Source organism: Somniosus microcephalus, unplaced genomic scaffold, assembly GCF_052327205.1.
Source record: "Somniosus microcephalus isolate GS21.2 unplaced genomic scaffold, FLI_Smic_1.0 unresolved_chr2, whole genome shotgun sequence".
Classification (NCBI taxonomy): domain Eukaryota; kingdom Metazoa; phylum Chordata; class Chondrichthyes; order Squaliformes; family Somniosidae; genus Somniosus; species Somniosus microcephalus.
The window spans coordinates 12,722,771-12,794,066 of record NW_028225180.1 but is presented as its reverse complement, the minus strand read 5'-3'; the positions used below and the strand labels follow the sequence as shown (position 1 = coordinate 12,794,066).

Below are 71,296 nucleotides of genomic sequence, written 5' to 3'. Positions count from 1 at the left end.
CTTTACTCTGTATCTAACCCATGCTGTACCTGTCCTGGGAGTGTTTGATGGGACAGTGTAGAGGGAGCTTTACTCTGTATCTAACCCATGCTGTACCTGCCCTGGGAGTGTTTGATGGGGCAGTGTAGAGGGAGCTTTACTCTGTATCTAACCCGTGCTGTACCTGCCCTGGGAGTGTTTGATGGGACAGTGCAGAGGGAGAGGGAGCTTTACTCTTTTTCTAACCCATGCTGTACCTGTCCTGGGAGTGTTTGATGGGACAGTGTAGAGGGAGCTTTACTCTCTATCTAACCCGTGCTGTACCTGCCCTGGTAGTGTTTGATGGGACAGTGCAGAGGGAGCTTTACTCTGTATCTAACCCGTGCTGTACCTGCCCTGGTAGTGTTTGATGGGACAGTGTAGAGGGAGCTTTACTCTGTATCTAACCCATGCTGTACCTGCACTGGGAGTGTTTGATGGGACAGTGTGGAGGGAGCTTTACTCTGTATCTAACCCCGTGCTGTACCTGCCCTGGGAGTGTTTGATGGGGCAGTGTAGAGGGAGCTTTACTCTGTATCTAACCCATGCTGTACCTATCCTGGGAGTGTTTGATGGGACAGTGTAGAGGGAGCTTTACTCTGTATCTAACCCATGCTGTACCTGCCCAGGTAGTGTTTGATGGGACAATGTAGAGGGACATTTACTCTGTATCTAATCCGTGCTGTACCTGCCCTGGGGGTGTTTGATGGGACAGTGTAGAGGGAGCTTTACTCTGTATCTAACCTGTGCTGTACCTGCCCTGGGAGTGTTTGATGGGACAGTGTAGAGGTAGCTTTACTCTGTATCTAATCCATGCTGTACCTGCCCTGGGGGTGTTTGATGGGACAGTGTAGAGGGAGCTTTACTCTGTATCTAACCCGTGCTGTACCTGCCCTGGGAGTGTTTGATGGGACAGTGTAGAGGGAGCTTTACTCTCTATCTAACCCGTGCTGTACCTGCCCCGGGAGTATTTGATGGGACAGTGTAGAGGGAGCTTTACTCTGTATCTAACCCGTGCTGTACCTGCCCTGGGAGTGTTTGATGGGACAGTGTGGAGGGAGCTTTACTCTGTATCTAACCCCGTGCTGTACCTGTCCTCGGAGTGTTTGATGGGACAGTGTAGAGGGAGCTTTACTCTGTATCTAACCTGTGCTGTACCTGCCCTGGGAGTGTTTGATGGGACAGTGTAGAGGGAGCATTACTCTGTATCTAATCCGTGCTGCACCTGCCCTGGGGGTGTTTGATGGGACAGTGTAGAGGGAGCTTTACTCTGTATCTAACCCGTGCTGTACCTGCCCTGGGAGTGTCCTGTTATCACATCCTTTATAATAGACTCTAGCTTTTTCCCTACTACTGATGTTAGCCTGTAGTTCCCAGTTTTCTCTCTCCCTCCTTTTTTAAATAGTGGGGTTACATTTTCCAGCCTCCAATCTGCAGGAACTGTTCTATAATCTATAGAACTCTGGAAGATGACAACCAATTCATCCACTATTTCCATGGCTTTTAGTACTCGCGTCAATCACCCAGGGCAGGTACAGCACAGTAAAGCTCCCTCTACACTGTCCCATCAAACACTCCCAGGGCAGGTACAGCACGGGTTAGATACAGAGTAAAGCTCCCTCTACACTGTCCCATCAAACACTCCCAGGACAGGTACAGCACGGGTTAGATACAGAGTAAAGCTCCCTCTGCACTGTCCCATCAAACACTCCCAGGGCAGGTACAGCACGGGTTAGATAGAGAGTGAAGCTCCCTCTACACTGTCCCATCAAACACTCCCAGGACAGGTACAGCACGGGTTAGATACAGAGTAAAGCTCCCTCTACACTGACTCCGTCAAATACTCCCAGGGCAGTCACCGCATGGGTTAGATACAGAGTAACGCTCCCTCTACACTGTCCCATCAAACACTCATGGAGCAGGTAAAGCACAGGTTAGATACAGAACAAAGCTCACACTACACTGTCCCGTCAAACACTCACAGGGCAGGTACAGCACAGGGATAGATACAGAGTAATGCTCCCTCTACACTATCCAATTAAACTCTCCCAGGGTTAGATAGAGCACAAGGTTAGATACAGAGTAAATCTCCCTCTACACTGTCCAATTAAACACTCACAAGAGAGGTACAGCATGGGGTTAGATAAAGAGAAAAGCTCTCTCTACACCGTCCGAACAAAATCTCCCAGGGCTGGTACAGAGCGGGATTAGATACAGAGTAAAGCTCCCTCTTTATTGTCCCAACAAACACTCCCAGGGCAGATACAGCACAGGTTAAATATAGAGTAAAGCTCCCTCTACACTGTCCCATCAAACACTCCCAGGGCAGGTACAGCACGGGTTAGATACTGAGTAAAGCTCCCTCTGCACTGACCCCGTCAAATACTCCCAGGACAGGTACAGCACCGGTTGGATACAGAGTAAAGCTCTCCCTACACTGTCCCATCAAACACTCCCAGGGCAGGTACAGCACGGGTTAGATACAGAGTAAAGCTCCCTCTACACTGACCTGTCAAACACTTCCAGGACAGGTACAGCACGGTTTGGATACAGAGTAAAGCTCCCTCTACACTGTCCCATCAAACACTCCCAGGGCAGGTACAGCATGGGTTAAATACAGAGTAAAGCTCCCTCTACACTGTCCCATCAAATACTCCCAGGGCAGGTACAGCACAGGGTTAGATAAAGAGTAAAGCTGAAGCACCCAGGGATGCCGAAGAGTGGCAGTATCTCTACGTTCGACAATGAAGTCGAAGATTGGGTGACATATGTGGAACGTATTGAGGTGTACTGCAGGGCGAATGAAGTGCCAGATGCTAGGAAAGCACTGGTTTTGTTAAATTCCATGGGTGCAAAAACTTATGGGTTACTGCAAAACCTAATAACCCCAGAGAAGCCTGTGAATAAGAATTTCAAAAGCATAGTAGAAATCCTACAGGACCACTTAAACCCCACACCGCTGCTGATAGCAGAATGATTTAAGTTCCATAAAAGGAACCAACAGAAAGACGAAAGCAATGCTGAGTACTTAATGGAACTGCGCAAGCTATCGCAACACTGCCAGTTTGGAGTGGGACTAGCAGATACGTTAAGGGACAAGTTTGTGTGTGGGCTTCAAAGTGAAGGAACCCAGAAACGGCTTCTATCAGAAAAGGATCTTACGCTGGACAAGGCTTTCAGTATGGCAGTATCACACGAAGCAACCGCACGGGGCGCTGCAGAGATACAACGGAGACCGCAAGAATATGGCACCAATGAAATGTCATATGGAGCAGGGAAGTGTTATCGCTGCGGCAGAACAACACACGATCAGAAGGATTGTTGGTTCAAGGACCAAGTGTGCAGACAGTGTGGAAAAACAGGACACATAGCAAGAGTCTGCAGGTCAGGGAAGAAAACCAACAGCAAGAAATCTCCACAGGAGAAGTACAAAAAGGTACATAAGGTGATGGACAGTAGTTCAGACAAACAGGGAAATGATACAGACTCCGGAAGCAAGGAACTGGGTTGTCTGAAACTACATAAGGTAACCAAAATGGAGGATCACCAGACTATCTGGGTCACACTCAAGATAGACGGAGTCCAAGTGAAAATGGAATTGGACACTGGATCAGCCCTAACAGTCATAAACCAAAGGGACTACAAGCGGCTATTTCCACATATACCCTTGAAAGCTACAGAGACTGTCTTGAAGACGTACACGGGGCAAAAAGTCTACCCCAAAGGAAAAATAAGGGTGAAGGTGATATACAAAGGCCAGGAAATACCTAAAATGGACCTATATGTATTGCCAGATGGAGGACCACCCCTATTAGGACGTGAATGGATCCGGAAGATACAATTAGATTGGCATTCCATACAGGCACTGAAGGTTGAGGCCAAAAAGGATGACGACGCCACACCTGGACGACTGTCAAAAATGCTATCTGATGCAAATGAAGTGTTCCAGGAGGGACTCGGAACACTAAAAGGCATAACAGCAATGATTAAAATAGAGGAAAATGCAAGTCCAAAGTTTTTTAAGGCCAGACCAATGCCTTATGTGATCCGACCAGCCGTTGAAGCAGAGCTGGAAGGGTTGGAACGTTCAGGAGTACTGTCCAAAGTAGACTGGAGCGAGTGGACTACACCCATCGTCCCTGTAATGAAGAGGTCGTTGAGTAATATGCCTGGGGAACCAAAGAAAGTCCGCATCTGTGGGGATTTTAAGGTGACAGTGAACCCAGTCCTTCACACGGTACAATATCCGCTTCCACGGATTGAGGATATTTTCGCCTCGCTATCTGGAGGTAAACGCTTCACCAAAATTGATCTGCCCCAGGCGTACTTGCAAATGGAGGTAGAAGAAGCCTCGAAACAATACCTCACGATCAACACTCATAAAGGTCTCTATCAATACAACCGACTGGTGTTTGGGGTAGCATCGGCTCCGGCTATTTGGCAAAGGGCAATAGATCAAGTCCTGCAAGGAATTCCAGGGACCCAGTGTTATTTGGACGACATCCTGGTCACGGGCGAAAATGACAGTGATCACCTCGCCAACCTGGAGAAGGTGCTCACTAGATTAAAGGAATATGGGTGTGCTGTCTTTCTTTAGGAATTTATGTTAGTTTTCCAGTTAATTCAAGGGTTTGAGTAATTTGGGTCGATTCCCATTGTGTGCCGCCACCTAGTGGATATTTGGTACCTAGCAACTGCAGTAAAAGCGCAGTAAAGTGCAGTAAAGTAAACTACTGTATATCACAGATCTACAGCCACACATGGTCTGGGAAGTTATATTGTTGCCACGCTTCAGCCTTGGACACTATTTGTCTGTAAGTACTTGAGAATGTTATAGATGATTAGTGTACACTATATTTTGCAGAAAATGTTTAGTTTGTAACCTTTCTCTGTAAGCAAACTTACACAGCTAGCCGTGAAGTGCTCGCTCTCTGTCTAGCTGGTTAACTAGTAGCTGTACTTTGATGCACTATGTACAGGGCTAATTTAAAGAGATTGCCTTCCAGTTTGCTAAATGTATATTCACAGTAAGCTGTGTTTCCACGTGTTTTGGTAAGTTACATGCCAAATGTACTGTGTTGCTCAGGCGTACCTAAATTTGTGTATGCATATCAGTTATGTGCTTGTATACTAATGTGTGCTTCCATTTCTGTATTGTATTTCAGTTTCACAATAAGAATCTTTCAGTAAAGTTTACAAGAAAAGTAAAGCCTTGTGATTTTTATGGGAAGATATCAAGTTGGTAGCTACCTGTCTAGCTCTGCATAGGAACGCACTGCAAGGGCAGAATAATGGGCTACGAGCTAATCACCACAAGTGCGAGTTTTTCCAGAAGCAGATCTCATATTGTGGCCACGTTATTGATGAAGAGGGGTTACATAAGTCTCCTGAAAAGATTGAGGCAGTAGTCAAGGCTCCAGCACCGGAAAATGTGTCACAACTGAGGTCGTTCCTCGGGCTGGTAAACTACTACCATAAGTTCTTACCAAATTTGTCGACAGTATTACACCCACTGAACACCCTACTGCAAACAGGGGTACCATGGAAGTGGAATGACGAATGTAAACGAGCTTTCCAGAAGTGCAAAGAATTGATCACATCAAAAGAGGTGTTGGCCCATTTCAACCCAGCACTACCAATTCGGTTGGCATGTGATGCATCACCCTATGGTATTGGAGCGGTGCTGTCGCACAAATTCCCAGACGGGTTGGAGAGGCCAGTAGCCTTTGCATCTCGGTCACTAACCTCAGCCGAGCGCAACTACGCCCAAATCGACAGGGAGGCCCTCAGCCTAGTATGGGGAGTAAAAAAATTCAACCACTATCTGCATGGGCAGAAATTCACCTTGCTGACTGACCACCAACCACTTGTCTCCATCTTTAATCCTAAGAAGGGCGTTCCAGTGATGACTGCACAACGGTTACAAAGATGGTCCCTGTTTCTAGGGGCGAATCAATATGAAATAGAATATAAAGGCACGAAACAGCATGGAAACACTGATGGGCTATCACGCTTGCCACTGCCTACTGCGGAGGAAGCACCAGCAGTGGACCCTATCGAGATATTTTATTCGTCAATAATTGAACGATTGCCAGTAACTAACGCGGATATAGAGAAGGAGACCCGCTATGATCCAACACTGTTTCGGGTATATAAATTGACAGTGAGGGGATGGCCAACACATGGCGACTCACTGTTGCCAGCATTCTCATCCAGAAGAGAACAGCTGTCAGTATGCCAGGGGACAGTGATGTGTGGATCCCGAGTGGTAATTCCACCCAAGTTAAGGGAGAGAGTGCTCAATGAACTTCACGAAGGGCATCTGGGAGGGGTAAAAATGAAAAGCCTTGCTAGGGCTTATGTGTGGTGGCCGGGGATTGATCAACAAATCGAGGACCTAACCAAGAGCTGCTCAGGATGCCAGAAGGTCCAAAATGCACCACCACATGCCCCTCTACATCCATGGGAGTGGCCCTCCTCTCCATGGCAACAGGTGCATATTGATTTTGCTGGTCCATTCATGGACTCAATGTTCTTAATAGCAGTGGATGCGCACTCGAAATGGCCTGAGGTGATAAAAATGTCCTCAACCACTACAGAGAAAATGATTGCAGTCCTACGGACCATATTTGCCAGGAACGGCTTGCCAGAGCAGATTTGCTCTGATAATGGATCACAGTTTGTGTCCGAAGAGTTTCGGAAATTTATGAGAAGGAATGGGGTAAGGCATTACACACCCGCCCCGTATCATCCAGCCACAAATGGATTGGCTGAGAGGTTCGTACAAACCTTTAAAAAGGCGATAAATGCCATGTGCGATGATAAAATTCCATTACAGCATAAGGTGGACAATTTCCTGTTAGCCTACAGAAATGCGACACATGCAGTTACCAACCAGACCCCGGCCATGATGTTCTTTAACCGATGGTTGAGATCTCGTCTGGATTTGCTCAGACCAAATGTGCGAAGAAATGTTGAGGATAAACAATTCCAGCACATCAATGAGAAGCCGACAAGGAGCTTCAATGTAGGACAACCAGTTTTGGCCCGCAACTACCGAACAGAGAAATGACAACCCGGAATGATATGCACATGGCAGGGGCAATTAATGTACACAGTGAATGTCGGGGAGAACATTGTGAGACGCCACGTCGACCAGATCTTAGCGTCACAGGAACGAGTCAACCCCATGTCTCGCGTACCTGGGGATGAACCCGACATACCGGTAGCATCTACCTCAGAAACAGTAGCAGTGGAAACTGATGAACTAACCGACGAAAGGGGGCCAGAATTGCCTCCGCACCAAGAACAGGAACCTCAGGGAAGGTGCTATCCAGAAAGGATCAGGAAGGCGCCCCAAAGACTGAATTTATAAATGGACTATTTTCAGTTAATGTTGCATGTTAAAAGTGTTAATTGTTAAATGAATGTTATGGTACTGTTAATCTAAAAGGGGAGGAATTGTTGTGTATGTACCTTTAAGAGAGAACTGTTTTACAGCTCCTGTATACTGTAGTACCGGCAGTGACCACACCTGTATATAAGCCTTGAGCCTGCCTCTGTACTCCCAGTCTTGAGACTACCCTCCTCCAGTAAACACCTGTTGATTGTTAAGTTACAGCCTCCGTGTAGTTCTTGGGGAAACATCCTATTTAAAGAATCATGGATCTAACAGGTCTGAACTCTATAACCTGACAGACAGGAGTTGAAACAATCGGAATGCCTTCCACTTCCACCGCCCTTTCAGGCAGCACGTTCCACGTCACAACAACTCGCTACGTAAAACAAATTCTCATCCTCTCCCACTCTGGTTCTTTTCACATTTATCTTCAATCTGTGTCCTATGGTTGCCCATTCGCCTGCCAGTGGAAACAGTTTCTCCTTATTTACTCTATCATAACCCCTCATCATTTTGCACACCTCTAATAAATCGTTTCGTAACCTTCTCTGCTCTAAGGAGAACAACCCCAGCTTCTCCAGTCTCTCCACGTAACTGAAGTCCCTCATCCCCGGTACCATTCTGGTCAATCTCCCCTTAACCTTCTCTGCTCTAAGGAGAACAATCCCAGCTTCTCCAGTCTCTCCATGTAACTGAAGTCCCTCATCCCCGGTACCATTCTGGTCAATCTCCCCTTAACCTTCTCTGCTCCAAGGAAAACAACCGGCTTCCCCTTAATTGGCCTGCTAAGCCTGCTGGGTGGGATTAACAAGGTCAATCAAGGGAAAATAGCGCGGGTTGGCCAGAAGTCGATGGAGGCGGGACTGAAACCCGACAAGTGGGAGTCCCGCCTCCAAAAGCTCCCCATTGGCAAAATCACCCCCCATAGAGTGTATTTCATCTCCTAATTTGAATTCATTTTGAAATAAAATCATTGAATTTTGAAAAACAGATAATTATCCCTGAACATCACCTGCGCTTTCTTGATAGTCAGAAAATGTAAACATTCAAATTATTGACTTCTCTGAGGTACAGGGATAGAGATACAGAAAGAGAGAAAGAATAAGAGAGACAGAGTGAGAGAGGCAGAGAGAGAGAGAGGCAGAAAGAGGCAGAGAGAGAGAAAGAGAGAGTGAGTGATAGAGGCAGAGAGAGAGAGAGACAGACAGAGAGAGAGAGAGGCAGAAAGAGGCAGAGAGAGAGAAAGAGAGAGACAGAGTGAGTGAAAGAAAGAGGCAGAGAGAGAAGCAAAGAGAGACAGACAGAGGGACAGATATAGATAGAGCGAGAGAGATAGAGAGAGAGTGTGTGAGAGAGAGTGAGAGAGACACACAGAGAGACAGAGGGAGGGAAAGAGTCAGAAATTCAAGGCCCAGGAGCATTTCCCCAGCGGGGACTCTCTACGAACTATCTGACTGTGCGCTCTGTTTTAATGTGTCGATTCACCCAGAATCCAAACTATTCATTCCAAATTGACATTGTCGTCTAATGCGCTCGGAGAAAAACTGCAACTCGATTTATACGGCGCCATTAACGTAGTGAATCGTCCCAAGGCGCTTCACAGGAGTGTTTATCAGCCTCAGACTGACACCGAGACATATAAGCAGATATCGGGACAGGTGATCAAAGAGGAAGGTTTTAAAGAGCGTCTTAAAGGAGGAGAGAGAGGGAGAGAGGACTAGAGAGAGAATTCCAGAGCTCAGGGTCGAGGCAGTGATGGAGGAGTGAGGAGGGCTGGAGGAGGGAGGGCAGGAGGAGGGAGAACTGGAGGAGGGAGGGGAGGGCTGTAGGATGGAGGGGTTGGAGGAAGGAGGGAGGAGGCACGCTGGAGGAGGGAGGGGAGGAGGGCTGCGGTTGGGGTAGATTGCAGAGAAATGCGGGTCTGGGCGGTTAGTTGGATATGTGCAGAGTTTCACAGAGTGGGGTGTTGGAGGGTTGGAGGAGGGACGGTTGGAGGGGGACGGAGTGGAGGAGGAGATTGCAGAGTTCCGCTGGTCTAGGCCGTGACTGAGTGTTGGATTATGTTCAGTGTTGATCAGAGTTGGTGGTGGAGGAGGAGGGGAGGGGGAGGGAGGGGGACGAGGGCTGCAGGGGGGAGGGGATTACACAGATAGGCGGGTCTGGCTGGAGAGTTGGATGTGTTCAGTGTTGTGCGGAGGGGAGGGAGAGAGGGGGAGGGGGGGGGGATTGTGGAGATCCATGGGTCTGGGCGGAGAGTTGGATGTGTTCAGAGTTCCACAGTTTGCACCAGGATCTTGAGCTCGTGGCTCCAGGTTTTGAAGCAGAATGCAACATGGATCTGGGACAGGTTGGACCTTTGCATGTCGTTCCCCTCAGGACCGTCCTTCAGGTAGCCGTCTACTCGGTAACAGTGTTTTTCCTGTCCAGGTAGGTAAAGAATCAAGGGTTGACAGAGGGCCCACACTGAACACTGGGCTCGCACTGAACACAGGGCCCGAACTGAACACAGGGCCCGCACTGAACACAGGGCCCACACTTGTTATGTATTGTGTGTTCTCCTCCCACCTGTGGTGGAGCTGTCACAGCAGATAAATGGTTGGGTGTTCTCTTGGTTAAGTTTAGCTCTCTTTGTTCGGAACTCTCCAGAACTTCCCTTTCCCTTCGAATAAAGCACTTCATGTTTGAATCTCTGAGTTCTGAGTTCTAATTGTGTCTAGGTAAAAAGGTACCGACACAACAAAGTGGCGACGAGGATGGGATGAATCTGCGTACGTTACGGGTGCAGTGAGTAAACAGAAATTTAAATTTGAAACGTGAGATGGCTACTATATTAGGAAACATCGGTGATTTTGATGAAAATGTGGAGCAATGGAGCACTTATAAGGAACGTTTTGACTATTTTGTCTTGGCGAATGCGGTGGCAAACGAAAAGGTCGTGCCTATCTTTTTGAGTGTAATGGGGCCGAAGACATTCAATTTACTTTGCAGCCTTGTGCAGCCAGATAAGCCAGGAACTAAAACATATAAGCAACTCGTGGAAATTCTTGGAGCACATTTTTCACCAAAACCTCTGGTTATTGCTGAGAGATTTAGATTTCACAAATGGAATCAAGAGGAGGGGCAATCAGTGACAATGTTTATTGCTGCTTTAAAAAGGTTGTCGGAACACTGCCAGTTCAAGGAGGTGCTGAATGATACCATTAGAGACAGACTTGTGTGTGGTCTGCAAAGTGCAGCCACACAGTAGTGCCTTCTTACTGAGGACAACCTTATTCTTGAAAAGGCCATTGAAGTTAGTGTTTCCATGGAGATGGCGGAAAAGGAGGCTCACCAGTTGAGTTCAACAGGGAGAGTTCACAAGGTGTCGTCTGAGCCTAAAGGTGCGCGGAACGGCACATGTTACCGTTGTGGGAAAATGGGCCATCACGCTAATGACTGCTGGTGTACGGAGCTGGAATGCCGAAATTGTGGCAAAAAGGGTCACATTGAACGCGCCTGTAGAGGTAAAAAAAGAACAGACAGAGCTGGGAAGCATGGAAGCAAAATGTCTGTATTTGGACAAGAGAGGAAAAAGAGTGTTCATTCAGTGCAGTATGATGGAACAAGCAAAACAGAGGGGAGCGACACCTTTGAGGAGGAAGAGGTGCACATACTGACGGTTGCAGGTGGCTCAAATGGCTACTGGGTGTCACCACTGGTGGAGGGACAATCAGTGCGGATTGAGGTGGACACAGGCGCGGCTGTGTCCCTTGTTTCAGAAACTGTCTACAACAAAATGCTAAAGCATCTTACCCTTCAGCCAACAAACATTGTGCTAAAGACATATACCGGCGAACCTGTGACCATGAGAGTCGCCATTGAGGTGACAGTTAAATTGAACGGACAGACTGCAAAACTGCCACTATATGTGGTAAAGGGAAATTACCCATCGCTACTGGGACGTGCGTGGCTAGAGAAAATCACACTGGACTGGCCTGCAGTCCACATGATGTCAAAAGGGGAGTCAGGTTTGACTGCAGTGTTAAACAAACATGCAGAACTCTTCAATGGAGAACTGGGGAGCATGAAAAAGATCAGCGTGAGACTGGACAAAAAACCTGACAGCAAGCCGAAGTTTCACAAAGCCCGACTTGTACCCTATGCAATTAGGCCAAAAGTTGAGGCTAACTTGGAGGCCTTAGTAGAGAATGGAGTCCTGGAGCCTGTGAGCGTGAGCAAATGGGCCACACCCATTGTTCCTGTCCTGAAAACGGATGGATCTGTTCGAATCTGCGGGGATTTTAAAGTGACTATTAACCCGGTGCTGTCTGCGGAACAGTACCCTCTTCCCCTCATTGATGATCTTTTTACGGGCCTGGCCGGAGGGCAAAAATTCAGCAAAATAGACTTATGCCAGGCTTATCTACAAATGCATGTCGATGACAAATCAAAGGAGCTGCTGACAATTGTGACACACAAGGGGCTATACAGATACTGCCGCCTTCCGTTTGGAATTACGTCGGCCCCTGCTCTATTCCAAAGGGCAATGGATCAGATTTTGAGTGGACTGCCAGGAGTCCAGTGCTACCTGGACGACATCCTTGTCACTGGGGCAAAAGAGGAGGATCATCTTCTGAACTTGGATGCAACACTACAATGACTGAAAGAGTACGGACTCAGAGTTCATAAAGACAAATGTGAATTCTTTCAGTCTTCAGTTGAGTACCTGGGGCATGTGATTGATGCTACTGGCCTGCATAAGGCGCCGTCAAAGGTCAAGGCGATCGTGGAGGCCCCAGCACCCCAGAATGTGAGCCAGTTACGTTCATTTCTGGGGCTACTTAACTACTATGGGAAGTTTATTCCAGACTTAGCAACATTGCTGAAGCCGTTACATCAGTTGCTATGTCAAGGCAAAACATGGAAATGGACTGAACTGTGCAACGAATCTTTCGCCCAAGCAAAGAAAGCATTGCTGAAATCGGAGGTCCTGACACACTTCGACCCAAAGTTACTCATGCAGCTAGCATGTGATGCATCACCATCTGGTGTGGGAGCAGTCGTATCCCACATCATGCCTTCGGGTGAAGAGAAACCTATCGCCTTCGCATCACGCATCTTGAACAAGGCCGAGAGTAACTATGCGCAGATCGAGCGCGAGTCCTTGGGAATCGTTTTTGGAATTCGAAAATTTCATCAGTACCTGTTTGGGAGAAGGTTCACACTCCTGTTGGACCACCGTCCATTGACTTCAATCTTCGGGCCCCACACCGGAATTCCGTCTCTCGCTGCAAGCAGGATGCAAAGGTGGGCTTTACCGTTGTCAGGACACACATACGACATCAAATCTGTCACTGCAGTTCAGGTGCGAAGGTACACCCGCAATGATCCAGTCCTGTCTGAGGTAATGGATGATGTCATTCGAGGGAGACCTATAGGAGATTCTCCTAGTTTGAAACCTTACGTTTCAAAAAGAAATGAGCTCTCCGTCCAGGCAGGTTGTCTTCTTTGGGGACGCCGTGTCATCATTCTGCCACCTCTGAGGGAACCTATACTACAACAACTTCATACAGGCCACAGTGAGATGGTTCGGATAAAGGAAATGGCAAGAAGCTACTTCTGGTGGCCAGGTCTCGATGGGAATATTGAGGAGAAAGCCAAAACATGTTCCCCATGTCAAAGGGCCCGGAATGTTCCACAGCTGGCAACTCTACACCCCTGGGATTGGCCTGCAGAAGTGTGGCAGCGAGTACATGTGGACTTCGCCGATCCTTTCTGTTGTGTATGTACCTTTAAGAGAATAACTGGTCTCAGACTGCAGTACCGGCAGTGACCACCCCTGTATAAAAGGCGCTAGAGAGCCTCTGTTGTTTAGTTTCGTTTTTGCCTTTCACCAGTAAAGTTCTGTTTGTTTTCTCTCCTGCTAGTCCGTGTCTCAATCATTCATGGACTTAACACTGGCGACGAGTTAGAAACGAACTTACCTGCAACTCAGCAGCAGCTCCGACGACGTTGTTGAAGGTCGGAGCCAGAAGAAAGAAAAAAAAAAAAAAAATAGGCCAATGAAACTCGAGAAACGGGCGTCGACCGTCAATCATTGAGTTCAAAACTTGCAGGAGAGACTGTCCAGAGCCAGGCTGGGTTCCTCGGTCCGTGGTTTCCCAGCTAATCGGGCTGGTGGCAGGTAGTGCTCTGATCCTTCCTGGGCTGCGGCGGGCTGAAGCTCGATCGGGTGGCCTTTCAATGGGGCCGGGCAGCGAGTCGGGAAGCAAGGAGAGAGAGAGAGGGTGGAGCACACAGGGCGCGGCCGGTGTTTCAAAGGTGGGCAGCGTTCGGACCTCAGAAGAGGAAGGGAAGTGTCCCAGAGGGTTCGCTCCATGACGGGAAGATAATAAAAGAAATTGAATTAATATTTAACGCGCAGGAAACCGTGGAAAGCAGCGCTAACAATAGCGGGGAAGAAGACAAAGCGCGGGAGGCGCCATTTTGTGAAATCGGGGAAGAAGGCAAAGCGCGGGAGACGCCATTTTAGATTTGCAAGATGCCGAAGACTGGCTGTATCACTGCTTTTGATAATACATTGGAGGACTGGACCACGCAGGTGGAAAGGGTTGAGGTATATTTCGAGGCAAATGAAATAGCAGGGGGGAAAAAGGCATCAATATTGCTAAACGTAATGGGCGCTGGAACGTACGGCCTATTGCGGGATCTGATTACTCCAGCCAAACCGAAGGCGAAGAGTTTTAATGAAATTGTTGCTGTTCTACGGAGCACTTAAACCCTGCACCGCTGTTGATAGCAGAAAGATTTAAATTCCACAGGAGAACTCAGCACAAAAATGAGAGCAATGCTGAGTATCTTACGGAACTACGCAAGCTATCAAAGCACTGCCAGTTCGGAGCAGGACTGGCAGATACCCTACGGGACAAATTTGTCTGTGGACTCCTGAGTGAAGGAACACAGAAGAAGTTACTCGCAGAAAAAGAGCTGACGCTAGATAAGGCTTTCAGCGTGGCAGTATCGTATGAAGCAGCAGCCAGGGGAGCTGCAGAAATTCAACAAAAACCACAGGAATACGGCACCCATGAAATGACACGGGGATTTGCAAAATGTTATCGCTGCGGCAGAACTAAACATGACCAGAAGGACTGCTGGTCCAAAGACAAAATATGCAGACAATGCGGGAAGATTGGACACATTGCACGAGTTTGTAGGTCTGGGAAGAAGACCAGCGACAACAAAAAGGCTACTAAGGAACCGTACAAGAAAGTACAAAAGATGACGGACAGTAGTTCCGAAGACCAGATGAGCGATAGTGAATCCGAGAACAGGAGATTAAGCTGTCTCAAACTTCACAATGTAATCGCAAAAGAGGATCACCGAACCATTTGGGTCACCCTCACGATAGCAGGGTCCCAAGTTAAAATGGAATTGGATACAGGATCAGCGCTAACCGTCATGAATCGATGAGACTATGAGCGGCTATTTTCACACATACCCTTGAGAGAGACATCCATCGTCTTGACGACGTATACGGGGAAAAAAGTATACCCCAGAGGAAAAATAAGGGTGCCTGTCGAATACAATGGCAAGAAAATACGGAAATTGGATCTCTACATACTGCCAAATGGTGGACCACCGTTATTGGGACGGGAATGGATCAGGAAGATAAACTTAGATTGGCATTCCATTCATGCAACGACGGTGGACGGTAAAAAAGATGAAGACGTCACTCCTGGACGATTGTCAACAATCTTAGCTAACGCCAAAGAGGTATTTCAACAAGAACTGGGCACGCTTAAAGGCGTAACCGCCTCGTTAAAAATAGAGGAGAATGCAGTTCCCAAGTTTTTCAAAGCGAGACCGGTACCATATGCAATTCGTCCAGCTGTCGAGGCAGAGCTGGAGAATCTGGAGAAGGCGGGCATGTTGTCTAAGGTCGACTGGAGCGAGTGGGCGACACCCATCGTTCCTGTCATGAAGAAAATGTTAAGCAATAAGTCCGGAGAGCCAAGGAAGATTCGCATCTGTGGGGATTTCAAGGTGACGGTGAACCCTGTCCTTCACACAGTACAATATCCTCTTCCAAGGATAGAAGACATCTTCGCCTCACTGTCTGGAGGGAAGCGTTTTACAAAACTTGACCTAGCACAAGCATATTTGCAGATGGAGGTTGAAGAGTCCTCTAGGAAGTATCTCACGATAAACACTCACAAAGGTCTTTACCAGTATCATCGATTGGTATTCGGAGTAGCATCGGCTCCGGCGATATGGCAAAGAGCGATGGAACAAGTCCTGCAAGGGATTCCGGGGACTCAGTGTTACTTGGACGACATCCTTGTAACAGGTGAAGATGACAGTGAACACCTTAACAACCTAGAACAGGTGCTCACTAGACTACGAGAACATGGGCTGCGAGCCAACCGCCCCAAGTGCGAATTTTTTAAGAAACAGATATCGTATTGTGGCCATGTGATTGATGAAGAGGGGTTACATAAGTCCCCTGACAAAATTGAAGCGGTTGTTAAGGCCCCAGCGCCTGAAAATGTGTCGCAACTGAGGTCATTCCTCGGGTTGGTGAATTACTATCATAAGTTTTTGCCGAATTTGTCGACAATTCTGCATCCACTGAATGCCCTGCTACGAATGGGGGTAGCATGGAAATGGAGCGATGATTGTAAACGTGCTTTTCAGAAGAGTAAGGACTTAATCACTTCGAAGGAAGTATTGGCTCATTCAACCCAGCACTGCCAATCAGGCTGGCGTGTGATGCGTCTCCCTACGGCATTGGGGCGGTACTGTCACATAAATTCCTTGATGGTTTAGAGAGGCCGATAGCTTTTGCGTCACGCTCGTTAACTCCTGCCGAGCGTAACTACGCCCAGATTGACAGAGAGGCCCTCAGCCTAGTGTGGGGGGTGAAGAAGTTCAATCACTACCTGCACGGTCAAAAATTTATTCTACTAACCGATCATCAAACTCTTGTCTCCATTTTCAACCCTCAGAAGGGCGTACCGATAATGACAGCACAACGGCTGCAGCGATGGTCCCTTTTCCTAGGGGCACACCAATATGACATCGAGTACAGGGGAACTAAACAGCATGGAAATGCTGATGGATTGTCACGTCTACCGTTGCCGACGGTGGAAGAAGAAGACCTTGCAGTGGATCCAATGGAGTTATTCCACTCGACCATAGTCGAATGTCTCCCTGTGACGAATGCAAACATAGAAAAGGAAACACGGAATGACCCAACACTATCACGGGTCTATGATTTAATGGTGAAGGGATGGCCAGCACATGGCGAACCACTGCTGCCAGCATTTTTGTCAAGAAGATAACAGCTGTCAGTGTGCAGAGGAACCTTGATGTGTGGATCCAGAGTAGTAATTCCACCTAAGTTGACGGATAGAGTGCTCAATGAGCTTCATGAGGGTCATCTGGGTGGGGTAAAAATGAAGAGCTTAGCCAGAGCATTTGTGTGGTGGCCGGGAATCGATAGAGAAATCGGAGAGATGACCAAGAGCTGTGCAGGATGCCAGAAGGTCCAAAACGCCCCACCACAAGCTCCTCTGCATCCATGGGAGTGGCCCTCATCTCCATGGCAAAGGGTGCACATTGATTTTGTTGGTCCCTTCATGGGCTCGATGTTTTTAATTGCAGTGGATGCACATTCAAAGTGGCCAGAGGTAATAAAAATGTCCTCAACCACCATGGAAAAAACTATCGCAGTTTTACGAACCATACTCGCCAGGGGTGCCTGAACAGATTTGCTCTGACAATGGACCACAGTTTGTGTCTGAAGAGTTCCGGAGGTTCTTAAAGAACAATGGTGTTAAGCATTACACATCTGCCCCATATCAGCCAGCCACTAATGGATGGGCCGAGAGGTTTGTCCAAACATTCAAGAAGGCTATCAAGGCAATGTGTAATGAAGATATACCCCTACAACACAAGGTGGACAACTTCTTGTTTGCCTACCAGAATGCGACACATGCGGTTACCAACCAAACTCCAGCCATGATGTTCTTCAATTGAAGACTACGATGCCGCTTGGATTTGGTTAAGCCAAACGTCCGAAGAGATGTGGAGAACAGGCAGTTTCAGAATATGAATGAAAGGCCGACCAGGAGTTTTAAGATAGGTCAACCAGTTTTGGCCCGGGACTACTGCACTGAGAAATGGCAGCCAGGAACGATTTGTACACGACAAGGACCTCTCATGTATACCGTGGACGTTGGGGAGAGCATTGTAAGACGCCATGCTGACCAGATTCTAGAGTCACTGGAAAATGTCAACTCCACACCACGATCTGATACACCTGGTAATGAAATCGACGTTCCAATTGCAGCTACCGCAGAACCGGTAATATTGGAAGCAGATGAACCAAACAACGACATTGATTCCGACTCAACATTGCCAGAAGAACCTGATACTCCAAAGAGGCGTTATCCAGACAGAATCAGGAAGCCTCCTCAAAGACTGAACTTATAATTGCTTAAACTTAACCAATGTATCTAGCAACAGTAATTGTGATTGTAATTCGTTATCATTAGTTGTTAAATGAATGTTATGTACTGTTTATCTAAAAGGGGTGGAATTGTTGTGTATGTACCTTTAAGAGAATAACTGGTCTCAGACTGCAGTACCGGCAGTGACCACCCCTGTATAAAAGGCGCTAGAGAGACTCTGTTTAGTTTCGTTTATGCCTTTCACCAGTAAAGTTCTGTTTGTTTTCTCTCCTGCTAGTCCGTGTCTCAATCATTCACGGACTTAACACTTTTGAAGAGAAGATGTTTATGGTGGTTGTGGACGCTTGTAGCAAGTGGCCGGAGGTCGCTGTGATGAGGTCTACCACGGCAGAGAAAACAATTGAGAAACTTGGTGAGATGTTCAGCCATTATGGCTCACCAGAACAACTCATAAGTGACAACGGTCCACAATTTGTATCACAGGAGTTTGCAACCATCCTGCATGTGAATGGTGTCCAACACATCAGGTCTGCGCCCTATCTTCCCTCTACTAACGGCCAGGCAGAAAGGTTCGTGCAAACTTTGAAGCACGCATTGAAGGCATCGCAAGGTCAGGGCTCAATCCACCAACATCTGAACAGCTTCCTGTTGTCCTACAGGAACAAGCCGCATGCCACAACCAAAACTTCCCCCGCTTCGCTCATGATGAAGAGGCAGTTGCGGACAAGTTTTGACTTGCTCAAACCTCCAAGGGCAGAGCAGGTTGTCCATCATCAACAACAAGCTCAAGTTGAAAAGAGAGAGAAGGTTTCATCCGGGAGAGCACGTCCTAGCTCGAAACTACAACACTGGACCGAAATGGGTTCCTGCTATGGTGATCGCGCAGACAGGCCCTGTGTCTTACATGGTTGAGACTGCTGAGGATATCGTCTGGAAAAGACACACAGATCAACTGTTGCTCGGAGCAGAGACAGCCACAGAGGCTCCAACGGCTGGTTGGCCTGAACTGTTTCCGGATGATACCGCAAACCAGCATCCTTTGCCACAGTGCTCTTCTCCAACACAGGAAGTCAAAGAGACTGTTCCACCTGTGCAAACTCCTGACTTTCGACTGATGCAGGCACCTTCTCTATCTAGGCCTGTGTCAATGCCTACTGCTGTGGAAGCCAGCGATGACCGCCGGTATCCTGACAGAGAGCGGCGGCCTCCAAGACGCTTGGATCTGCAGGCTTAGCGACTTACCCACAAGACTGGGGCAGAATAAACCCCAGGGTAAAGTCAGGGGCTGAGGCAGTCTACCTCTACCCTAGGTTAGTTGAGTGCATTGAAAGTAACTTACCTGTTGAGGAATAATGTGGACCTTCCATTTAAGAGGGGAGGAATATGTTATATATTGCGTGTTCTCCTCCCACCTGTGGTGGCGCTGTCACAGCAGATAAATGGTTGGGTGTTCTCTTGGTTAAGTTGAGCTCCCTTTGTTCGGAGCTCTCCAGAACTTCCCTTTCCCTTCCAATAAAGCACTTCATGTTTGAACCTCTGAGTTCTAATTGTGTCTAGGTAAAAAGGTACCGACACAACAACACTGAACACGGGGCCCTCACTGAACACAGGGCCCATTCTGAACACAGGCCTGCACTGAACACAGGGCCCGCTCTGAACACAGGGCCCGCTCTGAAAACAGGGCCCTCATTGAACACAGGGCCCGCACTGAAAGTGTAGAGAGAGGAGGTGAATGGGAGTTGGGGAAGGTGAGAGAGAGAAGATAACGAGGGGGATGTGTAGAGAGAGGGTGAAGGGTAAGGAAGAGAGAGACAGGCAAAGAGGGGGAAGTACAGGGGAATTGAACGGAAGGAGAGAGATTGGGAAGGGCGAGAGGGCAAGAGAGCCTGTACTCGTGTTGGTCTCGGAGCAGTTTCATACTTAAAAGTAAACATGCTGTGAATTAACAAATTTGCACAGGCTCCAGTGAGATTTGAACTCACGACCCCTAATTTACAAGACCAGTGCTCTAACCCCTGAGCTATGGAGCCACCGGTACTAGATTGCTTCTCATTCCAGTTAGTGCTGTGTGTTTGAAGAATCAGGCAGGGCGCAGTTCACCACTCAGATTGTATCTCATCCCCCGATACCTGCCTCAGGCTCTTCAATAGTCACCTCTCAACAACAATAGAGCAACTTTCACGTACTAAAACGTCCCAAGGCAACTCAGTTACACTCTATCTCTCTCTCAGTCTCTCTGCCTCCTTCATTCTATATTTCTCCCTCTTTGTGTCTCTACCACTCTCTCTCTATCTTTCTGTCACTCCCTTTCTACCTCTTTCTCTTTTTCTCTGTGTCTCTCTCACTTTCTCTCTCCCTCCCTGTTACTGTTACTCTCTCTCTCTCTCTCTCCTTCGCCCTTCCTCAGTCTCATTGCTCTTCCTCCATCCGCCCTTCTCTCATCTATTCTCTTGCTCTCTCCCCTTCTCAGTCTGTCTCTTCCCCCCTTCCACCCCTCTCCTTCCCCTCTCTATCTCCTTCCCTCTTTCCCCTTCCCTTCATTCTTCTCTTCCCTCCCCCTCTTCCCTTCTAACTCTGTCACTCCCTCTTCCCTCTATCTCCTTCCCTCCCCTTCTCTCTTCTCTCCCTTCCCACTTTGTCTCTCCTGTTTCCCCTCTCTCATTTCCCCCTCCTCCATCTGCCTCTCTCGCCCCTTCCCCTCGCTCTATCTCGCCTTCCCGCTCTCGGCACTCCCCCTCTCCAACTCCCACTTCCTCCATCCGCCTCTATCTCCCTTTCCCCTCATTCTCCCTCCCTCTTCTTTCTCTTCTCACCCTCTCTCCTTTTTTCACGCTGTCCCTCCGCTTCCCACCTCTCTCCTTCCAGCTCTCCACTTCCCCTCTCTCTATCTCCTTCCCTTTTCTCTCTCCCCTACACACTCTCTCTCCCCATCCTCCTCTCCCTTTCCTCCTTCTACTCTCCCCAAGAGGAAAGGACAGAGTGAGAGGGGGAAAGAGAGAAGAAAGGGGAGAGAGTAGGAGGAAGGGAAGTGGTGAGAGAGAGGGGAAAGTGTCGATAGCGGAGGTGAATGGGAGTTGGGGAAGGTGAGAGAGAGGCGGAGGGAGAGAGAGGGTTCTTTGCAGCTGAGAGCGAGAGTCCCGAAGGCTGTGTTGCCTACCCGGTGCCAGGGTTAAGGACATCTCCTCTGGGCTAGAGAGAAACTTGGAGTCGAAGGGGGAGGATCCAGTTGTCGTGGTCCATGTTGGTACCAATGACATAGATAGGACAAGGAAAGAGGTTCTGCTGAGGGAGTATGAGCAGCTAGGGGCCAAATTAAAAAACAGAACCACAAGGGTAATAATCTCTGGATTACTACCTGAGCCACGAGCAAATTTGGCTAGGGTAAATAAAATCAGAGAGTCAAATGCGTGGCTCAAAGATTGGTGTGGGTGAAATGGGTTTTGCTTCTTGGGACACTGGCACCAGTACTGGGACGGGAGAGAGCTGTTCCGTTGGGACAGACTTCACTTGGCCAGTGCTGGGACTAGAATTCTGGCGAATTGAATAACTAGGGCTGTAGAGAGGGCTTTAAACTAATTAGTGGGGGGGAGGTTTCAAGAGAGCGAAAAATAAAAATGTCAGCGGAGACGGCAATAGAGCAAGGTAGCAGTGGGGGAATTAATAACCAGAGCGTGTCAGGAAGGGACAGAATGTATAAAGCTAAAGGTAAAGTAGTAAAGGGGGTAAAAGCAGGAATAAATTGACACAAAACATATTTAAAAGTTCTTTATCTGAATGCATGCAGCATTCGTAACAAAATAGACGAGTTGATGGTAGAAATAACTACACATGGGTATGATCTGGTGGCCATTACAGAAACATGGCTGCAAGGTGACCATGACTGGGAACGAAACATCCAGGGGTATTTGACAATTAGGAAGGACAGACAGGAATGAAAGGGAGGTGGGGTGGCTATGTTAATAAAGGATGGAATCACTGCAATAGTGAGAAATGATATTGGGTCAAAGGATCAGGATAGTGAAACAGTTTGGGTGGAGATAAGGAATAATAAGGGGAAAAAGTCACCAGTGGGCGTAGTCTATCGGCCTCCCAACAGTTGCAACTCTATTGGTCGGAGTATAAATCAGGAAATAGTTGGGGCTTGTAATAAGGGAACAGCTATAATCATGGGGGATTTTAATTTTCATATTGACTGGACAAATCAAATTGGGCAGGGCAGCCTTGAGGAAGAGTTTATAGAGTGCATTAGGGATGGGTTCCTTGAGCAGTATGTTACTGAACCAACCAGGGGGCAGGCAATCTTAGATCTGGTCCTGTGTAATGAGACAGGATTAATAAAAAATGTCCCAGGAAAGGATCCCCTTGGAATGAGTGATCATAACATGGTTGAATTCCAAATTCAGTTGGAGGGTGAGAGAGTTGGATCTCAAACCAGCATATTAAGCTTAAATAAAGGAGACTATGAAGGTATGAGAGCAGAGTTGACTAAAGTGGACTGGGAAAATAGATTAAGGTGTAAGACGGTACTTGAGCAGTGGTGTACATTCAAGGAGATATTTCACAACTTTCAAGAAAAATATATTCCACTGAGGAAAAAGGGGCGTAAAAGAAAAGACAGCCATCCGTGGCTACGTGAAGTAATAAAGGATAGTATCCGACTGAAAACAAGGACATATAAAGTAGCCAAATCTAGTGGGAGGATAGAAGATTGGGAAGCATTTAAAAGCCAGCAAAGAATAACTAAAAGATTAATTAAGAAAGGGAAGATAGATTATGAAAGTAAACTAGCATAAAATATAAAAACAGATAGCAAGAGTTTCTACAGTTATATAAAAAGAAAAAGGGTGGCTAAAGTGAATGTTGGTCCCTTAGAGGACGAGACCGGGAAATTAATGGTGGGGAACATGGAGATGGCAAAAACGCTGAACAAATATTTTGTATCAGTCTTTACAGTAAAGGACACTAAAAATATCCCAACACTGGACAAACAGGGGGCAATGGGGGGGAGGAGCTAAACACGATTAAAATCACTAAGGAGGTGGTACTCAGTAAGATAATGGGACTAAAGGTGGATATAACCCCTGGACCTGATGGCTTACATCCTAGGGTCTTGAGAGAAGTGGTGGTAGGGATTGCGGATGCATTGGTGGTAATTTTCCAAAACTCCCTGGATTCAGGAAAGGTCCCAGCAGATTGGAAAACTGCTAATGTAACGCCCTTATTTTAAATGTGAGGTAGACAAAAGGCTGGAAACTATAGACCAGTTAGCCTAACATCTGTGCTTGGTAAAATGTTGGAGTCCATTTATAAGGAAGCAGTAACAGGACATTTGGATAAGCATAATTTAATCGGACAGAGTCAGCATGGTTTTATGAAGGGGAAGTCATGTTTGACAAATTTGCTCGACTTCTTTGAGGAAGTAACAAATAGGGTGGATAAAGGGGAACCAGTGGATGTAGTGTATTTGGACTTCCAAAAGGTATTTGACAAGGTGCCACACAAAAGATTATTGCACAAGATTTAAAAAATCACGGGATTGGGGGTAATATACTGGCATGGTGGAAGATTGGCTATCTAACAGAGAACAGAGAGTTGGGATAAATGGTTCATTCTCGGGTTGGCAATCAGTAACTAGTGGTGTTCCGCAGGGGTCAGTGCTGGGACCCCAACTCTTTACAATCTATATTAACGATTTGGAGGAGGGGACCAAGTGCAACATATCCAAGTTTGCCGACGATACAAAGATGGGAGGGAAAGCAGTGAGTGAGGAGGACATATAAAACCTGCAAAAGGACATAGACAGGCTAAGTCAGTGGGCAGAAATTTGGCAGATGGAATCTAATGTTGGAAAGTGTGAGGTTATGCACTTTGGCAGAAAAAATCAAAGAGCAAGTTCTTATCTAAATGGAGAGAAACTGCAAAGTGCTACAGTACAAAGGGATCTGGGGGTCCTGGTGCATGAAACACAGAAGGTTAGTATGCAGGTGCAGCAGGTGATCAGGAAGGCCAATGGAATCTTGGCTTTTATTGCACGGGGAATGGAGTATAAAAGCAGGGAAGCCTTGCTTCAGTTATAAAGGGTACTGGTGAGGCCACACCTGGAATACTGCGTACAGTTTTGGTTTCCATATTTAAGAAAAGACATACTTGCTCTCGAGGCAGTTCCGAGAAGGTTCACTTGGTTGATTCCAGAGATGAGGGGGTTGACGTATGAGGAAAGGTTGAGTAGGTTGGGCCTCTACTCATTAGAATTCAGAAGAATGAGAGACGATCTTATCGAAACATATAAGATTGTGAGGGGGCTTGATCGGGTGGATGCGGTGAGGATGTTTCCACTGATGGGTGAGACTAGAACTAGGGGGCATCATCTTAGAATAAGGGGCTGCCCTTTTAAAACTGAGATGAGGAGAAACTTCTTCACTCAGAGGGTAGTAAATCTATGGAATTTGCTACCTCAGAGAGCTGTGGAAGCTGCAACATTAAATAAATTTAAAACGGAGATAGACGTGTTCCCTAGCTGATAAGGGAATTAGGGGTTACGGGGAGCGGGCAGGGAAGTGGACGTGAGTCTAGGTTCAGATCAGCCATGATCCTATTGAATGGCGGAGCAGGCCCGAGGGGCCGTATGGTCTACTCCTGCTCCTTATGTTCTTATTAGGGTTAAATAGCGAGGGGGCTGTGTAGAGAGAGTACAGGGGAATTGAACGGAAGGAGAGAGAGAGGTGGAGATTGGGAAGGGCGAGAGAGCCTGTTCTCGTGTTGGTCTCGGAGCTGTTTCATACTTAAAAGTAAACATGTTGTGAATTAACAAATTTGCAGAGACACCAGTGAGATTTGAACTCACGACCCCTGGTTTATAACACCAGTGCTCTAACCCTTGAGCTATGGAGCCACTTGCACTGGCTTGTTTCTTATTCCAGTTAGTGCTGTGCGTTTGAAGAATGAGGCAGGGCGCAGTTCACCACTCAGATTGTGTCTCATCCCCCGATACCTGCCTCAGACTCTTCAATAGTCGCCTCTCAACAACAATAGAGCAACTTTCACGTACTAAAACGTCCCAAGGCAACTCAGTTACACTCTATCTCTCTCTCAGTCTCTCTGCCTCCTTCTTTCTATATTTCTCCCTCTTTGTGTCTCTACCACTCTCTCTCTATCTTTCTGTCACTTTCTGTCACTCCCTTTCTACCTCTTTCTCTTGTTCTCTGTGTCTCTCTCTTTCTCTCTCCCTCTCTGTTACTTTTACTGTCTCTCTCTCCCCTTCGCCCTTCCTCAGTCTCATTTCCCCCTCCTCCATCTGCCTCTCTCTCCCCTTCCCCTCGCCCTATCTCGCCTTCCCGCTCTCGGAATCCCCCCTTCCCCCCTTCCTCCATCCACCTCTCTCTCCCTTTCCCCTCATTCTCTCTCCCTCTTCTTTCTCTTCTCTCCCTCTCTCCTCTTTTCATGCTGTCTCTCCGCTTCCCACCTCTCTCCTTCCACCTCACCACTTCCCCTCTCTCTACCCCCTTCCCTTTTCTCTCTCCCCTGCACCCTCTCCCTCCCTTTCGCCTCTTCTCTCCCCATCCTCCTCTCCCTTTCCTCCTTCTACTCTCCCCAAGAGGAAAGGACAGAGTGAGAGGGGGAAAGAGAGAGGAAAGGGGAGAGAGTAGGAAACATAGAAACATAGAGATAGGAACAGGAGTAGGCCATTCGGCCCTTCGAGCCTGCTCCGCCATTCAATGAGATCATGGCTGATCTTCGTCTGAGATCTTAGCTGATCTTACCAGTTCAGTACCCCGTCCCCGCCTTTTCTCCGTAACCCTTAATCCCCTTAGCCTTCAGAAATATATCCAATTCTCTCTTGAAAATATTTATTGAATTAGCCTTCACAGCCCTCTGTGGCAGGGAATTCCACAGGCTCACCACTCTTTGAGTGAAGAAATTCTTCCTCATCTCTGTTTTAAATGATTTGCCCGCTATTTTTAGACTGTGGCCCCTGGTTCTGTGCTCCCCTGCCATTGGAAACATTCTCTCTGAATTCAGCCTGTCCAGGCCTGCCATAATTTTATATGTTTCGATGAGATCCCCTCTCAATCTTCTAAACTCCAGTGAGTACAAGCCCAAACTATTCAATCTCTCCTCGTAGGTCATTCCCGCCATTCCAGGTATCAGCCTGGTGAATCGCCGCTGCACTCTTTCCATGGCAAGAACATCCTTCCGCAGATGGGGCGACCAAAACTGTACACAATACTCCAGATGCGGTCTCACCAGCACCTTGTACAGCTGTAGTAAGGTATCCCTATTCCTATACTCGAACCCCCTTGATATGAAGGCCAACATACCATTTGCCTTCTTAATCGCCTGTTGCACCTGCATGCTCTCCTTCAGTGACTGGTGCACAAGAACACCCAGGTCCCTCTGCACTTCCCCATCTCCCAATCTATTGCCATTTAGATAATAATCTACCCTCCTGTTTTTACCCCCAAAGTGGATAACCTCGCATTTATCCACATTATAGTGCATCTGCCACGTATCCGCCCATTCCCCCAACCTGTCCAAATCGCACTGTAGCCTCCTGACATCCTCATCAGAGCCCACCCCTCCTCCTAGTTTAGTGTCATCAGCGAATTTGGAAATATTGCATCCAATTCCCTGATCCAGATCATTTATATATATTGTGAACAGCTGGGGTCCCAGGACAGATCCTTGCGGCACCCCGCTGGTCACTGCCTGCCACTCCAAAAACGAGCCGTTTATTCCAACTCTCTGTTTTCTATCCGCCAGCCAGTTCTCTATCCACGTTAATACTTTGCCCCCAATCCCATGAGCCTTAATTTTGCATGATAATCTTTTGTGTGGAACCTTATCGAAGGCTTTCTGGAAGTCAAGGTACACCACATCCACTGGCTCTCCCCCATCTATTTTACCAGTTACTTCCTCAAAAAATTCCAGCAGATTAGTCAAACACGATTTACCCTTTGTAAATAGGAGGAAGGGAAGTGGTGAGAGAGAGGGGAAAGTGTAGCGAGAGGAGGTGAATGGGAGATGGGGAAGGTGAGAGAGAGGCTGAGGGAGAGAGAGGGAAGATAGGTAGAGAGAGGGGTAAGGAAGAGAGAGACAGGCAAAGAGGGGGAGTACAGGGGAATTGAATGGAAGGAGAGGGAGAGATGGAGATTGGGAAGGGCGAGAGAGCCTGTTCTCGTGTTGGTCTCGGAGCTGTTTCATAGTTAAACGTAAACATGCTGTTGTAGGAATGGTCAAATTCCTATCTAGAGATTGAGTCCGACGCAGGCAATCAATCAAAAAGTTTTTTAATGTCAAACTAACGAGTTTAACAGATTGATGCAAGAGAACTATGAATACAGGTCTTAACAGGTCAGAAGCTCCACGAGGACTGCCAGGGTGGTCCCCTGGATGGCGTCATGACATCATCACGTTTTTCCCGCGTTTGGGTGATCATGTGATTAGTGGCATGACGTCATCGCGTTTGCTTGTGCTCTTAAAGGGACCGCGCCCTGTACATGCAAACAGTATATACAATGGTACAGATTCAGTTTGTGGTTAACACATCATTAAAGGGAATTATGTACAGTTGTTCAGAGTCCCTCAGTGGCTCTGCCACATGTGCCCCCCCAGAATTGTCTTTAATGGAAAAAGTCAAACGGTGAGGGGGTCTGACAAGCCTGTCAGAACGATTCCTGTATTCCCGAAGCGCAAGCTGTTGGACGGCGGGCGGTCTGCCAGGTGGTTGCACTTGCTCTGGCGCGACGACAGTGGGCGGCCGACCCCGTCTCGGTGGCTGTGCGGTCTCAATGGGACGGTCAAGGTCCAGGTGTGCCGGCTTCAAACGGTCGACCGAAATGTGGTCCGGTTTACCACCGACATCCACCTTGAAGGTTTTGTCTCCTGCCTCTAACAAATGGAAAAGACCAGTGTATGGGGCCTTGAGTGGATCCCGGTGAGCATTGTGGCAGATGAACATGTAATCAGCTTGTTTCAGCTCCACTGGAACGTGAGAGCCCTGAGCCCCGTGATGCGATGTGGGAACCAGCGCAAAACATCTGGCTGCTTCCTGGTGGCTGATAAGCTGGCGTGAGGTGGACCATGGCTCTGTTGGTGTTGGCAGGAAATCCCCTGGCACTCGCAGCGGCTGACCGTAAACGAGCTCTGCCACGGAAGTGTGAAGATCTTCTTTGGGGGCCGTGCGAAGGCCCAACATGACCCATGGTAGCTTGTCTGTCCATCCAGCGTCTTGGAGGATGGCCCTCAGTGCGGCCTTAAGCGATCTGTGAAAACGTTCGCACAGACTGTTTGCTTGTGGGTGGTAGGCTGTGGTGCGGTGTAACTTGACACCGAATCCTTGAGCCACCGCATTCCAGAGCTCAGAGGAAAACTGCAGGCCCCAGTCCGAAGAGATGTCAGCAGGCACTCCAAAACGGGTGACCCATGAAGAGATGAACGCCTGGCCACGTCCGCTGAAGTAATAGATGACAGGGGAACTGCCTCTGGCCATCTGGTGGTGCGATCTACTATGGTCAGGATGTGCGTCAAACCGTGGGAAGGTGGAAGTGGTCGTACCAGGTCCACATTGAAGTGGTCAAACCGTCGCTCAGGAACTGCAAAGGTGGCCAATGGAGCCTTGATGTGGCGCTGAACCTTGGCCTTTTGGAATACCACGCAGGTGTTAGCCCAGTTGCGGACATCTTTATGCATGCCCCGCCAAACGAACTTAGAAGACATTAGCTTCTGAGAAGCCTTCATTCCCGGGTGTGACAACCCATGTACGGCGTCAAACACCTTGCGGCGCCAGGCGACCGGCACAATAGGGCGAGGGTCCCGAACAGAGACGTCACACAGCAACGTGGTACCAGCTGAATGGAACCTGACGTCGGCCAACTGGAGGCTAGTGATGTTGGTGTGGTAAGCCTGCACTTCTGGGTCTGAGACTTGGTCTGCTGCCATGAGAGCGTAGTCAATGCCCAGCTGGACCGCATGCACGGTCGCGCGGGAGAGGCAATCTGCCACCAGGTTGTCTTTACCGGCCACGTGCTGAATGTCTGTGGTAAATTCAGAGATGCATGTCAGCTGACGTTGTTGTCGAGATGACCACGGTTCGGCGGTCTTGGCCATGGCAAACATCAGTGGCTTGTGGTCGACGAAGGCTGTGAAAGGACGTCCTTCCAACAAGAACCGGAAAGGCGGATGGCCAGAAAAAGGGCTAGTAGCTCCCTGTCGAAAGTACTGTACGCCCGCTCGTTACGCCGCAGTTGACGGCTGAAGAGTGCCAACGGCTGCCACGTCCTGTTCACCCACTGCTCCTGAATGGCGCCGATTGCGTAATCTGACGCGTCGGTGGTGAGGGCAATGGTGGCTCCTGGTAGCGGGTGGGCCAGCACGGTCGCGTTGGCTAAGGCGCGCTTGGTGTTGAAGAATGCCCGGTCCATGTCAACCATCCAGCTTACCAGGTCCTTGCCAGACTTGCCCTTGAGGGCCTCGTACAGGGGCTGCATGAATAGTGCTGCCTTAGGCACGAAACGGTGGTAAAAGTTTACCATGCCGAGGAATTCCTAGACGGGCCTTTGTGTTCTGCGGGCGTGGAAAGGAGGTCACCGCCTCTACCTTTGCTTGCAAAGGAACTGCTCCCTCTAAGGTAATGCGATGTCCCAGGAAATCGATTTGGTGCAGACCAAACTGACACTTGGCTGGGTTGATAATCTGGCCATGTTGGCTGAGGCGTCGAAAGAGGATGCGGAGGTGAGAGATGTGTTCCTCCTTATTAGGACTGGCAATGAGAATGTCGTCTAAGTAGACGAAGAGGAACTTGAGGTCCCGCAGCACGGAATCCATGAGGCGTTGGAAAGCCTGGGTGGCGTTCTTCAGCCCAAACGGCATCCTTAAAAATTCGAAGAGACCGAAAGGGGTGATGACTGCGGTCTTCTGAATGTCGTGTGGGTGCACCGGGACCTGGTGGTAGCCCCGGACAAGGTCAACCTTGGAAAAAAACGGTGTTTCCTGCCAAATGGGCAGAGAAATCGTGGATGTGGGGGATCGGGTATCGATCAGGAGTGGTGGCGTCGTTGAGGTGCCGATAGTCGCCGCAGGGCCGCCATCCGCCGCCAGGTTTCAGTACGATGTGAAGAGGTGAAGACCAGGGACTATTCGACATGCGAATAATCCCTAAATGCTCCATCGTTGCGAACTCCGCCTTCGCGACCGCTAGCTTGCCAGGTTCGAGGCGTCGGGCCCGCGCATGGACCGGGGTGCCGGTGGTGCTGATGTGGTGTTCCACACCATGTTTCGTGGCCGTGGAGGAGAACGTGGGCCTGGTCAGGTCTGGAAATTCGCCCAGCAGGTGAGCGAACTCATCCGGAGTCGGGAAAGCGCAGGAGACAGTGCGTGACATGGTGTTACTACGGTGGCAAGGGATAGAGTGAAACGTGGCCGCGTTGATCAGCCGCCGGTTCCTTACATCGACCAGGAGGCCGTTGGCGCACAGGAAATCTGCACCGAGAATGGCTTGCGAAACCTTGGCCATAACGAATTCCCAGAACAACCGCTGGCCGCCGAAACACACCTGGACCCGCCGTCTACCGAAGGTCCGAATAGAAACGCCGTTAGCCGCTTCGAGGGGGAGGCCGTGCTTCCCAGCCTGTACATCAAGAGCTGATGCGGGTAGAATGCTGTACTGCGCCTCGGTGTCGCACAGGAACCGACGACCGGAGATGGCATCTGTGATGAAGAGAAGCTTGCCTGCATTGCCGATTGCCATCGCGGCTGTGGGGCACCCGTTAGACCCGTTCTTCATTGGACGGAGTTGTTGATTTTTTTTGAGAGAAGCTGCAGGGAGGGCGGCAACATCTTGCCTTCGTGCCAAACCGCGCGTGGTAGAAGCACAGCCCCGCGGGCTGAGGAGCTGGGGCGGCGGCTGTGGGGATGGGCGCCTTGTGGCAGCGCAGTGCTGTTGCGTAACTCCGATATTTTGTCTGCTTCAGCAGCGAGCGTTGCGCAGTCTTCGACCTCGAATCTCGCCAAGGCCGCTTGCACCTGCTCCGGTAATTGGCTGAGGAATAACTCTCTGAAGAGAAAGCATTGCGGTTCGGAGCCGAGGAGTGTGAGCATCTGGCTCATCAGCTCGGAAGGTTTGGAGTCCCCGATCCCGGGCATAGCGAGCAGACGCCGGGCGCGCTCCAATTTCGTGAGCCCGAAAACCTGTAGCAACCGCGCCTTGAGGGTCTCATACTTACGGTCAGTAGGTGGATTCTCGAGAAGACTGATGATCCACGAGGCAGCAGAGCCGTCGAGAGCGGAGACCACGTATAAGTATCGGGTCTGATCGCAACGATGCCTCTCAGGGCGAACTGGGCTTCAACTTGGATGAACCACGAGGTCGCTTGTTGCTCCAAGAAACTGCGGCAGCTTCAACAAAATGGCGTTTGCCTCCATGCTGTGTTCCTTTCGCGAAATCCGTTCACAAAAGTCATGGTCACCAATGTAGGAATGGTCAAATTCCTATCTAGAGATTGAGTCCAATGCAGGCAATCAATCAAAAAGGTTTATAATGTCAAACTAATGAGTTTAAACAGATTGATGCAAGAGAACTATAAATAAAGGTCTGAAGCACCACGAGGACTACCAGGGCGGTCCTGTGGATGGCATCATGATGTCATCACATTTTTCCCACCTTTGGGTGATCACATGATTAGCAGCATGACATCATCATGTTTGCTTGCGCTCTTAAAAGGGCCATGTTCTGTACATGCAAACAGTATATACAATGGTACAGATTCAGTCTGTAGTTAACACATCACTAATGCGAATTATGTACAGTTGTTTGGAGCTTCTTAATGCTTTGCCACACTGTGAATTAACAAATTTGCACAGAGTTCCAGTGAGATTTGAACTCGCCGACCCCTGGTTTATAAGATCAGTACTCTAACCCCTGAGCTATGGAGCCACGCACACTGAACTGTTTCTCATTCCAGTTAGTGCTGTGCGTTTGAAGAATGAGGCAGGGCGCAGTTCACCACTCAGATTGTGTCTCATCCCCCGATACCTGCCTCAGGCTCTTCAATAGTCGCCTCTCAACAACAATAGAGCAACTTTCATGTACGAAAACATCCCAAGGCAACTCAGTTACACTCTATCCCTCTCCCTCCTTTTTTCTATATTTCTCCCTCTTTATGTCTCTACCACTCTCTCTATCACTCCCTTTCTACCTCTTTCTCTTTTACTCGATTTCACTTTTACTCTCTCTCTCTCGCCCTTCGCCCTTCCTCAGTCTCATTGCTCTTCCTCCATCCGCCGTTCCCTCATCTATTCTCTCGCACTCTCCACTTTCCCGCTCTCTCCCCTTCTCACTCTGTCTCTTGCGCCCCCCTTCCACCTCTCTCCTTCCCCTCTTCCCCCGTTCTAACTCTGTCACTCCCTCTTCCCTCTATTCTCCTTCCCTCTTCGTCTCTCCTGTTTCCCCTTTCTCATTTCCCCCCTCCTCCACCTGCCTCTACTCTCCCCCTTCCCCCTCGCTCTATCTCACCTTCCCGCTCTCGGCAACCCCCTCTCCAACTCCCACTTCCTCCATCCGCCTCTCTCTCCACCCTTTCCCCTCGTTCTCTTCTCTCCCTCTCTCCTCTTTTCACGCTGTCTTACTGCTTCCCGCCTCCCATTTCCCCTCTTTATCTCCTTCCCTTTTCTCTCTCCCCTACACACTCTCTCCCTTTCGCCTCTTCTCTCCCCATCCTCCTTCTACTCTCCCCCAAGAGGAAAGGAGAGAGTGAGAGGGGGAAAGAGAGAGGAAAGGGGAGAGAGTAGGAGGAAGGGAAGTGGTGAGAGAGAGGGGAAAGTGCAGAGAGAGGGAGGTGAATGAGAGACGCAAAGAGGAGGAATTGAATGGAAGGAGAGAGAGAGGTGGAGATTGGGAAGGGAGAGAGAGCCTGTTATCGTGTTGGCCTCAGAGATTTTTCATACTTAAAAGTAAACATGCTGTGAATTAACAAATTTGCACAGGCCCCAGTAAGGTTTGAACTCACAACCCCTAGGTTTAACAAGACCGGTGCGCTAACCCCTGAGCTATGGAGCCACCTGCACTGCATTGTTTCTCATTCCCAGTTAGTGCTGTGCGTTTGAAGAATGAGGCCGGGCGCAGTTCACCACTCAGATTGTGTCTCATCCCCCGATACCTGTCTCAGGCTCTTCAATAGTCACCTCTCAACAACAATAGAGCAACTTTCACGGACTAAAACGTCCCAAGGCAACTCAGTTACACTCTATCTCTCTCTCAGTCTCTCTGCCTCCTTCTTTCTATATTTCTCCCTCTTTGTGTCTCTACCACTCTCTCTCTATCTTTCTGTCACTCTCTGTCCCTTTCTAGCTCTTTCTCTTTTTCTCTGTGGCTCTCTCACTTTCTCTCTCTTTCTCTCTCCCTCTCTGTTACCTTTCTCTCTCTCTCACCCTTCGCCCTTCCTCAGTGTCATTGCTCTTCCTCCATCCACCCTTCTCTTCATCTATTCTCTCACACTCTCCACTTTCCGCTCTCTCTCCCCTTCTCACTCTGTCTCTTGCGCCCTTCCACCTCTCTCCTTCTGTAGGGGGGCATCTTTTAACTGGTTTACGGTAATTTGCCTGGTCAGGCAGCTTTGCCCGCACCCTGACCAATTCCAACCTTTTACCTGGTTTACGGTAATTTACCTGGTCAGCAGCCTTTGCCTGCTACCCTTAAACCAATTCAAACAGCGGTTTCAAATCGCTACCCCACCTTCCAGTTCTGACTGAAGGACTTATAATTAATGATATATTAAAAGCAGACAACTGGTCTGGGTGTGAGAAAGTCAAACTTTATTAACCTAAAGAAACTGTAAGCAAATTTAAACTATACCACATGAACACAGTAATTACAGTAAAATTGCTTAAATGGGGGAAGGCAGACGGCAAAAACGAGGGATTGATGGCTACAATGTTGATTAAACAATCTTAGCAATTTCCCCTAAATCACCCCCCCCCTAACTCCTGACTAGGTGGCCTTGCTGAGGAGTCAGAAACCCTGCTCACCTGTGGTCCAGCGAAGTAAGAGAGAGAGATCGCTTCTCAGGAGCTATCTTTTATATCCTGCCAACTCCTGTTTGGCGCTGAAAAGGTCTGTGTGCAAAATTCGCGCCCAAAAGTTCCAATACACAAAAGAAAGCCATGACTGGCTGATTCAAAGTGAGTGATTTAATGTGTCTGCACTCTGGGGCCGAAGTGTACCCGCCCACATCCGGAGTTCACCTGGGCTAAAACAAAAGGGAATCCAACTGCCTTATTGTTTAGAATTGGGTGATTCAAAAGCCCATTCATTCCTGAACTGTTGCATGTCAAAAGTCCTTTTTCCTGAGTTTAGATGTATCTATTGTGTGTAAGTGCTTTGAATGGGTTTGGATTTTCTGTGTAAATAGAAGCCAATTGTTCTGCTGTTTCGGTTCAAGTGGGCTAATCCCGTAAGTAAATCAACATCCTGCAGTTTCGTATAAACAAACCTTGCCTCTCCACAAAAGGGAAACTCCCTGGTTTGATTGACAGGTCTTTCACACAGACACATTACAAGCTGTACAAGCTGCTTTTCCAAGCCGCACTGTTCTTGGCCAATGCTTTCTGACGGGCCATTTTAAAAACTTTTTGTGATTGACCAGGCTTAAGGGCACAAATTCAAATCAAATGTACTGTCTTAATGTGTGCGAATATTTCCACAGAACTCCTCGATTCCGGTGTTGTCCACGTGCTGTCCATCTCAGAGCAGTCTTTTGTGGCTCTGAGTATGCTTTAAAAACATTGATCCAACCCAGAGGCAATTCAAAACACATAATTCTTCAACCACGATGTGGACCAATATTTCCCGATCTTCAAGGAAAATAGGGGAATTTTGCGAACCCCTACACTTCCCCTCTCTCTCTATCTCCTTCCCTCTCACCCCCTTCTCTTCATTCTTCTCTTCCCTCCCTTGCTAACTCTGTCACTCCCTCTTGCCTCTATCTCCTTCCCTCCCCTTCTCTCTCTTCCCACTTTGTCTCCCCTGTTTCCCCTCTCTCATTTCCCCCTCCTCCATCTGCCTCCTTCTCCCCTTCCCCTCGCTCGATCTCACCTTGCCGCTCTCGGCATCCCCCCTCTCCAACTCCCACCTCTCTCTCCCTTTCTACTCCCTCTTCTTTCTCTTCTCTCCTCACGCTGTCTTACCGCCTCCCTCCTTCCAGCTGTCCACTTCCCCTCTCTCTATCTCTTTCCCTTACCTTCTCTCTCCCCATCCTCCTCCTTCTACTCTCCCCAAGAGGAAACGGACAGAGTGAGAGAGGAAAGGGAGAGATGTGGTGAGAGAGAGGCAGGCAAAGGGGGGAGTACAGGGGAATTGAACGGAAGGAGGGAGAGAGATGGAGATTGAGCCTGTTCTCGTGTTGGTCTCGGAGCTGTTTCACACTTAAAAGTAAACATGCTGTGAATTAACAAATTTGCAGAGGCACCAGTCAGATTTGAACTCATGACCCCTGGTTTAAATAAGACGACTGCTCTAACCCCTGAGCTATGGAGCCACCTGCACTGAATTGCTTCTCATTCCAGTTAGTGCTGTGTGTTTGAAGAATGAGGCAGGGCGCAGTTCACCACTCAGGTTGTATCTCATCCCACCAATACCTGCCTCAGTCTCTTCAATAGTCACCTCTCAACAACAATAGAGCAACCTTCACGTACTAAAACGTCCCAAGGCAACTCAGTTACACTCTATCTCTCTCTCAATCTCTCTGCCTCCTTCTTTCTATATTTCTCCCTCTTTGTGTCTCTACCACTCTCTCTCTATCTTTCTGTCGCTCCCTTTCTATCTCTCTCTTTCTCTCTCACTCACTTTCCCTCTCTCTATTTCTCTTTCTCTCTCTCACTTTCGCTACCTCCTCTCTCTTTCTCTCTCCCTCTCTCCTCTTTGCTTCCCTCTTTCTCTCCCATTCCGCCTCTCTCCTTCCATCTCTCCATCTCCTTCCCTGTCTCCCCTTCCCCCACAGTCTCTCTCCTTCCCTTCCCCACACTCTCTCTCCTTCCCCTCTCTCTATCCCTTTCCCCACACTCATCTCACCTTCGCCTTCTCTCTATCCATTTCCCCACACTCTCTCACCTTCGCCTCTCTCTATCCATTTCCCCACACTCTCTCCCCCTTTCCCTTCTATCTCTTTCCCCACACTCTCTCTCCTTCCCCTCTCTCTATCCCTTTCCCCACACTCTCTCTCTTCCCCTCTCTCTGATCCCTTTCCCACACTCTCTCCCCTTCCCCTCTCTCTATCCCTTTCCCCACACTCTCTCTCCTTCCCCTCTCTCTATCTCTATCCCCACACTCTCTCTCCTTCCCCTCTCTCTGTCCCTTTCCCCACACTCTCTCTCCTTCCCCTCTTTCTATCCCTTTCCCCAACACTCTCTATCCCTTTCCCCACACTCTCTCGCCTTCCCCTCTCTCTATCCCTTTCCCCACACTCTCTCTCCTTCCCCTCTCTCTATCCTTTCCCCACACTCTCTCTCCTTCCCCTCTCTCTATCCCTTTACCCACACTCTCTCCTTCCCCTCTCTCTATCCCTTTCCCCACACTCTCTCCCCTTCCCCTCTCTCTATCCCTTTCCCCACACTCTCTCCTTCCCCTCTCTCTATCCCTTTCCCCACACTCTGCTCCCCTTCCCCTCTCTCTATCCCTTTCCCCACACTCTCTCTCCTTCCCCTCTCTCTATATCCCTTTCCCCACACTCTCTCTCCTTTCCCTCTCTCTATCTCTTTCCCCACACTCTCTCTCCTTCCCCTCTCTCTATCCCTTTCCCCACACTCTCTCTCCTTCCCCTCTCTCTATCCCTTTCCCCACACTCTCTCCCCTTCCCCTCTCTCTATCCCTTTCCCACACTCTCTCTCTCCTTCCCCTCTCTCTATCTCTTTCCCCACACTCTCTCTCCTTCCCCTCTCTCTATCCCTTTCCCCACACTCTCTCTCCTTCCCCTCTCTCTATCCCTTTCCCCACACTCTCTCTCCTTCCCCTCTCTCTATTCCTTTCCCCACACTCTCTCCCCTTCCCCTCTCTCTATCCCTTTCCCCACACTCTCTCCCCTTCCCCTCTCTCTATCCCTTTCCCCACACTCTCTCTCCTTCCCCTCTCTCTATCCCTTTCCCCACACTCTCTCTCCTTCCCCTCTCTCTATCTCTTTCCCCACACTCTCTCCCCTTCCCCTCTCTCTATCCCTTTCCCCACACTCTCTCTCCTTCCCCTCTCTCTATCCCTTTCCCCACACTCTCTCTCTATCCCTTTCCCCACACTCTCTCTCCTTCCCCTCTCTCTATCTCTTTCCCCACACTCTCTCTCCTTCCCTTCTCTCTATCCCTTTCCCCACACTCTCTCTCCTTCCCCTCTCTCTATCCCTTTCCCCACACTCTCTCCCCTTCCCATCTCTCTATCCCTTTCCCCACACTCACTCCCCTTCCCCTCTCTCTATCCCTTTCCCCACACTCTCTCTCCTTCCCCTCTCTCTATCTCTGGCCCTCTCTGCACTTCACCCACAGTCTCTCTCCTTCCCTTTACTCTCCCTCTCCCCATCCGCCTTCTTGTCTCCCCAAGAGGAAAGGACAGAGTGGGAGGGGTAGAGAGAGGAGGTGAAGAAGGTGAGAGAAATGTGTAGCGAGAGGGTGAAGGGGAGAACAGGGGATTTGAATGGAAGGAGAGGGGGAGGGGAGTGAGAGCCTGTTCTTGGGATGGTCTCTGAACTGTTTCATACTTAAAAGAAAACATGTGGTGGATTAATGGCGAGTTCAGAAACAAAAACTAACTTTGCGCAGGCCCCAGTGAGATTTGAACTCACGACCCCTGGTTTACAAGACCAGTGCTCTAACCCCTGAGCTATGGAGCCACTGATACAGGATTGTTCTCATTCCCGTTAGTGCAACACAACATGGCTGATTACCTGACCATGGTAAAGGATAGCAAACTGAGAAAAACCTTGACAATGTACAGACTTAGTGAACATAACCTGGCGATCGAAAAAGGTAGACACAGGCAGACCCGGCTACCAAGAGAGGACAGGATATGTTCTCATTGCAGTCAGGGTGTGGTGGAGACAGAGATTCACTTCCTCACAGCTTGTAGAAAATATCAGGGCATAAGGGAGAATTTCTACCCAAAATTCACAAAAATATGCCCGGAATTCAGAAATTTGAATGATGACCAAAAACTCCCATACCTATTAGGGGAAGAGAGAAATTGTGTAACCTTAGCGGCACACTATGTTACAGCTTGCCATAAACAGAGGGACAACCACTAAATATAAGAAAAGAGTATATACAAATTATATATGAATGTATATTTATACACTCAGGGATATATCTGTTTCTACACTGTATGGATAGATCAGTGTTTATGTGTTCAACCATGAATGTTTTTCGATGCTTTGGCAACATAAGATGTACCTTGTCATCATGCCAATAAAGCGATTTGAATTGAATTGAATTGAACAGTGCTGTGCGTTTGAAGAATGAGGCAGGGCACAGTTCACCACTCAGATTGTGTCTCATCCCCCGTTACCTGCCTCAGGCTCTTCAATAGTCACCTCACAACTACAATAGAGCAACTTTCCCATGCTAAAATGTCCCAAGGCAACTCAGTTACACATCTCTCTCTCAGTCTCTCTGCCTCCTTCTTTCTATATTTCTCCCTCCTTGTGTCTCTACCACTCTCTCTCTATCTTTCTTTCTATCTTTCTGTCACTCAATTCAATTCAAATCGCTTTATTGGCATGACAAGTTACATCTTATGTTGCCAAAGCATCGAAAAACATTCATGTTTGCTCACAAAAATACCGATCTATCCATACAGTGTATAAACAGATATATCCCTGAGTGTATAAATAGACTTTCATATAATTTATATATACTCTCTTCTTATATTTAGTGGTTGTCCCTCTGTTTATGGCAAGCTGTAACATAGTGTGCCGCTAGTGTCACACAATTTCTCTCTTCCCCTAGTAGGTATGGGAGTTTTTGGTCATCTCTGTCACTCCCTTTCTACCTCTTTCTCTTTTTCTCTGTGTCTCTCTCACTTTCTCTCTGTTTCTCAATCTCATTTTACCTCTCTCTCTCTCACTTGTTCTCTCTCTCTCTCTCTCTCAGTTTCTCTCTCTCCTCTCTCTTTCTCTCTCTCAATTTCTCTGTCACTTTCTCTCTCTCTCTTTCTCTCAGTTTCTCTCTCTCCTCTCTCTTTCTCTCTCTCAATTTTTCTCTGTCACTTTCTCTCTCTCTTTCTCTCAGTTTCTCTCAATTTTTCTCTACCTCACTTTCTCTCTCTCTCTCTCTCACTTTCTCTCTCTCGTGTTGACTATCTCAATTGCTCTCTCACTTGCTCTCCCTCTCTCACTTTCTCTCTTTTTCTCTCTCACACTCTCTTTCTCTCTCTCTGTTTCTCTCTCTCATTTTCTCTCTCTCTCACTTTCTCTCTATCTTTTTCTCTCTCACTTTCTCTCTCTCACTCTCACTTTCTCTCCCACTCAATTTCTCTCTCTCACTTTCGCTACCTCCTCTCTCTTTCTCTCTCTTTCACTCTCTCACTTTCTCTATCTCTCATTTTCTCTCTCTCCATCCCTTTCTCTATATCTCTCTTGTTCTCACTTTCTCATTCTCTCTCTCGCACACTTTCTCTCTCACTCACATTCTATCTCTCTTGCTTTATTACTCTCACTTTCTCTATCACATTCTCTATCACTTTCTCTCTCCCTTTCTCACTGTCTCTCTCTTTCTCTCTTGCTCTTTTTAATCTCTCTCACTTTCACTCTCACTTTCTCTCTCACATTCTCTCTCTCTCTTTCTCTCTCTTACTTTCTCTCTCCCTCTCTCTGACTTGCACTCGCTCTCTCGCTTTCTCTCTCTCTCCCCTTCTCACTCTGTCTCTCTGCTTCGCTCTCTCTCCCCTTCCACCTCTCTCCTTCCCTCTCTCTATCTCCTTCCCTCCTTTTCTCTCTCCCCTCCCTTCCCAATCTGTCTCTCCCATTTCCCCTCTCTCATTTCCCCCTCCTCCATCCGCCTCTCTCTCCCTCCCTCCTCTCCCTCTCTATTCTTTTCACTCTGTCTCTCCGCTTAACTCTCTCTCTCACATTCCGCCTCTCTCCTTCCATCTCTCCACTTCCCCTCCCTCTATTGCCTTCCCTCTCCACTTCACCCACACTCTCTCCCCTTCCCCTCCCTCTATCTCCTTCCCTCTCTCCACTTCACCCACACTCTCTCCCCTTCCCCTCTCTCTATCCCTTTCCCCACACTCTCTCTCCTTCCCCTCTCTCTATCCCTTTCCCCACACTCTCTCTCCTTCCCCTCTCTCTATCCCTTTCCCCACACTCTCTCTCCTTCCCCTCTCTCTATTCCTTTCCCCACACTCTCTCTCCTTCCCCTCTCTCTATCCCTTTCCCCACACTCTCTCTCCTTCCCCTCTCTCTATCCCTTTCCCCACATTCTCTCTATCCCTTTCCCCACACTCTCTCTCCTTCCCCTCTCTCTATTCCTTTCCCCACACTCTCTCTCCTTCCCCTCTCTCTATCCCTTTCCCCACACTCTCTCTCCTTCCCCTCTCTCTATTCCTTTCCCCACACTCTCTCTCCTTCCCCTCTCCCCACACTCTCTCTCCTTCCCCTCTCTCTATTCCTTTCCCCACGCTCTCTCTCCTTCCCCTCTCTCTATCTCTCTTTCCCCACACTCTCTCTCCTTCCCTTCTCTCTATCCCTATCCCCACACTCTCTCTCCTTCCCCTCTCTCTATCCCTTTCCCCACACTCTCTCCCCTTCCCCTCTCTCTATCCCTTTCTCCACACTCTCTCCCCTTCCCCTCTCTCTATCCCTTTCCCCACACTCTCTCCCCTTCCCCTCTCTCTATCCCTTTCCCCACACTCTCTCTCCTTCCCCTCTCTCTATCTCTGGCCCTCTCTGCACTTCACCCACAGTCTCTCTCCTTCCCTTTACTCTCCCTCTCCCCATCCGCCTTCTTGTCTCCCCAAGAGGAGAGGACAGAGTGGGAGGGGTAGAGAGAGGAGGTGAAGAAGGTGAGAGAAGAACAGGGGATTTGAATTGAAGGAGACGGGGAGGGGAGTGAGAGCCTGTTCTTGGGATGGTCTCTGAACTGTTTCCTACTTAAAAGAAAACATTTGGTGGATTAATGGCTAGTTCAGAAACAGAAAATAACTTTGCACAGGCCCCAGTGAGATTTGAACTCACGACCCCTGGTTTACAAGACCAGTGCTCTAACCCCTGAGCTATGGAGCCACTGATACAAGATTGCTCTCATTCCCGTTAGTGCAACACAACATGGCTGATTACCTGACCATGGTAAAGGATAGCAAACTGAGAAAAACCTTGACAATGTACAGACTTAGTGAACATAGCCTGGCAATCGAAAAAGGTAGACACAGGCAGACCCGGCTACCAAGAGAGGACAGGATATGTTCTCATTGCAGTCAGGGTGTGGTGGAGACAGAGATGCACTTCATCACAGCTTGTAGAAAATATCAGGGCATAAGGGAGAATTTCTACCCAAAATTCACAAAAATATGCCCGGAATTCAGAAATTTGAATGATGACCTAAAACTCCCATACCTATTAGGGGAAGAGAGAAATTGTGTAACCTTAGCGGCACACTATGTTACAGCTTGCCATAAACAGAGGGACAACCACTAAATATAAGAAAAGAGTATATACAAATTAGATATGAATGTATATTTATACACTCAGGGATATATCTGTTTCTACACTGTATGGATAGATCAGTGTTTATGTGTTCAACCATGAATGTTTTTCGATGCTTTGGCAACATAAGATGTACCTTGTCATCATGCCAATAAAGCGATTTGAATTGAATTGAATTGAACAGTGCTGTGCGTTTGAAGAATGAGGCAGGGCACAGTTCACCACTCAGATTGTGTCTCATCCCCCGTTACCTGCCTCAGGCTCTTCAATAGTCACCTCACAACTACAATAGAGCAACTTTCCCATGCTAAAATGTCCCAAGGCAACTCAGTTACACATCTCTCTCTCAGTCTCTCTGCCTCCTTCTTTCTATATTTCTCCCTCCTTGTGTCTCTACCACTCTCTCTCTATCTTTCTTTCTATCTTTCTGTCACTCAATTCAATTCAAATCGCTTTATTGGCATGACAAGTTACATCTTATGTTGCCAAAGCATCGAAAAACATTCATGTTTGCTCACAAAAATACCGATCTATCCATACAGTGTATAAACAGATATATCCCTGAGTGTATAAATAGACTTTCATATAATTTATATATACTCTCTTCTTATATTTAGTGGTTGTCCCTCTGTTTATGGCAAGCTGTAACATAGTGTGCCGCTAGTGTCACACAATTTCTCTCTTCCCCTAGTAGGTATGGGAGTTTTTGGTCATCTCTGTCACTCCCTTTCTACCTCTTTCTCTTTTTCTCTGTGTCTCTCTCACTTTCTCTCTGTTTCTCAATCTCATTTTACCTCTCTCTCTCTCACTTGTTCTCTCTCTCTCTCTCTCTCAGTTTCTCTCTCTCCTCTCTCTTTCTCTCTCTCAATTTCTCTGTCACTTTCTCTCTCTCTCTTTCTCTCAGTTTCTCTCTCTCCTCTCTCTTTCTCTCTCTCAATTTTTCTCTGTCACTTTCTCTCTCTCTTTCTCTCAGTTTCTCTCAATTTTTCTCTACCTCACTTTCTCTCTCTCTCTCTCTCACTTTCTCTCTCTCGTGTTGACTATCTCAATTGCTCTCTCACTTGCTCTCCCTCTCTCACTTTCTCTCTTTTTCTCTCTCACACTCTCTTTCTCTCTCTCTGTTTCTCTCTCTCATTTTCTCTCTCTCTCACTTTCTCTCTATCTTTTTCTCTCTCACTTTCTCTCTCTCACTCTCACTTTCTCTCCCACTCAATTTCTCTCTCTCACTTTCGCTACCTCCTCTCTCTTTCTCTCTCTTTCACTCTCTCACTTTCTCTATCTCTCATTTTCTCTCTCTCCATCCCTTTCTCTATATCTCTCTTGTTCTCACTTTCTCATTCTCTCTCTCGCACACTTTCTCTCTCACTCACATTCTATCTCTCTTGCTTTATTACTCTCACTTTCTCTATCACATTCTCTATCACTTTCTCTCTCCCTTTCTCACTGTCTCTCTCTTTCTCTCTTGCTCTTTTTAATCTCTCTCACTTTCACTCTCACTTTCTCTCTCACATTCTCTCTCTCTCTTTCTCTCTCTTACTTTCTCTCTCCCTCTCTCTGACTTGCACTCGCTCTCTCGCTTTCTCTCTCTCTCCCCTTCTCACTCTGTCTCTCTGCTTCGCTCTCTCTCCCCTTCCACCTCTCTCCTTCCCTCTCTCTATCTCCTTCCCTCCTTTTCTCTCTCCCCTCCCTTCCCAATCTGTCTCTCCCATTTCCCCTCTCTCATTTCCCCCTCCTCCATCCGCCTCTCTCTCCCTCCCTCCTCTCCCTCTCTATTCTTTTCACTCTGTCTCTCCGCTTAACTCTCTCTCTCACATTCCGCCTCTCTCCTTCCATCTCTCCACTTCCCCTCCCTCTATTGCCTTCCCTCTCCACTTCACCCACACTCTCTCCCCTTCCCCTCCCTCTATCTCCTTCCCTCTCTCCACTTCACCCACACTCTCTCCCCTTCCCCTCTCTCTATCCCTTTCCCCACACTCTCTCTCCTTCCCCTCTCTCTATCCCTTTCCCCACACTCTCTCTCCTTCCCCTCTCTCTATCCCTTTCCCCACACTCTCTCTCCTTCCCCTCTCTCTATTCCTTTCCCCACACTCTCTCTCCTTCCCCTCTCTCTATCCCTTTCCCCACACTCTCTCTCCTTCCCCTCTCTCTATCCCTTTCCCCACATTCTCTCTATCCCTTTCCCCACACTCTCTCTCCTTCCCCTCTCTCTATTCCTTTCCCCACACTCTCTCTCCTTCCCCTCTCTCTATCCCTTTCCCCACACTCTCTCTCCTTCCCCTCTCTCTATCCCTTTCCCCACACTCTCTCTCTATCCCTTTCCCCACACTCTCCCTCCTTCCCCTCTCTCTATTCCTTTCCCCACACTCTCTCTCCTTCCCCTCTCCCCACACTCTCTCTCCTTCCCCTCTCTCTATTCCTTTCCCCACGCTCTCTCTCCTTCCCCTCTCTCTATCTCTCTTTCCCCACACTCTCTCTCCTTCCCTTCTCTCTATCCCTATCCCCACACTCTCTCTCCTTCCCCTCTCTCTATCCCTTTCCCCACACTCTCTCCCCTTCCCCTCTCTCTATCCCTTTCTCCACACTCTCTCCCCTTCCCCTCTCTCTATCCCTTTCCCCACACTCTCTCCCCTTCCCCTCTCTCTATCCCTTTCCCCACACTCTCTCTCCTTCCCCTCTCTCTATCTCTGGCCCTCTCTGCACTTCACCCACAGTCTCTCTCCTTCCCTTTACTCTCCCTCTCCCCATCCGCCTTCTTGTCTCCCCAAGAGGAGAGGACAGAGTGGGAGGGGTAGAGAGAGGAGGTGAAGAAGGTGAGAGAAGAACAGGGGATTTGAATTGAAGGAGACGGGGAGGGGAGTGAGAGCCTGTTCTTGGGATGGTCTCTGAACTGTTTCCTACTTAAAAGAAAACATTTGGTGGATTAATGGCTAGTTCAGAAACAGAAAATAACTTTGCACAGGCCCCAGTGAGATTTGAACTCACGACCCCTGGTTTACAAGACCAGTGCTCTAACCCCTGAGCTATGGAGCCACTGATACAAGATTGCTCTCATTCCCGTTAGTGCAACACAACATGGCTGATTACCTGACCATGGTAAAGGATAGCAAACTGAGAAAAACCTTGACAATGTACAGACTTAGTGAACATAGCCTGGCAATCGAAAAAGGTAGACACAGGCAGACCCGGCTACCAAGAGAGGACAGGATATGTTCTCATTGCAGTCAGGGTGTGGTGGAGACAGAGATGCACTTCATCACAGCTTGTAGAAAATATCAGGGCATAAGGGAGAATTTCTACCCAAAATTCACAAAAATATGCCCGGAATTCAGAAATTTGAATGATGACCTAAAACTCCCATACCTATTAGGGGAAGAGAGAAATTGTGTAACCTTAGCGGCACACTATGTTACAGCTTGCCATAAACAGAGGGACAACCACTAAATATAAGAAAAGAGTATATACAAATTAGATATGAATGTATATTTATACACTCAGGGATATATCTGTTTCTACACTGTATGGATAGATCAGTGTTTATGTGTTCAACCATGAATGTTTTTCGATGCTTTGGCAACGTAAGATGTACCTTGTCATCATGCCAATAAAGCGATTTGAATTGAATTGAATTGAACAGTGCTGTGCGTTTGAAGAATGAGGCAGGGCGCAGTTCACCACTCAGATTGTGTCTCATCCCCCGTTACCTGCCTCAGGCTCTTCAATAGTCACCTCACAACTACAATAGAGCAACTTTCCCATGCTAAAACGTCCCAAGGCAACTCAGTTACACTCTATCTCTCTCTCAGTCTCTCTGCCTCCTTCTTTCTATATTTCTCCCTCTTTGTGTCTCTACCACTCTCTCTCTATCTTTCTCTCTATCTTTCTGTCACTCAATTCAATTCAATTCAATTCAATTCAAATCGCTTTATTGGCATGACAAGTTACATCTTATGTTGCCAAAGCATCGAAAAACATTCATGTTTGCTCACAAAAATACCGATCTATCCATACAGTGTACAAACAGATATATCCCTGAGTGTATAAATATACTTTCATATAATTCATATATACTCTCTTCTTATATTTAGTGGTTGTCCCTCTGTTTATGGCAAGCTGTAACATAGTGTGCCGCTAGTGTTACACAATTTCTCTCTTCCCCTAGTAGGTATGGGAGTTTTTGGTCGTCTCTGTCACTCCCTTTCTACCTCTTTCTCTTTTTCTCTGTGTCTCTCTCACTTTCTCTCTGTTTCTCACTCTCATTTTACCTCTCTCTCTCTCACTTGTTCTCTCTCTCTCTCTCTCTCAGTTTCTCTCTCTCCTCTCTCTTTCTCTCTCTCAATTTCTCTGTCACTTTCTCTCTCTCTCTTTCTCTCAGTTTCTCTCTCTCCTCTCCCTTTCTCTCTCTCAGTTTTTCTCTGTCACTTTCTCTCTCTCTTTCTCTCAGTTTCTCTCAATTTTTCTCTACCTCACTTTCTCTCTCTCTCTCTCTCTCTCTCTCTCTCTCACTTTCTCTCTCTCGCGTTGACTATCTCAATTGCTCTCTCACTTGCTCTCCCTCTCACTTTCTCTCTTAATCTCTCTCACACTCTCTTTCTCTCTCTCTCTCTGTTTCTCTCTCTCATTTTCTCACTCTCTCACTTTCTCTCTATCTTTTTCTCTCTCACTTTCTCTCTCTCACACTCTCTTTCTCTCTCTCTGTTTCTCTCTCTCATTTTCTCTCTCTCTCACTTTCTCTCTATCTTTTTCTCTCTCACTTTCTCTCTCTCACTCTCACTTTCTCTCCCACTCAATTTCTCTCTCTCACTTTCGCTACCTCCTCTCTCTTTCTCTCTCTTTCACTCTCTCACTTTCTCTATCTCTCATTTTCTCTCTCTCCATCCCTTTCTCTATATCTCTCTTGTTCTCACTTTCTCATTCTCTCTCTCGCACACTTTCTCTCTCACTCACATTCTATCTCTCTTGCTTTATTACTCTCACTTTCTCTATCACATTCTCTATCACTTTCTCTCTCCCTTTCTCACTGTCTCTCTCTTTCTCTCTTGCTCTTTTTACTCTCTCTCACTTTCACTCTCACTTTCTCTCTCACATTCTCTCTCTCGCTTTCTCTCTCTCTCCCCTTCTCACTCTGTCTCTCTGCTTCGCTCTCTCTCCCCTTCCACCTCTCTCCTTCCCTCTCTCTATCTCCTTCCCTCCTTTTCTCTCTCCTCTCCCTTCCCAATCTGTCTCTCCCATTTCCCCTCTCTCATTTTCCCCTCCTCCATCCGCCTCTCTCTCCCCTTCCCCTCGCTCTCCCTCCCTCCTCTCTTCTCCCTCTCTCTTCTTTTCACTCTGTCTCTCCGCTTAACTCTCTCTCTCCCATTCCGCCTCTCTCCTTCCATCTCTCCACTTCCCCTCCCTCTATTGCCTTCCCTCTCCACTTCACCCACACTCTCTCCCCTTCCCCTCCCTCTATCTCCTTCCCTCGCTCCACTTCACCCACACTCTCTCCACTTCCCCTCCCTCTATCTCCTTCCCTCGCTCCACTTCACCCACACTCTCTCCACTTCCCCTCCCTCTATCTCCTTCCCTCTCTCCACTTCACCCACACTCTCTCCCCTTCCCCTCCCTCTATCTCCTTCCCTCTCTCCACTTCACCCACACTCTCTCCCCTTCCCCTCCCTCTTTCTCCTTCCCTCTCTCCACTTCACCCACACTCTCTCCCCTTCCCCTCCCTCTATCTCCTTCCCTCTCTCCACTTCACCCACACTCTCTCCCCTTCCCTTTTCTCTCTCCCTCCTTCTACTCTCCCCAAGAGGAAAGGACAGAGTGAGAGGGGGAAAGAGAGAGGAAAGGGGAGAGAGTAGGAGGAAGGGAAGTGGTGAGAGAGCGGGGAAAGTGTAGAGAGAGGAGGTGAAGGGGAGGTGGGGAAGGTGAGAGAGAGGCGGAGGGAGAGAGAGAGTGAAGAGGGATGTATAGAGGGAGGGTGAAGGGGAGAGAGAGAGAGGGGTAAGGAGGAGAGAGAGGCAAAGAGTGGGCGTTCAGGGGAATTGAACAGAAGGAGAGGGGGAGGTGGAGATGGGGAAGGGAGAGAGAGCCTGTTCTCGTGTTGGGCTCGGAGCTATTTCATACTTAAAAGTAAACATGCTGTGAATTAACAGTGAGTTTAGAAACAGAAGCTAAATTTGTAGAGGTAGTGGGGAAAATGCTAGAGTCCATTATAAAAGATGTAATTGAAAAGCACTTGGAAAACAGTGACAGGATCGGACAAAGTCAACATGGATTTACAAAAGGTAAATCATGCTTGACTAATCTTGACTAATCTACTGGAATTATTTGAGGATGTAACTGGTAGAATAGATAGGGGAGAACCAGTGGATGTGGTGTATTTGGACTTTCAGAAGGCTTTCGATAAGGTCCCGCATAAGAGATTAGCATGTAAATGTAAGGCACATGGGATTGGGGCAAAGTACTGACTTGGATAGAGAACTGGTTGGCAGACAGAAAGCAAATAGTTGGAATAAACGGATCTTTTTCCGAGTGGCAGGCAGTGGCAAGTGGGGTACCGCAGGGGTCAGTCCTAGGAACCCAGCTATTCACAATATATATTAATGATCTAGACGAGGGAACTAGATGTAATATCTCCAAATTTGCAGATGACACAAAGCTAGGTGGGCGTGTGTGCTGTGAGGAGGATGCCGAGAAACTCCAGTATGATTTGGACAGGTTGGGTGATTGGGCAGATGTATGGCAGATGCAGTGTAATGTGGATAAATGCGAGGTTATCCACTCTGGTGGTAAAAACAGGAAGGCAGATTATTATCTGAACGGCAATCGATTGGGAGAAGGGGAAGTGCAACGAGATCTGGGTGTCCTTGTGCACCAGTCACTGAAGCATGCAGGTGCAGCAGGCGGTTAAGAAGGCAAATGGTATGTTGGCCTTCGTAGTGAGAGGTTTCAAGTACAGGAGCAAAGATGTCTTGCTACAGTTGTACAGGGCCTTGGTGAGACCACACCTTGAGCATTGTGTGCAGTTTTGGTCGCTTTATCTGAGGAAGGATGCAATTGCCAGGGAGGGAGTGCAGCGAAGATTTACCAGACTGATACCTGGGATGGCAGGAATGACATATACGGAGAGATTGGGTCGATTGGGCTTATACTCGCTGGAGTTTAGAAGAATGAGAGGGGATATCATTGAACTTATACATTTCTAACAGGACTATAAAGACTAGATGCAGGAAGGATGTTCCTGATGGCGGGGGAGTCCAGAACCAGGGGTCACAGTCTAAAGATAAGGGGTAAGCCATTTAGGGCTGAGATGAGGAGGAATTTCTTCACCCAGAGAGTGGTGAACCTGTGGAATTCTCTACCACAGAAGGCAGTTGAGGCCAATTCATTAACTATATTCAAGAAGGAGTTAGATATATTTCTTAAGGCTAAAGGGATCTGGGGAGAAAGCAGGGACCGGGTACTGAGTTGGAAGATCAGCCATGATCTCATTGAATGGCGGAGCAGGCTCGAGGGGCCGAATGGCCTCCTCCTGCTCCTATCTTCTATGTTTCTCCCTCTCTCTGTCCCATTCCGCTTCTCTCCTTCCATCTCTCCACTTCCCCTCTATCTCCCCTTCACCCACACACTCTCTCCTTCCCCTCTCTCTATCTCCTTCACTCTCTCCACTTCACCAACACTCTCTCTCCCCTACACCCTCTCTCTCCCTTTCGCCTCTGCTCTCCCCATCCTCCTTCTACTCTCCGCAAGAGGAAAGGACAGAGTCAGAGGGGGAAAGAGAGAGGGTCAGGTGAGAGAGTGAGGAGAGAGAGGCAAAGAGGGGGATTACAGAGGAATTGAGCAGAAGGTAAAGGAGAGGTGGAGAGATTGGGAAGGGAGAGAGAGCCTGTTCTCGTGTTGGTCTTGGAGCTGTTTCATACTTAAAAGTAAACATGCTGTAAATTAACAAATTTGCATAGGCACCAGCGAGATTTGAATTCACGGAATCTGGTTTGACAAGACTAGGGCTCTAACCCCTGAGCTATGGAGCCATCTGTACTGGGTTGTTTCTCATTCCAGTTAGTGCTGTGTGTATGAAGAATGAGGCAGGGCGCAGTTCACCACTCAGATTGTGTCTCATACCCCGATACCTGCCTCAGGCTCTTCAATACTCACCTCTCAACTACAATAGAGCAACTTACATGTACTAAAACGTCCCATGGTAACTCAGTTACACTCTCGATAGCAAAATACTGCAGATCACAGAAACCCCACTGTGCAGATAGAGGCCATTTCGGCCCATCGAGCCTGCACCGACACATATCCCACCCGATCCCCGTAACCCCTACACCAACACATGTCCCACCCTATCCCCACGTCTTTAATCCCCCTAACACTAAGGGTCAATTTATCATAGCCAATCAACCTAACCGCACATCTTTGGACTGTGGGAGGAAACCGGAGCACTCGGAGGAAACGCATGCAAACACGGGGAAAATTTGCAAACTCCACACAGACGGTCACCTGAGGCCGGATTCGAACGCAGGTCTCTGGCGCTGGGAGGCAACAGTGCTAACCACCATGCCACCGTGCTGCTAGAAATCTGAAATAACAACAGAAAAGGATGGAAAAACAGAGCAGGCCAGGCATCATTCTTGGAGAGAAATTATAGAGTCAACATTTCGGGTCCGCACTGAACACAGGGCTCACACAGAACACAAGGCCTGCACTGAACACAGGGGCCGTACTGAACACAAGGCCCGCACTGAACACAGGGGCCGTACTGAACACAAGGCCCGCACTGAACACAAGGCCCGCACTGAAAACAGGGACCGCACTGAACACAGGGCCCGCACTGAACACAGGGCCCTCACCGATAACAGGGCCCTCACCAAACACAGGGCCCGCACCGAACACAGGGCCCGCACTGAATACAGGGCACTCACGGAACACAGGGCCCGCACATAACATCGGGCCCGCTTTCTCTCCCCCTCTCCCTCTCCCCTCACTCTCTCTCCCCTCGTTCTCTTCTCTCCCTCTCTCCTCTTTTCACGCTGTATTACCACTTCCCGCCTCCCTCCTTCCAGCTGTCCATTCCCCCTCTTTATCTCCTTCCCTTTTCTCTCTCCCCTACACACTCTCTCCCTTTCGCCTCTATCTCTCCCCATCCTCCTTCTACTCTCCCCAAGAGGAAAGGACAGAGTGAGAGGGGGAAAGAGAGAAAGTAGGAGGAAGGGAAGTGGTGAGAGAGCAGGGAAAGTGCAGAGAGAGGAGGTGAATGAGAGGGTGAAGGGGAGAGAGAGATGCAAATAGGGGGAATTGAACGGAAGGAGAGGGAGAAGTGGTGATTGGGATCCTGATCTTGTGTTGGCCTCAGAGCTTTTTCATGCTTAAAAGTAAACATGCTGTAAATTAACAAATTTGCAGAGGCCCCAGTGAGATTTGAACTCACAACCCTTGGTTTACAAGACCAGTGTTCTAACCACTGAGCTACGGAGCCACCTGCAAAGAAGTGTTTCTCATTCCAGTTAGTGCTGTGTTTTTGAAGAATGAGGCAGGGCGCAGTTTATCACTCAGATTGTGTCTCATCCCCCGATATCTGCCTCTGGCTCTTCAATAGTCGCCTCTCAACAACAACAGAGCAACTATCACGTACTAAAACGTCCCAAGGCAACTCAGTTACACTCATCTCTCTCTCAGTCTCTCTGCCTCCTTCTTTCTATATTTCTCCCTCTTTGTGTCTCCACCACTCTCTCTCTATCTTTCTGTCACTCTCTGTCCCTTTCTAGCTCTTTCTCTTTTTCTCTGTGGCGCTCTCACTTTCTCTCTCTTTCTCTCTCCCTCTCTGTTACTTTTACTCTCTCTCCCCTTCGCCCTTCCTCAGTCTCATTGCTCTTCCTCCATCCGCCCTTCTCTCATCTATTCTCTCACACTCTCCACTTTCCCGCTCTCTCCCCTTCTCACTCTGTCTCTTGCCCCCTTCCACCTCTCTCCTTCTGTAGGGGAGCATCTTTTAACTGGTTTACGGTAATTTGCCTGGTCAGGCAGCTTTGCCCGCACCCTGACCAATGCCATACTTTTACCTGGTTTACGGTAATTTACCTGGTCAGCAGCCTTTGCCTGCTACCCTTAAACCAATTCAAACAGCGGTTTCGAATCGCTACCCCACCTTCCAGTTCTGACTGAAGGACTTATAATTAATGATATATTAAAAGCGGACAACTGGTCTGGGTGTGAGAAAGTCAAACTTTATTAAACTAAAGAAACTGTAATCAAATTTAAACTATACCACATGAACACAGTAATTACAGTAACATTGCTTAAATGGGGGAAGGCAGACGGCAAAAACGAGGGATTGATGGCTACAATGTTGATTAAACAATCTTAGCAATTTCCCCTAAATCACCCCCACCCAACTCCTGACTAGGTGGCCTTGCTGAGGAGTCAGAAACCCTGCTCACCTGTGGTCCAGCGAAGTAAGAGAGAGAGATAGCTTCTCAGGAGCTAGCTTTTATATCCTGCCAACTCCTGTTTGGCACTGAAAAAGGTCTGTGTGCAAAATTCGCGCCCAAAAGTTCCAATACACAAAAGAAAGCCATGACTGGCTGATTCAAAGTGACTGATTTAATGTGTCTGCACTCTGGGGCTGAAGTGTACCCGCCCACATCCAGAGTTCACCTGGGCTAAAACAAAAGGGAATCCAACTGCCTTATTGTTTAGAATTGGGTGATTCAAAAACCCATTCATTCCTAAACTGTTGCATATCAAAAGACCTTTTCCTGAGTTTAGATGTATCTATTATGTGTAAGTGCTTTGAATGGGTTTGGATTTCTGTGTAAATAGAAGCCAATAGTTCTGCGGTTTCGGTTCAAGTGGGCTAATCCCGTAAGTAAATCAACATCCTGCTGTTTCGTATAAACAAACCTTGCCTCTCCACAAAAGGGAAACTCCCTGGTTTGATTGACAGGTCTTTCACACAGACACATTACAAGCTGTACCAGCTGCTTTTCCAAGCCGCACTGTTCTTGGCCAATGCTTTCTGACGGCCATTTGAAAACCTTTTTGTGATTGACCAGGCTCAAGGGCACAAATTCAAATCAAATGTACTGTCTTAATGTGTGCGAATATTTCCACAGAACTCCTCGATTCCGGTGTTGTCCGTGTGCTGTCCATCTCAGAGCAGTCTTTCGTGGCTCTGAGTATGCTTTAAAAACATTGATCCAACCCAGCGGCATTTCAAAACACATAATTCTTCAACAACGATGTGGACCAATATTTCCCGATCTTCAAGGAAAATAGGGGAATTTTGCAAACCCCTACACTTCCTCTGTCTCCTTCCCTCTCACCCCTTCCCTTCCCTTCTTCTCTTCTCTCCCTTCCCACTTTGTTCCCCTGTTTCATTTCCCCCTCCTCCATCTGCCTCTCTTCTCCCCTTCCCCTCGCTCTATCTCACCTTGCCGCTCTCGGCATCCCCCCTCTCCAACTCCCACTATCTCTGCCTCTCTCTCCCTTTCCCCTCATTCTCCCTCCCTCTTCTTTCTCTTCTCTCCTCACGCTGTCTTACCGCTTCCCGCCTCCCTGCTTCCAGCTGTCCACTTCCCCTCTCTCCTTCCCTTCATCTCTTCTACTCCCCATCCTCCTCCTTCTACTCTCCCCAAGAGGAAAGGACAGAATGAGAGAGGAAAGGGGAGAGATGTGGTGAGAGAGAGGCAGGCAAAGAGGGGGGTACAGGGGAATTGAACGGAAGAGGGAGAGATGGAGATTGGGAAGGGAGAGAGAGCCTTTTCTCGTGTTGGTCTTGGAGCTGTTTCACATTTAAAAGTAAACATGCTGTGAATTAACAAATTTGCAGCGGCACCAGTGAGATTTGAACTCACGACCCCTGGTTTACAAGACCAGTGCTCTAACCCCTGAGCTATGGAGCCACCTGCACTGGATTATTTCTCATTCCAGTTAGTGCTGTGCGTTTGAAGAATGAGGCAGGGCGCAGTTCACCACTCAGATTGTGTCTCATCCCCCGATACCTGCCTCAGGCTCTTCAATAGTCACCTCTCAACAACAATAGAGCAACTTTCACGTACTAAAACGTCCCAAGGCAACTCAGGTCCACTCTCTCTCTCTCTCAGTCTCTCTGCCTCCTTCTTTCTATATTTCTCCCTCTTTGTGTCTCTACCACTCTCTCTCTATCTTTCTGTCACTCCCTTTCTATCTCTCTCTTTTTCTCTGTTTCTGTCTCACTCACTTTGCCTCTCTCTCCTCTCCGTCACTTTCTCTCTCTCGCTACCTCCTCTCTCAATTCAATTCAATTCAATTCAAATGCTTTATTGGCATGAAAGTTTACAGAGAACCATATTGCCAAAGCTTACATAGCAAAAAGGTACAGTTTTCCAACATTCTGTAGGTGTCAATCGATTTGACATTTGTTGGGTACATACAATATTACTTTTAAACAATATTAATTTTAAACAGTCTTTGTACTTCATTTGGTACGTTCAATATTAATTTTAAACAGTCTTAATTTTAAACAGTCCTCAGGTTGTGACATGTTGTTACATATTTGGCCCCAAGGTATGGTCTGTCTCCTTCTCCTAGGACTAATCTCAATTTTGACAGGTCATCCAATTCCTTGAAATCTGGGGTTGTTTGGCTTAGCTTGTTGAATAATATGTTTCTTGATGTGTTGAATTTTTCGCATTTTAGGAGGAAATGCATTTCTGTTTCAACCTCGCCGGCCAGACATTGATCGCATATTCTATTCTCTCTCGGCTGCCAGGATTTCTTGTATCTGCCTTTTTCAATTTCCAGTTGGAGGTCGCTTAGTCTGTACCTGGTGAGGGTCTGTCTCTGTTTTGTGTCTCTGATGGTCGTGAGGTAGTCTGCCAGTTTATATTCTCTTTTTAGGGCCCGGTAACATTCTAATCTGCTTTGGCTTTCGGTTATTTTGTTCCAATGTTCCAGGTAGGTTCCTTTGCATTGTTTAATGATTTGGTTCACTCGGATTGGTGTTTGGACGGCTGTGTTGGTCTGGGGCTGGTCAGGGTCCGGCTGAGTACTTAGTTTCAGTAGCAGCTGACTCAGGGGACTCTTTTCTGAGTTTAGCTCTTGGGTCTGAAAGGCTTTGAAATGAAGGGTGTCTGGGGAGCTAGATTTGAGGTGATTTAGGAAGTTTAGTGCTCGTTTTTGGATGTTTATTATCAGTGGGTATCTGCCTAGTTCGGCTCTGCATGCATTTGTTGGCGTTTTTCTTTGGGTGCGAAGGATGCTTCAGCAGAATTCTGCATGTAGGGCTTCTATTGTGTGTTTTTCCCATTTAGTGTAGCTTTGGTGATTTAGCGGGCCCCAAACTTCACTACCGTACAGTGCAATGGGCAGGATTATGCTGTCAAATATTTTGAGCCAGATTTTGATTGGGATTTGGATGTTGTAGAATTTTCTTTTTATTGCATATAGGACTCTTCGGGCTTTTTCTTTTAGTGCATTCACTGCTATGCTGAAGCTCCCTGATGCTGTAATAGTTAGACCAAGGTAGGTGTAGCTCATAGTGTGTCCTATTGTGGTATCACTGAGGGTAAACTGGTATTTGTTTTCCTGACATCTGGGCCTTTTTTGAAAAATCATGATGTTGGTTTTCTTTAGATTTACTGTTAGAGCCCAATTTTGGCAGTATTTGTCGAGTAGATCTAGTTGTTGCTGTAATCCCTGTTCTGTGGGAGACAGCAGAACCAGGTCGTCCGCATAGAACAGGGATTTCACTTCTCCATCCAGGAGATGGAGACCTGGTGACTCGCTTTGCTCCAGCATGTCTGCTAATTCATTTATGTATATGTTGAACAGGGTTGGGCTCAAATTGCAGCCCTGCCGGACGCCTCTTCTCTGGGTGAAGAAATCGGTGCGTTTGTCTCCAATTTTGACCTCGCATTTGTTTTTCAGATACATTGATTTAATAAGGTCATAGACTTTGCCCCCTATTCCACACTGAAGAAGTTTATAATAGAGCCCTTCGTGCCATATAGAGTCAAAGGCTTTCTTGAAGTCGATGAAACAGGCAAATATTTTCCCATTTTTTGTTTGGTGTATATGTTTTTCAATGAGGGTGTGAAGGGTATAGATATGGTCGGCGGTGCGGTGTTTTGGAAGGAAGCCTATTTGGTTTTTTCTGAGGATATTATGTTTGTTAAGAAAATCAAGTAATCTACTATTTAGAATACTGCAGAATAACTTCCCTAGACAACTGTTGACACAGATGCCGCGGTAGTTATTTGGGTCTGATTTGTTTCCACTTTTATATATGGGGGAGATTAGTCCTTGGCACCAGATATCGGGAAAACAGCCTGAACGTAATATGATGTTGAATAATTTGAGTACCGCACCCTGCATCTCCATATTGCTGAACTTGAGCATTTCATTTTTGATGTTGTCTGGGCCACAGGCTTTCTTTAGGTGGAGAGATTTTGTTTTTGTGGCCAGTTCTTTCCATGTGATTGGGGAGTCTAGAGGGTTTTGGTTGTCTTTAATTGTTGCTTCTAATGTGTGGAGTTTTTCTGTGACCTGATGTTGACTTGGGTTTGTATCGTTTATTGGGATGTCTTTGTAGAGGTTTTCAAAATGTGTTCTCCAGATGTCGCCATCTTGGATTGGTAATGCTTGCAATTGTGTTGTACTCAGGTTATTCCACATTTCCCAGAATTGTTTTGGATTGGTGGAGTTTTCAATTTCTTCGAGTATTTTGTGGGTATAGTTTTGTGTTTTGTTCCTAATGGTGTGTTTATATCTTTTGAGGGTTTCATTGTATCTAGTACGTAGGTCCGGATTGTTTGGTTGGCGATGCTTTTGGTTTGATATTTTTCTCAGGTCTTTTCTGGCATTTTTGCATTCGTGGTCAAACCATTTCTTATTTTTATTTTGTCTTTTGTGACGCTTCCTCTTCTGTTTCACATGGTCGGCTTTTACAGCTGCCTCATGGAAGATCATATTTATATCCTCTATGGCCATGTTTACACCATCTCTGGTGATCTCTTTCTCTCTCCTCTTTGCTTCCCTCTTTCTCTCCCATTCCACCTCTCTCCTTCTCCTTCCCTGTCTCTCCTTTCCCCACAGTCTCTCTCCTTCCCCTCTCTCTATCCCTTTTCCCACAATCTCTCCCCTTCCACTCTCTCTATCTCTTTCCCCACACTCTCTCTCCTTCCCCTCTCTCTATCCCTTTCCCCACACTCTCTCTCCTTCCCCTCTCTCTATCTCTGGCCCTTCACCCACAGTCTCTCTCCTTCCCTTTACTCTCCCTCTCCCCATCCGCCTTCTTGTCTCCCCAAGAGGAAAGGACAGAGTGAGAGGGGGAAGGGTAGAGAGAGGAGGTGAAGAAGGTGAGAGAGAGAGGGGAATGTGCAGAGAGAGAGTGAAGGGGAGAACAGGGGATTTGAATGGAAGGAGAGGGGGAGGGGAGTGAGAACCTGTTCTTGGGATGGTCTCTGATATGTTTCATACTTAAAAGAAAACATGCAGTGGATTAATGGCGAGTTCAGAAACAGAGCCTAAATTTACAGAGGCCCCAGTGAAATTTGAACTCACGACCCCTGGTATACAAGACCACTGCTCTAACCCCTGAGCTATGGACCCACCGATGCAGGATTGTTTTTCATTCCAGTTGGTGCAACACAACATGGCTGATTACCTGACCATGGTAAAGGATAGCAAACTGAGAAAAACCTTGACAATGCACAGACCTAGTGAACATAGCCTGGCGATCGAAAAAGGTAGACACAGGCAGACCCGGCTACCAAGAGAGGACAGGATATGTTCTCATTGCAAACAGGGTGTGGTGGAGACAGAGATGCACTTCCTCACAGCTTGTAGAAAATATCAGGGCATAAGGGAGAATTTCTACCCAAAATTCACAAAAATATGCCCGGAATTCACAAATTTGAATGACGACCAAAAACTCCCATACCTACTAGGGGAAGAGAGAAATTGTGTAACCTTAGCGGCACACTATGTTACAGCTTGCCATAAACAGAGGGACAACCACTAAATATAAGAAAAGAGTATATACAAATTATATGAATGTATGTTTATACACTCAGGGATATATCTGTTTATACACTGTATGGATAGATCAGTGTTTATGTGTTCAACCATGAATGTTTTTCGATGCTCTGGCAACATAAGATGTACCTTGTCATCATGCCAATAAAGCGATTTGAATTGAATTGAATTGAATAGTGCCGTGTGTTTGAAGAATGAGGCAGGGCGCAGTTCACCACTCAGATTGTGTCTCATCCCCCGATACCTGCCTCAGGCTCTTCAATAGTCACCTCACAACTACAATAGAGCAACATTCCCATGCTAAAACGTCCCAAGGCAACTCAGTTACACTCTATCTCTCTCTCAGTCTCTCTGCCTCCTTCTTTCTATATTTCTCCCTCTTTGTGTCTCTACCACTCTCTCTCTATCTTTCTCTCTATCTTTCTGTCACTCTCTGTCACTCCCTTTCTACCTCTTTCTCTTTTTCTCTGTGTCTCTCACTTTCTCTCTGTTTCTCACTCTCATTTTACCTCTCTCTCTCTCACTTGTTCTCTCTCTCTCTCTCTCTCAGTTTCTCTCTCTCCTCTCTCTTTCTCTCTCTCAATTTCTCTGTCACTTTCTCTCTCTCTTTCTCTCAGTTTCTCTCAATTTTTCTCCACCTCACTTTCTCTATCTCTCTCTCACTTTCTCTCTCTCGCGTTGACTATCTCAATTGTTCTCTCACTTGCTCTCCCTCTCTCACTTTCTCTCTCTTTTTCGCTCTCACACTCTCTTTCTCTCTCTCTCTCTCTGTTTCTCTCTCTCATTTTCTCTCTCTCACTTTCTCTCTATCTTTTTCTCACTCACTTTCTCTCTCTCACTTTCTCTCCCACTCAATTTCTCTCTCTCACTTTCGCTACCTCCTCTCTCTTTCTCTCTCTTTCACTCTCTCACTTTCTATCTCTCTCATTTTCTCTCCCTCCATCCCTTTCTCTCTATCTCTCTTGCTCTCACTTTCTCGTTCTCTCTCTCGCACACTTTCTCTCTCACTCACATTCTATCTCTCTTGCTTTATTACTCTTACTTTCTCTATCACATTCTCTATCACTTTCTCTCTCTCCCTTTCTCACTCTCTCTCACTGTCTCTCTCTTTCTCTCTTGCTCTTTTTACACTCTCTCACTTTCACTCTCTCTTTCTCTCTCTCTCTCTCCTTCTCTGAGTTTCTCTCTCTTTCTTTAACACTCTCACTTTCTCTCTCACATTCTCTCTCTCACTTTCTCTTTTTCTCTCTCTTACTTTCTCTCTCCCTCTCTCTGACTTGCACTCGCTCTCTCACTTTCTCTCTCTCTCCCCTTCCCCTCGCTCTCCCTCCCTCCTCTCTTCTCCCTCTCTCTTCTTTTCACTCTGTCTCTCTGCTTAACTCTCTCTCCCATTCCGCCTCTCTCCTTCCATCTCTCCACTTCCTCTCCCTCTATTGCCTTCCCTCTCCACTTCACCCACACTCTCTCCCCTTCCCCTCCCTCTATCTCCTTCCCTCTCTCCACTTCACCCACACTCTCTCCCCTTCCACTCCCTCTATCTCCTTCCCTCTCTCCACTTCACCCACACTCTCTCCCCTTCCCCTCCCTCTATCTCCTTCCCTCTCTCCACTTCATCCACACTCTCTCCCCTTCCCTTTTCTCTCTCCCTCCTTCTACTCTCCCCAAGAGGAAAGGACAGAGTGAGAGGGGGAAAGAGAGAGGAAAGGGGAGAGAGTAGGAGGAAGGGAAGTGGTGAGAGAGCGGGGAAAGTGTAGAGAGAGGAGGGGAAGGGGAGGTGGGGAAGGTGAGAGAGAGGCGGAGGGAGAGAGAGAGTGAAGAGGGATGTGTAGAGAGAGGGTGAAGGGGAGAGAGAGAGAGGGGTAAGGAGGAGAGAGAGGCAAAGAGTGGGAGTTCAGGGGAATTGAACAGAAGGAGAGGGGGAGGTGGAGGTGGGGAAGGGACAGAGAGCCTGTTCTCGGGTTGGGCTCGGAGCTGTTTCATACTTAAAAGTAAACATGCTGTGAATTAACAGTGAGTTTAGAAACAGAAGCTAAATTTGTAGAGGTAGTGGGGAAAATGCTAGAGTCCATTATAAAAGATGTAATTGAATAGCACTTGGAAAACAGTGACAGGATCGGACAAATCAACATGGATTTACAAAAGGTAAATCATGCTTGACTAATCTTGACTAATCTACTGGAATTTTTTGAGGATGTAACTGGTAGAATAGATAAGGGAGAACCAGTGGATGTGGTGTATTTGGACTTTCAGAAGGCTTTCGATAAGGTCCCGCATAAGAGATTAGCATGTAAATGTAAGGCACATGGGATTGGGGCAAAGTACTGACTTGGATAGAGAACTGGTTGGCAGACAGAAAGCAAAGAGTTGGAATAAACGGGTCGTTTTCCGAGTGGCAGGCAGTGACAAGTGGGGTACCGCAGGGATCAGTCCTAGGAACCCAGCTATTCACAATATATATTAATGATCTTGACGAGGGAACTAGATGTAATATCTCCAAGTTTGCAGATGACACAAAGCTAGGTGGGCGTGTGTGCTTTGAGGAGGATGCCGAGAAACTCCAGTATGATTTGGACAGGTTGGGTGATTGGGCAGATGCATGGCAGATGCAGTATAATGTGGATAAATGTGAGGTTATCCACTATGGTGGTAAAAACAGGAAGGCAGATTATTATCTGAACGGCAATCGATTGGGAGAAGGGGAAGTGCAACGAGATCTGGGTGTCCTTGTGCACCAGTCACTGAAGGTAAGCATGCAGGTGCAGCAGGCGGTTAAGAAGGCAAATGGTATGTTGGCCTTCGTAGTGAGAGGGTTCGAGTACAGGAGCAAAGATGTCTTGCTACAGTTGTACAGGGCCTTGGTGAGACCACACCTTGAGCATTGTGTGCAGTTTTGGTCGCCTTATCTGAAGAAGGATGTTCTTGCCATGGAGGGAGTGCAGTGAAGATTTACCAGACTGATACCTGGGATGGCAGGAATGACGTAAAAGGAGAGATTGGGTCGATTGGGCTTATACTTGCTGGAGTTTAGAAGAATGAGAGGTGGACCTCATTGAACTTATAAATTTCTAACAGGACTAGAAAGACTAGATGCAGGAAGGATGTTCCTGATGGTGGGGGAGTCCAGAACCAGGGGTCACAGTCTAAAGATAAGGGGTAAGCCATTCAGGGCTGAGATGCGGAGGAATTTCTTCACCCAGAGAGTGGTGAACCTGTGGAATTCTCTACCACAGAAGGCAGTTGAGGTCAATTCATTAACTATATTCAAGAAGGAGTTAGTTATATTTCTTAAGGCTAAAGGGATCTGGGGAGAAAGCAGGGACCGGGTACTGAGTTGGGAGATCAGCCATGATCTCATTGAATGGCGGAGCAGGCTCGAGGGGCCGAATGGCCTACTCCTGCTCCTATCTTCTATGCTTCTACCTCTCTCTGTCGCATTCCGCTTCTCTCCTTCCATCTCTCCACTTCCCCTCTATCTCCCCTTCACCCACACACTCTCTCCTTCCCCTCTCTCTATCTCCTTCACTCTCTCCACTTCACCAACACTATCTCTCCCCTACACCCTCTCTCTCCCTTTCGCCTCTTCTCTCCCCATCCTCCTTCTACTCTCCCCAAGAGGAAAGGACAGAGTGAGAGGGGGAAAGAGAAAGGAAAGGGGAAAGAGCAGGAGGAAGGGACGTGGTGAAATGGTAGAGAGAGGGGGTGAAGTTGAGAGAGGGGGAATATTCCGAGGGGGATGTGTAGAGAGAGGGTGAAGGGGAGAGAGAGAGTGGTAAGTGTGGTGTATGTAACCTGTTCCACCTTAAGAGAACTACCTTAAGAGATGTACTACTTTCTCTTGGCTGCTGTATACTGTAATACCGGTGGTGACCAGTTGTGTAGGGATTTGCTGGGCAGTTGAGCCCTGACCTCCGAATAGTAAAGACCTGTTAAAGTTATTCTTGTGGTCTGTGTCCAGTGATTTATAATAAGCATAACTGGGACACACAGACTTAACAGTGGCGACGAGTCCGATCTTACCCTGCGGCAGTTTTACATCCAAGGCAGCTTCGTCCTCAGAACGGGCGTCGAGAAGGGGCATCCGCCCTCATCATCCTGCTGAGCACCATCGCACGGGAGGCATCGAGAACACGGGTTAAAAAGAAAAATTCTGACCACGAAGCCCTCCATCAGCGACAGGCAGTGATCATCCCTTCTACCACGGTGGTGGGTAAGCCGATCAGCGCCACGAGCAGAAAGTCGGCCGCGTTGACTGTGGAGTGGGGGAGGGAAAACGGAGGAAAAAGGGCGGAGAACTCGACCACGGCCGGTGAAAAGGGCCGGGCTGCAATCGAGGCCGACGGGCGCAGCGACTGGGGCAGCTTAAGGCACGAGAGCCGCGGAGAACTCGAACGCAGCCGGTGTAAAGGACCAGGCTGCATGCGGGGCTGAGAGGCGCAACAGCAGGGGAAGCATGAATGCCCACGGGAACCGCGGGGGAGTAAAGCAGCGTCGGGGAATTGAGAACCGCTGGGGAGGCGAGAACGGCAGCAGCATGGCAATCGCCATTGCAGCCAGCGGGGGAAGAAGGCAAACACGGGAATCCACCATTGTAGTCGGCGGGGGAAGAAGACGAGCGCGGGAAAGACCGCCAAGCGCGGGAAGCCGCCATTTTAGTAGGCGGGGGAAGAAGACAAGCGCGGGAAGCCGCCATTTTGAGAAAAAGAAAAATTTAAAATCTTGCAAGGATGCCTAAACATGGGAACATTAATACCTTTGATAGCGATATCGAAGATTGGACCACGTATGTAGAACGCATGGAAGTTTATTGTAAAGCAAATAAGGTACCAGATGATGAGAAAGCACTAACCTTATTATGCTCAATGGGTGCAAAGACATACGGGCTATTGAAGCACCTTCTATCACCAGATAAACCGGCGGATCAGACTTTCGCGAATATTGTTACTGTCCTGAAAAATCATTTAAACCCCACGCCGCTGATGATAGCGGAACGATTTAAATTTTACAGAAGAACGCAGCTGAAAGACGAAAGCAACGCTGAATTTTTAATTGAACTGCATAAGCTATCAAAGTACTGTCAGTTTGGAACAGGACTAGCACATGCGCTGAGAGATAAATTTGTGTGTGGATTGTTAAAAGAAGGAACACAAAAGCGACTGCTTGAGGAGAATGATCTTACGCTTGATAAAGCTGTCACTATTGCAGCATCGCATGAAGCCACAGCGAGAGGCACTGCGGAAATGCAGCTATGGTCACCGGAACTCAGCACCAATCAAATGGTCTTGGGTACAGTAAAATGTTATCGTTATGGAAAGACAACGCACGATCAGAACCAGTGCTGGTTCAAAAATCAGGAATGCAGAAAATGTGGCAGGCTTGGTCACATAGCTAAAGTATGCCGGTCAGGAAGGAAGACCAGCAACAAAAAGTCACCACAGGAAATGTACAGAAAGGTACACAAGGTGACAGAGAACAGTTCGAACGAACAGAAGTCAAATTCAGACTCCAGCAGTAATGAACTGGGTAGTCTAAGAGTACACAATGTTGGTAATGAAGCAGACCTCCAAACAATCTGGGTCACACTTCAGATAGCAGGAGTCCAAGTGAAGATGGAATTGGACACTGGATCGGCATTGACGGTCATGAATAAGCAAGATTACAAAAGGTTATTCCCACATATTCCCCTATGGGATACGGAGATTGTATTGAAAACATACACGGGGCGAAAAGTATACCCCATCGGGAAGATAGAGGTAAAGGTGGTCCACAAGGGCAAAGAAAGCCGAGGAATGGACTTATATGTGCTACCTGAGGGAGGTCCACCACTACTGGGACGGGAGTGGATTAGGAAAATAAATATGGACTGGCATTCCTTAAAAGCAATAACGGTAGATTCCGGTACAAAAGATGTCAAACCTAAACGATTGTCCAGAATATTGGACGATGCTAAAGAGGTGTTCCAACAGGGACTGGGAACACTGAGAGGAATTACGGCAAACATCAAGGTTGAAGAACATGCAAACCCGAACTTTTTTAAAGCCAGACCGGTACCTTATGCGATACGACCTGCTGTGGAAGCTGAGCTGGAAGGGCTAGAATGTTCAGGAGTACTGTCTAAGGTAGACTGGAGTGAGTGGGCCACGCCCATTGTCCCCGTCATGAAGCGTTCATCGAGCAACAAGCCGGGGGAACCGGGGAAGGTTCGCATCTGTGGAGATTTCAAGATCACTGTTAATCCGGTGCTTCACACGGTGCAGTATCCGCTTCCGCGGATTGAGGATATCTTCGCTTCGTTGTCTGGCGGGAAACACTTCAGCAAGATAGACCTGGCGCAGGTGTACTTACAGATGGAAGTTGAGGAAGAGTCACGCCAGTATCTCACGATCAACACACATAGAGGCTTGTACCGGTATAATAGACTGGTTTTTGGAGTGGCATCAGCTCCAGCAATTTGGCAGAGGGCCATGGAGCAGGTATTACAGGGAATTCCAGGCACACAATGTTACCTGGACGATATTCTGATTACAGGAGATGATGACGAGGAACACCTTGCAAATTTGGAACTGATGCTCACCAGATTGAAAGAATATGGACTTCGAGTTAATCGCCAGAAATGTGAATTCTTTCAGAAGCGGATCTCGTACTGTGGTCATGTCATTGACCAGGAGGGGCTTCATAATTCTCCTGACAAGATCGAAGCTGTTGTGAAGGCTCCCGCTCCGGATAATGTATCCCAGTTGAGGTCGTTCCTGGGGTTGATTAACTATTACCATAAGTTTCTGCCAAATTTATCCATGGTGCTGCACCCGCTGAACGCTCTTTTGCAGAAGGGAGTACCATGGAAGTGGAGCGAGGACTGTAAGAGGGCCTTTCGCAAAAGCAAGGCATTGATCACTGTGGTGTATGTAACCTGTTACACCTTAAGAGAACTTAAGCCTGGTCCACCTTAAGAAAGGTACTACTTTCTTTGGCTGCTGTATACGTAATACCGGTGGTGACCACACCGGTATATAAGCACAGTGTAATAATATTGTATTCAGTATAGTCCGACCTCCAACCAGTAAAGACCTGTTGAATTTACTCTTGTGGTCTGTGTAGTAATTCTCACTATAACACACAGACCTGACAATCACCTCAGAGGAAGTGTTGGCTCACTTCAACCCAACGCTGCCTATTCGTTTGGCTTGTGATGCTTCTCCATATGGTATTGGGGCAGTACTCTCACACAAGTTGCCAAATGGCCTGGAGAGGCCAGTTGCGTTCGCATCCAGATCATTGACCTCCGCTGAGCGCAACTATGCTCAGATAGATAGGGAGGCTCTCAGCCTTGTGTGGGGAGTAAAGAAGTTTAATCATTACCTGCAGGGCCAAAAGTTTACGCTTCTGACAGACCACCAGCCGTTGGTATCCATTTTTAACCCTAAGAAGGGTGTTTCGGTGATGACAGCACAGAGACTCCAGAGATGGTCCCTTTTCCTAGGGGCACATCAATGTCAGATCGAATTCAAAGGTACAAAGCTGCATTGTAATGCTGATGGGCTGTCGTGCCTGCCACTACCTACAGAGGAGGAGGCACCGACGGTTGACCCTGTTGAGTTATTTCACTCGACCATCATCGAATGTTTACCAGTCACCAATGCAAGTATTGAAAGAGAAACCAGGAATGACCCGACACTGTCCCGGGTCTACGAAGTGTCAGTGAAGGGATGGCCAGCACATGGTGATCCACTGTTACCGGCATTCTCAGCAAGACAAGAACAGCTGTCCGTCTGTCAAGGAACATTGATGTATGGAACAAGGGTGATTATTCCTCCTAAGTTAAGAGAGAGAGTTCTAAAGGAACTGCATGAAGGTCATCTGGAGGGAGTCAAGATGTAAAGCCTTGCTAGGGCTTATGTGTGGTGGCCGGGTATCGACCAACAGATAGAGGATCTGACGAAAAGCTGCTCAGGGTGCCAAAAAGTGCAAAATGCACCTCCGATTGCACCGCTGCATCCATGGGAATGGCCTTCAACCCCATGGCAACGTGTACATATTGACTTTGCTGGTCCTTTCATGGACTCCATGTTTTTAATTGTGGTGGACGCACATTCTAAATGGCCAGAGGTGATTAAGATGACTACCACTACCTCGGAAAAGACGATCGCGGTGCTAAGAACGATATTTGCAAGAAATGGATTGCCAGAACAAATATGTTCAGACAACGGACCGCAGTTCGTGTCAGAAGAATTCCAGAAATTCATGAAGAAGAATGGGGTGAAACATTATACCTCTGCCCCATATCATCCGGATACAAACGGGTTGGCCGAGAGATTTGTACAAACGTTCAAAAAAGCAATAAAGGCCATGAGCGAAGATCAGATTCCACTGCAACACAAGGTGGACAAATTCCTACTGGCATATCGAAACGCCACTCATGCAGTGACAAACCAAAGTCCTGCCATGATATTCTATAACAGGAGGTTGCGGTCCAGGTTGGACTTGTTAAAACCAAATGTGCGGAGGGAAGTTGAAAACAAACAGTTCCAGCATATAAATAACAAGACCACTCGGAGTTTCGAAATAGGACAACCAGTGTTAGCCCGGGACTATAAAAACGAGAAATGGCAATCTGGAACAATTCAGGCCAGACAAGGACCCCTGATGTACACGGTAGATATTGGTGAAAATGTAATACAGCGTCATGCTGACCAACTGGTAGAATCGAGAACAAGGGTCGAACCCAGGGTTACGGCAGAGACAACCGTGGAAGAAGTTAGTGAACCTGAAGCATCTACCTCAGAAGTGAATGTACCTGAGGATGATGTCCAATCCATAAGAGATCAACTAGATGAGTCACCCCAGCAACGAGAATCAGAGACCCCTGAAAGGCGTTATCCAACTTGAATCAGGAGGCCTCCTCAGAGACTGAATCTTTGAACTGTTTTGCATGAAGTTGTATAGATATATATCTATATGTTATTATGTTATGTTAAATGGGGATATAACTGTTAAGCTAAAAAGGGAGGATTGTGGTGTTTGTAACCTGTTCCACCTTAAGAGAACTACCTTAAGAGATGTACTACTTTTTCTTGGCTGCTGTATACTGTAATACCGGTGGTGACCACACCGGTATATAAACGTTGTGCAGGGATATGCTGGGCAGTTCAGCCCTGACCTCCGAATAGTAAAGACCTGTTAAAGTTATTCTTGTTGTCTGTGTCCAGTGATTTATAATAAGCATAACTGGGACACACAGACTTAACAGTAAGGAAGAGAGAAACAGGCAAAAAGGGGGAGTACAGGGGAATTGAATGGAAGGAGAAGGAAAGGTGGAGATTGGGAAGGGAGAGAGAGCCTGTTCTCGTGTTGGTCTCGGAGCTGTTTCATACGTAAAAGTAAACATGCTGTGAATTAACAAATTTGCACAGGCCCCAGTGAGATTTCAACTCACGACCCCTGGTTTACAAGACCAGTGCTCTAACCCCTGAGCTATGGAGCCACCTGCACTGGATTGCTTCTCACTCCAGTTAGTGCTGTGCGTTTGAAGAATGAGGCAGGGCACAGTTCACCACTCAGATTGTGTCCCATCCCCCGATACCTGCCTCAGGCTCTTCAATAGTCACCTCTCAACAACAATAGAGCAACATTCACGTACTAAAACGTCCCAAGGCAACGCAGTTACACTCTCAATAGCAAAATACTGCAGATGCTGGAAATGCAAAATAACAACAGAAAAGGATGGAAAAACTGAGCAGGCCAGGCAACATCCTTGGAGAGAAATTATAGAGTCAACGTTTCGGGTCGGCACTGAACACAGGGCTCACACAGAACACAAGGCCCGCACTGAACACAGGGCCCGCACTGAACACAGGGCCCACACTGAACACAGGGCCCCCACTGAACACAGGGCCCACACTGAACACAGGGCCTGCACTGAACAAAGGGCACTCACTGAACACAGAGCTCGCACTGAACACAAGGCCTGCACTGAACACAAGGCCTGCACTGAACAAAGGGGCCGTAATGAACACAAGGCCCACACTGAACACAGGGCCCACACTGAACACAGGGACCGCACTGATCACAGGGCCCGCACTGAAGACAGGGCCCGCACTGAAGACAGGGTCCGTACTGAACACAGGGCCCGCAGTGAACACAGTGCCCGCACTGAACACAGGGCCCGCACTGAACACAGTGCCCGCAGTGAACACAGGGCCCGCACTGAACATAGGGCGCTCACTGAACACAGAGCTCGCACTGAACACAGGGCCCGTGCTGAACACAGGGCCCGCAGTGAACACAGGGCCCCCACTGAACACAGGGCCCGCACTGAACACAGGGCCCGCACTGAACACAGGACCCTCACTGAACACAGGCCCCGCACTGAACACAGGACCCGCACTGAACACAGGACCCGCACTGAACACAGGGGCCGTACTGAACACAGGGCCCGCAGTGAACACAGGGCCCCCACTGAATACATGGCCCGCACTAAACACAGGGCCCCCACTGAACACAGGGCCCGCACTGAACACAGGGCCCTCACTGAACACAGAGCTCGCACTGAACACAAGGTCCGTACTGAACACTGGGCCCGCAGTGAATACTGGGCCAACACGGAACACCGGGCCCGCACTGAAAACCGGGCCCGCACTGAACACAGGGCCTAGACTGAGCGCAGGGCCCGCACTGAACACAGGGCCCGCACTGAACACAGGGCCCGCACTGAGCACAGGGCCCGCACTGAACACAGGGCCCGCACTGAACACAGGGCCCGCACTGAACACAGGGCCCGCACTGAAAACAGGGCCCGCACTGAACACAGGGCCTGCAATGAACACAGGGCCCGCATTGAACACAGGGCCAGCGCTGAACACAGGGCCACCGCTGAACAAAGGGCACTCACTGAACACAGAGCTCGCACTGAACACAAGGCCTGCACTGAACACAAGGCCTGCACTGAACAAAGGGGCCATAATGAACACATGGCCCACACTGAACACAGGGCCCACACTGAACACAGGGACCGCACTGATCACAGGGCCCGCACTGAAGACAGGGCCTGCACTGAAGACAGGGCCCGTACTGAACACAGGGCCCGCAGTGAACACAGTGCCCGCACTGAACACAGGGCCCGCACTGAACACAGTGCCCGCAGTGAACACAGGCCCCGCACTGAACACAGGGCCCGCACTGAACACAGGGCCTGCAATGAACACAGGGCCCGCATTGAACACAGGGCCAGCGCTGAACACAGGGCCAGCGCTGAACAGAGGGCCCGCACTGAACACAGTGATCGCACTGAACACAGGGCTCACACTGAACACAGGGCCCGCACTGAACACAGGGCCCGCACTGAAAACAGGGCCCGCACTGAACCCAGGGCCCGCACTGAACACAGGGCCCGCACTGAACACAGGGCCCTCACCGATAACAGGGCCCTCACTGAACACAGGGTCTAGACTGAACACAGGGCCCGCACTGAACACAGGATCCGAACTGAACACAGGGCACTCACTGAACACAGGGCACTCACTGAACACAGGGCACTCACTGAACACGGGGCACTCACTGAACACAGGGCCCGCACTGAACAGAGGGCCCACACTGAACAGAGGGCCCGCACTGAACACAGGGCACTCACGGAACACAGGGCCCGCACTAAGCACAGGGCCCGCACTGAACACAGGGCCCGCACTGAACACAGGACCCGCACTGAACACAGAGCCCCCTTTCTCTCCCCCTCTCCCTCCCCTTCTCTCTCTCTCTCTCCCCTCACTCTCTCTCTCCCCTCTCTCTCACTCATTCTCTCTCTAACCCCCCCTCCCACTCTCTCTCTGTCACTCTCTCTCTCTCCCCCTCTCTGTCTCTCCCCCTCTCTCTCTCACCCCCCTTGCTCTCGCTCCCCCTCTCCCTCTCTCCCCTGTAAAGTCCGCTCCTCAATAATACACAGACTTCGGGAGAACAGTTTAACAGGTACTTTACTGAACAAGAGGCAGGTTGAAACTGAAACTACAGAAGCCTGCTAGGGCCATTTATACAAGGGTGGTCACTGCTGGTACTGCAGCCTAAGACCAGTTATTCCCTTAAAGGTACATACACAACAATTCCTCCCCTATTAGATAAACAGTACATAACATTCATTTAACAACTAAATAATAACTAATTACAATTACAATTTTCTCAGTAATATATACATCAACTGAAATTGTCATTTATAAGTTCAGTCTTTGAGGAGGCTTCCTGATCCGGACTGGATAGTGCCTTTCTCGCGTATCCTGTTCTGGCGGTGGAGTCAATTCTGGCTCATTGTCATTGGTTGGTTCGTCAGCTTCCAATACCCCGGCTTCTGAGGTAGACACAATCTGTACTTCGGGCTCATTACCAGGTACACATGCTTGTGGTACAGGTTTGGCTTGTTCCTGTGACTCTAGAATCTGGTGAGCATGGCATCTCACGATGCTCTCTCCAACGTCCACTGTGTACATTAGTGGTCCCTGCTGTGTGCATATCGTGCCTGGCTGCCATTTTTCTGTTCGGTAGTCGCGGGCCAAGACTGGTTGCCCTATCTTGAAGCTCCTGGTTGGCTTCTCATTTATGTGCTGGAACTGCTTATCCCCAACATCTCGTCTTATGTTTGGTTTGAGCAAATCCAAGCGACATCTTAGTCTCCGGTTGAAAAACAGTACGGCTGGAGTTTGGTTGGTTACTGCATGTGTCGCATTCCGGTAAGCAAACAGGAAGTTATCCACCTTGTGTTACAGTGGTATGTCGTAAAACAAACCTCTCAGCCAATCCATTTGTGGCTGGATGATATGGGGCAGATGTGTAATGTTTCACCCCATTATTCTTCAGACACAAACTGTGGGCCATTGTCGGAACAGATCTGTTCTGGCAAAACATTCCTGGCGAAGATGGTCCTTAGGACTGCAATAGTTTTCTCCGTGGTGGTGAAGGACATTTTAATGACCTCTGGCCATTTCAAATGGGTGTCCACAGCGATTAGAAACATTGAGTCCATAAATGGACCAGCGAAATCAATGTGTACCCGTTGCCATGGAGATGAGGGCTACTCCCATGGATGTAGCGGGGCCTGTGGTGGAGCGTTTTGGACCTTCTGGCATCCTGTGCATCTCTTGGTCATATCCTCGATTTCTTTATCGATTCCCGGCCACCACACAAACGCCCTGGCTAGGCTTTTCATTTTTACCCCTCCCAGATGACCCTCGTGAAGCTCATTGAGTACTCTATCTCTCAACTTGGGTGGAATTACCACTCGGGATCCACACATCAAGGTTCCCTGGCACACTGACAGCTGTTCCCTCCTTGGCGAGAATGCTGGCAACAGTGAGTCGCCATATGCTGGCCATCCCTTCACCGTCAAATCATATACCCGAGAGAGTGTTGGGTCATTTCGGGTTTCCTTCTCAATACTTGCGTTTGTAACAGGCAAACATTCGACTATGGTCGCATGGAATATCTCCACAGGGTCCACTGCTGCTGCTTCTTCCGCCGTAGGCAACGGTAGGCACGACAGCCCATCAGCGTTTCCATGTTGTTTTGTACCTTTGTACTCTATGTCATACTGATGTGCCCCTAGAAAAAGTGACCATCTTTGCAGCCGTTGTGCCGTCATCACCGGAACGCCCTTCTTTGGATTAAAAATTGAGACCAGGGGTTGATGATCAGTCAGTAGGGTGAATTTCTGCCCGTGCAGATAGTGATTGAACGTCTTCACCCCCCACACCAGGCTGAGGGCCTCCCTGTCAATCTGGGCGTAG

The 71,296-nt window shown here is 48.1% G+C and overlaps 8 non-coding genes across 8 annotated transcripts; all 8 read right to left on the bottom strand.

Moving 5' to 3' along the window:
- Positions 1–19,825: 19,825 nt before the first annotated feature.
- trnat-ugu (transfer RNA threonine (anticodon UGU)) lies at positions 19,826–19,898 on the bottom strand. The gene has a single exon. It is a non-coding gene; the product is annotated as a tRNA-Thr (tRNA).
- A 4,789-nt stretch (positions 19,899–24,687) lies between these two features.
- Positions 24,688–24,760, bottom strand: trnai-uau (transfer RNA isoleucine (anticodon UAU)). The gene has a single exon. It is a non-coding gene; the product is annotated as a tRNA-Ile (tRNA).
- Positions 24,761–37,657: 12,897 nt separating this feature from the next.
- trnat-ugu (transfer RNA threonine (anticodon UGU)) lies at positions 37,658–37,730 on the bottom strand. The gene has a single exon. It is a non-coding gene; the product is annotated as a tRNA-Thr (tRNA).
- A 3,314-nt stretch (positions 37,731–41,044) lies between these two features.
- trnat-ugu (transfer RNA threonine (anticodon UGU)) lies at positions 41,045–41,117 on the bottom strand. Its single transcript has one exon. It is a non-coding gene; the product is annotated as a tRNA-Thr (tRNA).
- Positions 41,118–44,494: 3,377 nt separating this feature from the next.
- trnat-ugu (transfer RNA threonine (anticodon UGU)) lies at positions 44,495–44,567 on the bottom strand. Its single transcript has one exon. It is a non-coding gene; the product is annotated as a tRNA-Thr (tRNA).
- A 6,357-nt stretch (positions 44,568–50,924) lies between these two features.
- trnat-ugu (transfer RNA threonine (anticodon UGU)) lies at positions 50,925–50,997 on the bottom strand. Its single transcript has one exon. It is a non-coding gene; the product is annotated as a tRNA-Thr (tRNA).
- Positions 50,998–53,349: 2,352 nt separating this feature from the next.
- trnat-ugu (transfer RNA threonine (anticodon UGU)) lies at positions 53,350–53,422 on the bottom strand. Its single transcript has one exon. It is a non-coding gene; the product is annotated as a tRNA-Thr (tRNA).
- Positions 53,423–66,941: 13,519 nt separating this feature from the next.
- Positions 66,942–67,014, bottom strand: trnat-ugu (transfer RNA threonine (anticodon UGU)). Its single transcript has one exon. It is a non-coding gene; the product is annotated as a tRNA-Thr (tRNA).
- Between the last annotated feature and the right edge of the window lie 4,282 nt (positions 67,015–71,296).